Below are 56,000 nucleotides of genomic sequence, written 5' to 3'. Positions count from 1 at the left end.
GGCACTTATTTGAAACTCTTGTCCTGTTAAATTTTTTCAGCTACGCCACACCAGAGAGAATGGAAAGGGTGATTTATCTCCATTTCAAATAATACCCAAGGCAGTGAGAAATCAATGAAAGGCACAGACATATCCATGGGGACTTGAGGCCAAGGACACAGCAGAGGTTTCACTCTTGGCCAAGATAGTTTCCTTCTGTGTACCTAAGAGGCAGGATGCATTTGAGCTCATGGGGTTAAGCTTTTAACTATAACTATTACTTTTATTTCCATTTATGTAGGGAGCTGTTCCTAGGCTCCTAAGGCAGGAAGCTGGAATGGAAAGACCAGCTGGCACAATATATGACAAGGCTCTGAATGACTAGGTAGAAGTCAGCAGTCAAAATGATGGAAACAAGAACCAAGCAGGTTGAGAGAGAAACATCTTCCTGAAAATATCCAAAATACCCCATACCCCCCATCATGCTGGTGACTGAAATAGGCAAGCTCAATTCAGAAAATCAAGACATTGCAAGTGACAAAGCCCAGAGCCCTTATACAGCAGGAAGATTCAGAAGTAACTCAGACAACAGAGCTACAGTGCCTTATTTAACCTTTTAAGCCTGAAGTGTAACACATGCAAGTGCATTTCCAATGCATGTGTATGCACACACATCCCTCGCCGTGACAACACACCATGACAACTGCTGCACAGTTCCATGCCAGCCACCACAACCTACCTCCCTGAAACGTGTGGCAGATATAGTTCCCATATGGGGCACATCTTCCCTTCACAGCTGTGAGCGACATGACTGAAAGCACTCTCCTTTTAAATGTCTATGGATAAGTCAAGCAGTCCTGCTGCTGCTGTGCTACTTCACTGCAAGGAGAAATGCTGCAAAGCTCTGACTGTAATACGATATAGTGCCCCAGTAACAGTATCACATGATCTTGCATTTTGTAAGATTATCCTTGGTGGATTTTTGCAAATGGTAACTTGCAATAAAAATATGTTATGGCCTGCTGAATTTGAAGACACCTCAATAAGAACCTGCATGAAGGAAAAACTGCTGTTTGCCAAGTCTGACTATGATTGCATAAAGGTGCTTGATAAAAAATGACAGTAATAAATAATAGGAATTATATTCTGGAGAATAAAAAATAAATTAACAGCCAAGACATGCCTGTATATATATACAGGCTTTATAAAGGCTTTGTAAAAAATGCTTGGCTGCAGTATTTCTCTTGGCCAGATCTTAATCTCTCTGCTTTGGGTGGCCATCTCGCACCACTCATGTTCTGCTCCTCTTCATGTGCCTGTTCATGATGGCACAATCCATCATAAAGCAAGTGCCAAACAAATGAGTCACATAAAAATGTGTGATGTCACAAGGCTGATAAGAATCTTCAACTAGAAAAATAAGTCCTCATTAGCAGTAAATTTAAAATACTGTGTCATTTTAATTAGTGGAATTAACAGGCATGCAAACACACGTCTGCTCATTATTGTGGCAGTGATGTGAAGGAGTAAAATAACTTGGAAAAAAACAAAACCATGACCTACTAAATAACCTACAAAATACAATATATTCATGTGCCATATATTTTTCAGAACAATTTTAGCTGCATTCATTTTTATCATCTGATTTAAAAAAACCCAAGGATTCTTGGCTTGGATTCATGAAGTCATTAGTTATATCCTCCTAGCATCTCCTTTCAAAAAATCAATGTGCTAAAACTTTTCCCTAAATATTCTCTGGCAGTAAAGCTGGATATTTAGTAAAACCATCTGTAACCACTGCTAAAGAATGCCTTGCTTCCGAGAACAATCTTTTTATTTACCATAGGGCCTTGAGCAAATGTTGTTCTCATTCTAGCTGGAGTCTCATATTTTACACACCTAAATCATGCCAACACATACTGACACTGCAAAGACCCCAGAAATGGAAGGCACTTCAGGTTAAAACATTCACGCATGCATTTAGCAACAAATTCCTCATTTAAATCCTCAAGTTACAAAAATGTAGCAAATATACATTTAAATGTTAGAGAGTCCATATTTTTACCTTACCTGGGACTATTCCGTAGATCTCTTCTGCTATCCTGGCAGCCTCTTTTCTGTTGCCTTTAACAATATAGAAATGGGTCAGCAAAGCCAAGGAAATCTTAATTAAAAGCTTGAAGCAAAACAAAGCAAAAATGGCAAAATAAATGTTAGTGAAAGCATGGAGTATAGAACTGCTCTCCATTTTGGTTTGCTCTTTGAATAGTTTCTCAGGTTGGCTAAGTGGCACTGGGCTATTCTTGGTATCATATGTCATCTATTTTAAACCCTTCAGGACCTGCTGTTCCTCACTTACCAAAAATACATTCTGGTTTTATTTGGTAGAGGCTATTTGATACTAGATAACCAAGGATAAGATACTTTGAACATCTCTGTGTACAAGAAAAAAACAGAAACACTTTTCCAAACCCACATAAATTAGCATAAATTTTCAGACAGATGCTCTCCATACCACCTGAAAGCCTGAACATCCACATTAGATTAATTCTTTGATGTTCTTAAATGCAGTTCCATTTACAAGACTGCATAGGTAAAGATGCAGAAATTATTCAGAGATTCAGCAAAAAGAATGCTTTTCTGTGTTTCCCATCTTGATAACAGGCCTTGCTGGTATTCAGATACAGAACAAAGAAAACATGTCAAAGAAAAGCATTATCATGAAATAATTTGAAATAAACGCACATATTTCCAAAGCCAGGGCTAAGAAGTCAAAGTTATTCTTGGAGGAGAAAAATACATTGAAATTGTGTGATAAGAAACACATGATAACATACTGGTATTTTCCATCACTCAGGGATAAAGAATGCTGTCCGCTGGTATCTCTTGCAAACAGAATCTTACTGTTTTGAAAAAATAGAAATATTTTTACTTCATCCATCATTGATTCAAAGGTATAATATTTGAAACCAAAGAAGATGTACCCTTTCTTTAACTGCCCTTTTTACTTTCTGAAGGCACACAGCTTCCACAGAGAACAAAGTATTTTTTCTGCGTGTAATTAATTCAATCTATGTAGGATACCCACCTCTTTTTCTTTTAAACTTTGATTGATTCCTACTTTCCTACATGCACCACAGGAGATTTATGAATCCCCTCCTTGCCCAGGTACTCTTACTCTTCAATTTATACACCTGTCAAAGAAAAGCGCAGGATGACTCTCCTCTTTTAGGGATCCCAAAGAGATAGTGGATATGCAGAAGGAAATTTTACAGTGAATTATTTCCCTGGACACTTTAGAGGTAACTTCTTTTGGTTTGTAACAATATAGCTGGCTTAGCGCCGTAGTGAAATTCCAGTAATACCAAAGAGGTCTCCAGGTGCTCTAAAACACCATGAGCAAGTTTGACCACTTGGAAGCAGTCACAGGAAAATGACTCTTCCAGAAGGACAAACTCTATTTGTATAGCAGCAAAATTATCCTCCTGGCTTCAGAACAAGACAACTAAAGATTTTTAGTTAAATTATGGAATGAGTCATTTGAGAAAAGCTTGTGTAATCTCTTAATCTGTTCTTAGTGTACAAGAGCACTAGGAAAATTACTGTGGTGGATTAAAAAGAAAATCATCAGTGGAAAGATGGCTGAACAGCACATGGAAACAATATTGGTGAAGGTGGTAGTCAGGTAACCATTGCAAGATCAAGAGTGATCACTGGGAAATGGCAGGTATTTTTTAAACTGAAGAGAGGTGAGCAACACAATGTAGGCATGAGAACAGGTAGAACACAAGAGACCAACAATGACAGTGCAGAAACAGGATTCCATAGTTCCTCCCTCACTCTTTGCAGAATCGTCATTGTGAGCTGAATAAGGTGGATTATACAACTCCATTGAGACTTGAGTGAACAAGTCAGCCCTCTAGAGATAAAACACACCTCATTGAGAACTTCTGCAAGACACCCAAACTACTCCATGAACCACTCTTGCTTACAACTAGGATTAATAAATTGTTAAATCAAAATATCAAGAAAATGTCACGAGAAAGTGAATGAATAGAAGTAGTTTAGCTAGATCCTCCAAAGAACTGGAAAGATAATGTTTATATATCCTTAGTTTACAAATGTGCAAGGAATAAGAACAAAAGATAAGGCAATCCAGCTTAGAAGACAACTGATTTTCATTTTGGTTGACCGTAACTTTATCCAACAGGGAGAAATATCAGATGTGACGTGAAGAATTTGGCAAGGAAATAAAAATTGGAGGGATCCTCATCTCAAAGAAATTAAAAAAGGTATTGGTCTATTCTTATGCTAGACAATCATTGAATTACAGCATTGTATTTCTAACTTATATCATCAAGAGTTTGAACATTAAATATATTCAAAGTAAGACAAGTGGGGAAAAAGAGGAGACAGAAACACCCTGTCTTGAACAGAAGAGATCAGAACAAAAACATCTGTACAGAGAGCTGAGATATTTATTTTCTATCAGTTTGGCCTAATAAATGACACTACTTCCCATACAAGCCTTGCCTCATTTGCATCCCTAGGTCAGCACACTTACAACACTCCTGCTTTTGAAAAGGGATGTATAGAGTGACTCACTGGTTGCTCTCAAGGCGATGTGGGGTTCATCTCACCTATCTGCCACCCACCACAGCACGTAAGGTCTGGTTATCGAAACTCCTGCTGCTGCTTGGGCAGCAAGACAGCAAATTCCAGCAGGCAATTAATTTCCTCCATCTGCCTCCAACACCTGTGTTGGCCAGTAATGCATCAGTCCGTCCTGCTTAAACAATGAGCTTGAAGAACTAGCATTTTCTAGATAACCATTTATTCACAGTTAAAGTTCGATGAATCCCTCACAAATATCATCTCCAGAATTATGACAGTGTTGAAGCAAGTCAGTACCTGAAAATAACCCAATCTATCTGCTGGGTTTACAAGAAAAATGCATGATTTCAGTAAAATGGTAAATTCAGATGCATAACCATATCCTCCCTTTAGTTTTGTTCCCTTAAAAAATATCCACCTTTTATTTATGTCAGTGCTCAAGTAATTAGGAAAAATTATGGAAGTCAACATACTATGGGTGTGATGATGCACAGGAAATATCATGAGAGTAGTTTAAAGATAGGAAATCAAACACTAAAAATATCTAAATATTTTTTGATTCAAAAAAACCATAAAACCATTTTGAGATTGCTTATTCTTACATCTATTTATATAAAGACTGTATTTTACGGAAGCATCAGAAAGATCAACTTTTACAATTATTTTTTAAAAGCCTACACACATATGAAAAAAAGGGACTAGTGAAGAGAAGTAAATATCAAAAGGGAAAAAATATGTTTATTTCAAAAAGATGCAGATCTGTGCACATCCACTAAAATGTAACCTGAAAGACTAATCTTACATCCATACTTAACTAGAGGCTTGTTCTCGTTTAACATACAATTTTCAATTATCAACACACTGTCCACATCTTAATTCACAGCAGCTGCATATAATGTATTGGAAACACCATTTCTCCTTGTGCCTGGGGGATGGAATTTCATTGCAGATTTTGTGGGACCCTCTATAAAGGTGTTTTTTGGGTGTTCCTTCCGCCTACATGCCAGAGGCTCTGCTCTGTGCAAGACGTGAGTATCACTCTCTCTTTGGTAACATCTCCTCGTTATTTCATAATGATCACGTTATCTACAAGCACAATTTAAACATTTTAGATTTTTTTTTTATTTTATAAATTTCTAACTACACTCATTATCTCAGTTTATTTTCTTAGTGCTGTGATTATTTTATTTAACTTTTTCCATGTCATCCACTGATTTTTTTAAAACTGCAAAAATGGTTCAGAGACATCACCCCTTACCCCACTGCACAAGGCCAGAAAGTGAATCATTCCTGCAGAGAGTTCTGCGTAATACAAGTGGTGTTAATTGAGAAACAGCATATTTGTGGTCAAACCAGTCATGGATTAAGTTTTTATGGCAGCTTGTACAGAATGTTTTTTAATAATCATCTTTTTATAAGAACTCCAACCACCAGTGATGGGAAGCAGCAACATGGTGTGTATTCTTATACTTTCTAATTGTATGTTCCCACATATTAATGAAATGTATCCATTCTTTATGGAAAGGTTAATAAACCTCTACATAAACTTTACACTGGGCTTGTAAACAAGAGTATAACAAGGTTTGATTAAGTTATTCTTAAGTACACAATGTTCCACAAAAGAAAAAGGTATTTTGAATATGTTTTGACAATCTCTTTGATTTGTGTTTGTAGATGTTGCAGGAAACCAAAAAGAAATAAACCAGAATCAGTAAAATATTATTACAAATATATATATAACATTTCCCTGGAGGGATAATTAGTATTTTCAAAAAGTTGTTAGAAACTTGAATGTTTGGAAAAAAAAAAACCAAACACCAAAAAAAGAGTGACTTAGGAAAGTAAAATATTATCTTAATTCCACCCATATATCCTTGATCCACATGGCACCATTTTAGTTGACCTCCACTTTTAATGTAGAGCTCAAAAAATTCAGAATGTAATACAACACACTGTATGTTACATATCAAAGGCTAAAAATTCTAGTAAAAGAAAATAGTCTTTGTATATGGCGTTTATTTTACATTCCCTTTCTGTGTTCCGTGAAAATATGTTCAGTGAAATTATTTTTGTGGAATTACATCTCTAACCAAACAAGACGAAGTTGTGTTTTAAATACTACCCTTCAAGGGTTTGGAAATAGTATTTTCATATTGCACAGTGTTAATAATACAGTGTCTGACAGTACACAATACTCAAGAGTCATAAAATTTAGTCATCAGTGATGCCTGGAAAATAAATGAACCCAGTGCATTAGACAAGGGGGAATTTTAGAGGTGGTTAACAGAAATGAGATGAACGCCTCCTCTCACACACTGGCACGCTGTGCTGCCTCTTGTCCCAGGTATACATTGCTCAGGAATCCTAATAATTGCAAGGAGCCACATTTTTTTTTACCTCTCCGTGAAAAGCAGCCGCTTAAGGAATACCTTCCACTTAAGGGATACCTTCCTAAGATTCCTAAGATTTCACTTGCAGAACCTGACAGACAGTGTCTCAGATGTTGTGTAGGTGAAATCTCACACTCTGAACACTGTCTCTCCCAGAGATGGACTGAAATGCCACTTTGGTCTTAAGTAAGGGGAAGGAAAAAGAGAAGAGGGGGAAAAAAAAAAGGTGGGTAGGAGGTGAGAGGGGAGAGAGAGTGATCAAGCACAATGGTACTTGTTAAGCCCTTCATAGATTTCACTCTCTCTCACACACGTTACTTCACGCTTTGGCACAGTCTGCTGGAAGTTTTCAGGCCTGAGATGTTTCTGAAGGCTGTATTATCTCTAAATAATACTATTTCTTCAGCTATGTACTGAAAAACACTGCTATAAGCTTTACACCACTTTCACACACGTAAGTGAACTGAATAAATTTAGCACCTCTGAAAATATCAAAAAATCATTACGAAATTTTCATTTAGCAACAGGAGGATTAAACCTGACTAGGGAAGAACTTCAAAATAATAATACTGTGCAGGCAAAACACTGTCACTGGGACACAACTATTAAAAATAGGTTTCTGAAATTTACATGGTAATGGAGTTTAAGACTAATTTCAAGTGCCATTTTCATTTGAGGGCAGAAAAAATGTGTTTTGTTGAGTTCGGAGTTATTTTGAAAGAAGTCTTTAATAAAGATCACAGTAAATATCACGGATTAGCAGGGACTACTGTAAGCTAATAATGTTTATGTTTTGCTTTTCCAAATATCACTAAAGTTTAAATCACTTTCTGAAATATTCAGAAAAATCCTGTGGTTTTGTTTCAAAGGCTTTTAACACATATAAAAACCCATGTTCTCCTCCCAGCTTTAAGTGCAAAGAGATGTCTGTAAATTTGCATGAATTTGAAACTAAACTAAAAATATCATCCTAAATTGAGGTAGCCCATTTAACCAAGTTTCTTTCCAAGCACATCAGAAAGAAACTGAAGAACTGTAAGAGTAAGGTCTCTGTCAGCAAGAATTAAACTCCTTAGCGACTGATGCATTCTTCCCTCACCACTCGAGCATTTTAGGAGCTTGGAAGTTCTTCTTTAACTCTTCTTTTTTTTTCCCGAAAAATACTGTTTAGTCCATGCACCTTCAGGTCCTGTGGCATCTATTGCAACATCAATAATGGAATCTGGAGTCATCCACCTCAGAAACGCCAAGAGAAGGAAGTTCAGAACAGCAAAAAAAGCAAAAATACACCCAGTTACTGGGCCACAGTGAGACATGAGTCTGTCAAGTCGTTCATCCATTGGTAAAACCAGTTCATCTGCAACCCTGTCATACACCTAAATGGGGAGGAGACATAAAATAAGGTCTTAAAACAGGTAACTTAACCATGAGTTAACAACTGTATTGTGTACAATGTGAGTTCCATGCATACTTCTGCCAATTATAGGAACATTTTTCCTAACAAGAGCTTTGGTGGGGTTTTTTGAAGAATGGGCTACATAAAAGAAACTGAAATCTAGGCTAACTTCTATAAAAACTTTTCAATTCAAATATTGCTTGAAGTTACAAAATCATAAAATGAATTGTACTGATGGTACTTGAAAATGATAAACTGGTTGTACATGATACTTCAAGGTGGCTTACAAGAGATATATATCTAAGTGCACTACAATGCAAGTAAGAAGCATGTGGTTCATCTGTTTTCTCCTTCCTACAACACAGGAGCTGAAGTCAAAAGTGACACATCTCCACAGGTTTTTGAAACATTACTGCAGTTACCATTCTTCACTAACAGCAGAGGTTTTATGCTGAAGTGCGGTTCTAATTCTGAAATACCATTTCAAAACTATGAAAATTAATTTCCATTACAATGACAGCTTATGTAAATTCAGCTATAGTTCAGCCTTCTGGCATTAAACTACCTCTCATAATTTTAAACCCCTTGTTAGCACGTGGCAGACAAAACTTAGTCATGACCTGTCTTTACATTTTCATACATCTTATACAGCACATTTTCCAGTTATGCCAGAAAAGTTACTTCATGTGAAGACTTGAGTAAATACATGAGTAGAAATCTAACTAAAGAACCAGGCTGATCTTCACAATATTTGTCAGCAGTTACGGCACATTAAAAAATACAAATAGAAAAAACCCCACGTATCTAGGGAAGTATTTGGGGAAAACAAAAAGCATCTTCTGAACCTTTTAAAACCATATATGTTTGACAGGAAACCTGTTTAAAAATTACACTGAAGATTATACAGAGAATGTACGTTGTAATATTTCAAAGCAGCAGCTGCTTCAGAAATGTATTTTATGAGAATTTAAAAGAAGCGGTTATACATACTTTCTCAGTTCTCTCTGCAACGTTCCTCCATGTATAAAATGTCTTTACTTTATTATGAACAGTTTCTGGAGATGGAAGTGTTCCTGATCTGAGTTGAGCAATAGCTTTTTCTAATCCATCACACAAAGATTTCACGGAGGGCTCACATAAAATAATGAGATTTTCTGGAAGCACCTCAGGAATCCCACCAACTCTTGTACTCACCACCTTGGAAACAAGCAAAAGAAACAGCACATATGCAGGACAGCAATAAAATTGTGTGGTGGCACTGCTAATACAGTGTTTAGATGCAGCACTTGAGAAGAAAAATATCCCGCTTTGGGAATTTGATCGGTACGTGAACTCCAGGCGTAGGCCCCAGAAAAGACCTGGCATAGCAGATTATCTTTAACAATGTCCAGAGTGATTCTTTGGGGGCATGATAAACCAGAAGACTTGGTCTAATGAGTGCTTAGGAGACATCTTTCCTAAAGGTGTTTGTAACAGTACAAAACTAAATCCGTGTAACCAGGTTTTGGACTTTTCCTCCAAAGTCCCTCATAAAATATGTTACCCCTATTTGGAGAGGACAGTTTTACCACATGCACTTTCAGTCTAGGCCTTCTAGGCTACTGAACATTTACAAGAATTCATTTATCAGTTCAGTAATTTTAATCTGAATTATTATTTTTAGAAGGAAGTCAGAAATTACTAAGACTTACATTGTGCAATCATCTCTAAAAGCAGGCAACAAAAAGAAACTGCATAACGTCCTCACCTCTAAAGAGGAAAACAGATGACAAGGGAATAACTACCACAACTAGGTTGTAACTGCCATCAAAAGATACTGAAGTAAAGAAAAAAATGAAGTCGCTCATATTTTCTATGCTTCCTGTAAATCAGATACTCATATCAGTCTGTCTTTTTAATAAAGTTTCTTCATATTTTAATGTGAAAATTTAAGTTCTTTATGGCTATTGATTTGACTTCTTTTAAGTTGTTAATCTGAGTTGTAAATTAGCCAGAAAGGACTTTACAGTTTTCTCTCTCTCCAACTCTTCTCTTGAATCCCTACACAGTCAGGCAATTTTTCTGCAGCTCCTCTCAAAGCAGTGTCAAAGTAAACGCTTGTGAACATCAACCATCCCAAAACTCTGTAAAGGAGTACATACAAAATAGCATTTTGGAGAGGCAGTCTGGCTACTTAGGGGAACTGATAGAAGATTAAGTTTTATTTCCAATTCTGCACAAATTTCTTCTCAAAGCTTAAGCAGTTTCAATTAACCATCCTGTCTCAGCTTCCAGGTGATCTGAAAATGGGGATAATATTTGTCCACCTTTCTAAAGACAGAGTCTCAGATGAAAGCAAATGTTACAACCACATATTATTTGATTGTGACCTTTGTTTAAAATGGATAAATGCTCTCTAGACACTGAGATTTTTTTTTACCTGTAAACCACAGCTTGCTGCTTCCACAATAGCCATACAAAAGGCCTCAGTGAGGGAAGTGTTGAGAAAAATGTGTCCCTGGACTAGCACATTTCTAACATCCTGGTGTTCCAAGGCTCCAAGAAGACGTACCCTGCATATAAGAGGACAGAAATAATAGAGATAAACACTAAATTTGGACTGTAACAGTGCTATACAGTGTTACATATATTCTGAAAAAGGTACCAATGGTTCACACTTGTACAGTGAGAGGATGAACAAAGGCACCTTGGTTCCATTTTCTCTAAATTTTTCCAGCAATGGAGAAACAGAAGACTGCTTTTTATTGTCAAACTGAAAGAAACTTCTGAAAATAAAGTTGAGAAGTTGCTGTTATAATGACAACTGCCTTCAAAACATTGCTACTGAGCTTTCCAGTTCTGCAAGAGAAAATGGTTTCCTTCAGTTAATAACTAAGATTTGTCAAATGCATTGTTTAAATTTTCATTGTGAGGTCTGATCAATCAGAGTCTGAGGGGGAAAAGTATTTATGATCAGAACCTATTATTTTTAAGAGATACCAAAAAAACAGCAAAGAGTAAAAGGAGAATGATACTGAAAAATAATTTTATGAGGGGAATCATTGACAGAACTACAAAACAGACAACAAAAAAAAACAGAAAAGAAAATGAAAAATTAAGAACATAAAACTGGCTTTGACCATGAAAACCCTCAAAAATACATAAATGCATATGTATCATGGAAACATTTTGGTGACACGGTACATGTTTGTAATACCACAAGAGCATTAGATAAGCACTGTGCCAAGGGTTTCATAATGAAATAAAAAAAATTACTAGCAGTCGCCATCACAGCAGCAGTGACACAAATGAGCTAACACCTTTGGCCACACAGTAATATGTGATCCAAGTATCATGGTTGCAGCAAGGAATATGACATATTTATATCTAAGTCAACTTTTCTATGACTTGAGTGAAGGTTCATTTAGAGTCTGTTTTTATTAATCAACTTGCAGGATCATAGTCCAACTCTCAAAGTCTTCAGCGAGTGTCTGGTCTATCTGCTTTGCCTTCAATAAATTTCATCTTCAAATTTTCAGGTTTTTTGGGGGGAGGGTGCAGGCAGTTCCCCACCCCTAAAGTACATTGAAATGTCATAGACATTTACAAAACAAACCTGTCATGGAGCTGGTATCTTTCCCGGACTTCTTCCAGCACGATTCGTTTTGGTCCTTCTCCTCCAACTAAGAAATGTAACTCTGGATATTTCTGACAGAGCTCAGGAATTATACCACTAAGCAAATCTATACCTAAGAGTAGAAAATTAAGGGCAAGCAGTTATTGTACTTGATTTCAGAACTTCTCGTGATGTATCTCACCGTAATAATTCTATTCAGGAGTAGGGGAAAAAAGTCTCTTGAAGACAGTTACACTGTTGTATATGAAATTATGAAAAAAACCCACAGTTTTTGATCTCTTAAGAGACAAATATGAAGAATCACTTAAGTTGCTGTCACTTCATTAAATAAAAAACTATTAAAACACTTCTAACAGAATACATAGATTAGGGCCTAAATCATATGTCCAACATAAGCCAAATCTTCCATTTTATAAATTGCAATTTTCAGTATCTTCAATATTACAGAAGAAACAAAACTCTCAACCAACGCATGCAAACCAAAATGTACATTTCTTCTTGAGTGCACAGACACAAAAGCTCAGAACGGCCACCTCACCGCTCCCATTGAAAATTCCATCCATACCACAGACACAGTATAAGTGGTACCTAACCAAGACCTTCCTAAAAAAAAAGAACCCAAATAAACTCACATTTTAACCCCCATTACCTTTTCTGTAAACAAGTCTGCTGACAACAACAATTGTTACTGTACTGTCATCCCTCCTTGACGGGTCTGGAGTGAAGTCGGTGGGATCGACAGCGTTGGGGATGACAGAGACTATCCGAGGGTCCAGAGCTGCTCTCAGCACCGTGTTCTCCTTACTCGTGTAGGACACGCAGATGATGTGGTTGGTGTCGCACAGGGATACCGTCAGCAGCTTGTTGGTCAGCACCGAGCTGACATCGGCGAACCCGAAGAGGGAGTGGTCCGTGAAGACGGTGCGCAGCCCCATGGTCTTGGCGTGGAACAGCGCGTCGTGGGCCATGGCGGAGAAGGAGCTGTGGGCGTGCACGATGGTCACCCTCTCCCGCACGAAAATGTACCTGAGCAAGGGCAGGCTATGGAACAAGGTGGTGGCCGTGGACTGGTTGTACATCACCTTTAGGGGCAGGTAGTAGACTTTGAGCCCACTGGTGAGATAGCGGACGCCCTTCCTGTGGCCGTAGGCGTGGGTGACCACCAGGACCTTGTGGCCGCGCTCGATGAGGCACTGCGACAGCTGGTACACGTGGCTCTCCACGCCCCCCATGTTAGGGTAGAAGAAGTCCGATACCATGCACACGCTGTGCGCCGCGGCGCCTCTGCCCGCCGTCCCGGGTCCGCTCCTGCCGGGGGAAGGAACCACAAGGCGCCATCACTCGCCGGCGGCCGCCCCCGACGACCCCCGGCCCCCGAACTGCCGGCGGCGCCGCCGGGCGCGGCCGCGAGGCCCGCGCAGGCCGCACGCACCGGGGGGCGGCGCCGCGGCCCCTTGAGGAGTCCGGTCACCCCGGCGGCCGCCCGGGGGGGAGCGCGGGGGCGGTGAGGGCGGGGAGACCGCGCACGTACCTGCCGGCGGCGGGCGCTCCCTGCGCGCTGCCCGGCGCCATCTCGCCATTGCCCAGTCACCGCGGCAACCGCGCGCGCCCGCACCGAGCCGCGCCGCAGCCAATCGCCGCCCTGCGCTGCGTCACGCGGGAAACGGAGCGCCAATCGGGGAGAGGGCACGTGCCGGGGGCGGGGGCGCCGCGCGTCAGTCCCGCATCCCGGGGTCCTGCCCTCCGGGCACGACCCTGGACAGTTGTCAAAAAAGTGTAGTCCGGAGTGATGGAAAGGGGTGAGCGTGCTGTAAAGGGAAGGAATTGCCTCACAGTTCCAATGGCTTTGCCCTGCCCTCAGTGGAGGAGCTCTCCTGGAGTGCTTCTGTTTGGCTCGATCGCAGCTGGATCCCCCGAAGCGTTCTCGATTCTTCTGCCACAGGTGCTGGAAGCTTGCTGTCTCTAAGTAAACAGTTATGATTTTTACTGGCGGCCCAGGAGCTTAAACGCCGGGAAAGCATCTGAGTTGGGTGACTTGTGCTCTGATGCCCGGGCTGGCATCGCCTGGCTGTGTATTCCTGATCTTCTGGAGGAGCTTTGCTATCAGCCTTTTGCAGCTCCAGCACCGGCCTGACTGCTTCTGACTGCCAGGAAGGGTGTGATCTCACCAGGCTGGGGTTGCTCATGCCTCTCCTCTGTAGTCCCACAATTATGTTTGGCAGGTCCTTCCTCTTGCCAAGATTTCTGATACAAATTTTGTCAGATTCAATTCTGTCATCACTCCTATGCAAATATATGTGTCATGAGTGACAGTACAAGCTGACCTAGGCTGGAGTGCTGGCTGGATTCCTGGTTAGGTTGAAGCTTGGACAGACGTGGTTTGGAGGCATTGATCCCACAAAGAACCAAGGAGGAAATCAGGCAGTTCATTCTAAGGACTGAAAGACATGAAAGACACTAGTGTGTTGAATAAGAAAAACATTGCTTGTTTGATTTTTTCTTATGTGTTCAGAAAGGTGGGACCAGTATTGGCAAGTCTGATTTCATCATCGGATGCTGCTCTGGTGTGGCAAGAACCTGAATTTCGGGGTGAGAAGCTGCGTGTGAGGCCAGAAGAGGGGAAGCTTCTCACCAGCAGCAGCAGGGTGTGAAAGAAGAAGAGACTGAGAAGCAAGGGGCCTTAGGGATCCTAGTTCTTAGAAGAAATTGTATCCTGAGTGCAAAGCAGTGTAAATTACATCTGTGAAGAAAACCCCAAAAATATCATCCAAGTAGTGCCAGGAGCAGGAGGTTCTCAATTGCAGCACACCACGATGTAAGCCCTGGTAAATGATGGTGGTGACCTCCCTTGCTGTCAGGCTGCCTGAAGAATCAAGCTGTTCCAGTCACGAATTTTAGATATCAGAAAAACAATGCTTATGGTTTTAACTATTAGGTAAATGTTGAGGTTTTTTAGACTAGTTCTTTTTCTGCACTCTCAAAAGAAGATGTAATTTTTGGTATGCAAGCTTAAAAACCAAAGAGAAATCATAAACGGTAAATGACAAAGCAGCCCCTTTCTTCAGTGAAAGAAGTGGGATTCGATGTGTTCCATAAGCTAATGCTGACCCACTACTGTGCAAAGCCAGAATGCTGGCAATGACCTACAAAACCTGCAATAGCACAGGTCCACTTAATCTTATAAACCTCTTTTTATGCCACAGCAGTTGTAATTTTTCGTCCCTCTGTATTTGTCTGAACTTTGGAGGGGACTTGGCACTTTCCCAGCAGCTGGCCATAGGCTCCACATGTCTTTCTGAAGGAGATCAGGTAAAGTATTGTGGCCAAGCCTTCATGCCTCTGGCCCGGCATGTTGGCTCTGGTGGTCTGACACCTGTGTTCTTCATTAAACATGTCCAGTTGTGCCTAATGTCATACCTGTCAGTGGTCCAGTCAGTCCCCCTATATCAGCAGCCTTCTCTGGTTGTCATGTTCAAGGGACCTTGAAAAGTTGGTCTGCCAAGGAGCCTAGGAAAAACCTTAATGGAAAGGAATCTTTTCCACTGCCAAGTTGGCAAAGGTGCTGCTAAATTTTCTTTCCATGGCTGGTTCACAAAGATGAGGTAACAGATTTTTCACTGTGTTGTGTTGTTCAGTAAGAAAATTGTCACAGATCCTGGACAGATCCAGAGTCTGTCCTGCCCTGATCTGAGGTGGAACTGATATCAAAGGCACCAACAGCTGAAGAGAGAGTCAATTTTCTTACTTTCTAAATGCTTGCAGTCAATGTATTTACTCCCTCATTTAAAGCACGTACAAGGTCAGAGTGAGGCTGTGGAATATGTAAAGTAGAGAGTAAAGATGTTAAACCAGTGACAGCACAGTAATTGCTGCTTCCAAGCCTGGTCCTTGAATGCTCTCTAAAGCATCCTCATAAATTGAGTTAATGGAGAGAGAAGATGGAGGACACTTAAAGAGACTCCTGTGGCTTTGTTCTGGTAGCACATGCCATCCTTCCTCAAGGAGACCACTTCACTGTTCTTGAAATTGTATGGAAACTTTCTGCTGGTACTCTGTGTTATCACCTCCCATTCAGCCTCCTCTCAGGCTGAATTTGCTGCTCTCAGCCCCCAGTCTGGTGGATGATGTTGTTCCTATTGCATGTCTGTATGGAGCTAAAACTGTCACTATTTGGTGAAGAGGCTTTGCTGTGTGTTATAAGCTGGTGTATTTATTTACACTTTATAAGCCTAAAGCATGCATATTTATTATACAAAACATTAGTAATTGACAGAAACAAGCCATCAGCTGTTCACAACATAGTTCACAACAGAGCTGTGAAGCAGTTCTGTTCTAGAGCCTGATGCCATGGCAAGGGAGCTGTAGTGCTCCTGAAAAAGAAATCTTGTAACATGGAATAGTGGTGTGAGTGTGCACAACCAGATAGCAGTGTTTTTTTCTTGGACATTTTCTTTCCATGATTCAGGAAAGCAGAAACTGTTGGAAGCCCCAAATGAAGAAGATCAGTGAAAAATAGTACTGCTGAATTGAGAATTGTGGCCTATAGATGCAGCATAGACTGATTAGTGATAGCAAACAGGAGAGAGCCAGAGACAACCCAACACCTTGTTTTAAAAACCACAGTGTTTGCAGGTTTTGATCCTGCTGGAATAAATGTGCTCTAAAACAAGGAGGAAAGCAGTATTTTAAATCTTTTTGCTGAAGAGAAAGGACAAACTCCTTCCATTTGGTTTACTTTTATAGGGTAAGGCTGGAGAGCCTGGCACTTCTCCTAAGATTCCTGCTTAGAAGGAGTGAGGGCCCAAGTGTCTACCTCAGTGGTTGTTTTCTGATGCTAGGAAATACCAGCAGGATCTAACAGGTTTCTATAATACCTTAAAAAGGTTGGTTTTGCCTGGTTTCCACTGGGTACAGTCCCTCCTATTGCCTGGCTGCAATAGCACTCACAAAGCAGGCAAGAGAAATCACGATTTTCTCATTCGAGTACCTGGATTTTCTTACAGACTTTCTCCCCTGTTCATGGAATTCCATAAAAGCTGGCTGAAATGACATGTTAATGTACTTCTAAAATACAGGTTTCAAGTTGAAAGCTTAACAAACTGCAGTGTAGTCCATGAAGGAAATTACCATTAAACACAAACTGGAAAAAGGGATTCTTTTTTTTAAGCCAAATTTCTCTCTTCAATGCCAGAAAAAAGGCTTGTTTTTCCATTTTAAAGACACATCTCCCTTCCAAGCAGGTTGGAGTTCATCTGTAGCAGATGAATTTGCTAATAGAAGGGAGCAGTTGATTGGCAAGGCTGTGCCTGTTAGATCTCACATCTGTATGTAATCTGTGCCTCTCACACACGCCCCAAAGTCTGAATCACTCAGTCATCCTCTGTGTACTAAAATGCTCCTCCCAGAGCTCAGAGCATTCTCTTCCCTCTCAAATCAGGACAGTGAAGGTGGGGAAGAGCATGAGGGCTTGGGAGCAGCTAAAGAGTACATAAAAGGATTAGTTTCTGGTCCTCTGGGCTTACAAACAGGTTACACCTCTGACCTTACCAGGACAGGACAGCTGCTTGCAGTGCATTGACAGTTGCTGAGAATAATCCTCTTTTACACCAGCTGCACATAAGTCATTTACCACTTCTGTGCAGGAACCATTTGGGTACCTGAGCACTTGGTTCCAGAGTCCTTCCTGGTCCCTAGCTGGAACAGTCGTTGCAAACAAAGCCTGGATGGTGTCTGTCTTCTACCTTCTCAGATGAGGCGGTAATCCAGCCTGAATACTCCTCAAATGGGGCAGAAAAAGATTTCTGGGCACACAATGCAAAGTGATGGCTGTGCTCTCCCTGACATATTAAGTCCATCAGGAGGACTGGTTGCTTTTGTACTGGCAGACCTGGGGGATATCTGTCCTGCAGCCAGCATACAACCAGTATCAACTCTCTAACAAGCCATCTGACTAACTTAACAGAAAAAAAATTCTGCTTGTGTCTGATTTGTATCAAATCAGGTATAGTAAGACACACCTGGTGTCAATTATGAAGCCAGAGCCTATTGACCACACTAGACTTGGTTTTACTTGGTTTTTTCCCCTCAGCTTTACTAGATTTTACAGTCTGTTTAGCTGAAGATCTAAATTTCTGTTTCTGCAGTCTTGAGACCACATCAAAGTACTTCAACACTCAGGCATCAGCTGTATTAGAAGAGAAGGCCTGTCCTGGAGATTTTCTCTTTGTACCTCTAAGACTGTACTTGACTTTTAAAAACTCCTGGGAGTCTGTTTTGTAGAGTTCTACATTCCGTGAGTCAATACAAACAGAAGTTCCAGAACTGTCAGGTGGGTTTCAGCATTAAAATGCTAACAAAATGGGTTTAACTGAAAAAGTTCCACAAGAATAACGACTTCTTGGTGGAGGTGGAAAACAGGCGCAGTGGCAACAGTAGATGGAGCTGTTGGAAACTTAAAATGTGTTTGTCCTGGTGGCTATGCAAAATATTCTCAGAGCATTAGTGTAGTACCTGCCTGCATTGTATAGTTTGTAATTTAAAGAAAACCGAGTTTCTTATGAAAACTAAGCATGAACTACCCAATATTTTGATAGTTTGTATCCAGATTCAATCTGTAAAGCAAGAATAATTAATTATACTTTAAAATCCATTAAATGAAACAAAGATTTCTTTAAGTTGATAGGATTATTGTAGCCATGAATATCTACAGAAAAAAAACAAGATGAGGTCTGTGGAGAAAGCAGTACTTTTTATTTGACTTTTAGAACTGAGAAGACTCAGAGAGACTTACAAGCACACAACTCCTTCTTGAGGTTTGAAAGGGAAGCCACAGATTTCAAGCCTTTTGCAGGTTGGAAAGTACTGCTCTGAGGTTAATTTAATTAATGTGGAGCAGGGCAAGGTGATAAGGTGATTGGACTCCAGGGAACAGGTAGAAAGGCATGGGCATTCTTAGCTGTGTAGTTTTAAAATTGGATGCACAGGTAAACGGCAGATCAGAGAGACCAGATGACTTTCAAGTGATTTTCATTCTAATGCCTTTGTAACTGAGCCACAGGACAATACTGTCATTTATTGTGGAGACAATATCATTAAGAAGTGTTGCATAGTTCTTGTGGGTGTGTTAACTTTTCCCTTGTGTTTCATCAGGTGTATTGGTGATTTTATTCTGAGGACTGAAGTAATCACGATGCAATTGTATTTGAGTGTTTAAATATATTCTGAATGGTTAGCCCTTTCCTAGGGAGCAAGAAATGCTTTCCCAAGAAACAAAAGTACATGACTGTGTGTAGACAGTCGATCTGGGGTCAAGGGAAAGTTTTGCATAAATGCTTTGCCAGTGAGTCACCTCACAGAAACTTATGGATTAGTCTGTGTATCTTGCATCATAGTTTCAGCTGGACCTGTGATACTAAGCTACACATTAGAGATACAGTCTTCACCAATTAAAATAACACTTAGCATAAAAATGTGGAGCAAAAGACTAGGTGAAGTGCTTCCTATTTTCTTAATGCTTAATTTGTAATCACACTCAATAACTGGATATTTTTTGTATAACTACTGTTGTAATTTTAAATAAATAGCATGTACTAGTGCAGACTAGAATTAAGTAATTGACTATTCAGCCATAAACATTTTAAAGGTATCTTTAGATGTTTAAGAAAGGAAGCAGTTCACACTAAGTTATGAATCATCAATGCTCTCAACCTGGAAGGACCTTTCACATTGAGTAGTATTGTAAAGTATGATAAAAGTGGAAACAAGGGTGTTAATGGCATAGAAGTAAAAAAACAGATCAAGCCCTGCCACATCATTTTGTGTACTCATTTTGCTTTATTGGCTAAAGGAGCAGTTTCCTTTTATCTTAATTTAAAACAGACTTTTTACCCCTGAGTTAAAAGTTTTTATTGAGGTTTTTGAGTAACTGCTGATGTAGGAGTTTGATAAATAAAATGAACGGCAGTACATCACTTGTAACCCCTGACAAGCAAACTCTGGGTTTTTTTGACATAGACTGTAATAAATGGAATGTAAATTCACTTGACCTGGTAACCACCTTGTAGTTTCAGAAAGACCAATTCACTCCACAAGTCCAGAATTAGAAGGTGACAACCTATTTGATATTTTAAAGTTGAAATGAATTTACCAGTTATTTAAAAAATACAAAGGAAACTGGCAGCTGAACAAAACCACAGTTTTGTTTTGGGTTTTCAAGATTTTCCTTTCCTTTTTTTTACACTACTATAAAGCAAAATAACTCTTGCTTTAAATAGCATAAATCCTGGCTTACAGTGGTACAAGAAAACAAAAATAAACCCAAGCAGATTCACTTTTTTTTGGCTGGAATAGAGAAGGGGCCTTTGCAAGTCAGCTGGAGTTGATGCCTAAAGGATACATTTAGATTTATGTGTTTGCAGTGTATATGGGTATGACAGGATTTATATGTGCTGTCAACCTTTCTATGAATAATGCTTGCTATAAGCAATGTCGCAGTACATGACCTGTGATGGCTTTTGAAGTGAATGATAGCAGTACTTTCAAGATGTGCTTGAATTTCATCAGTGTCACCAGCATTTGGTAAGATCACACATACCGCTGTCCTTCTGGAAGTCAAGTGCAGTTTTTGCAAGTAGGTGAATATTTCCTGACCCTTCCAAATGTAATATGCATATTTAGTTATTATTCTGATGCAGTTTTTTCCTTGCTCCCTTCCTTGCTCTTGCAAGTGAAAGCTAGCTACTCATAAAAACTGATGGTTTTATAAACTTCATGTGCGTTTATTTAGAATTAACAATTATTATTTAAGTACCCTCATTTCTATTAAATAAATAATACAAATATCACATTAAAGACATCCCTCACTATATGGAAATTAAGACATACCAAAACAGGAAGTTTTAGCATTATTCTTCTGGTTGTGAAATCTGTAAATCCTGTCCTTATGCTTAAAAAGCAAGTCATGCTAATGCAGTAATAAAAGGCCTTTCCAACTTCAAAGTGAACGTTCCACTGCTCAGTAACCTTCCCCCTGAGAAAGTCATTTAGTCATAGGAGCTAATGACATCAGTCAAAAAACAGATCTGCTATGAATTTTGTGTACCTCATCTAAGTCTTCTGCATTGTTATATTAAATACTTTATTAAATTCTGTTGTATCAATATGAAAGATAACATAAAGCATTTCTATTTTAAAGTTTGTTGAGTATTTTTAACAAAGAATCCAGAATTTCGTAAATAAAATACCATTATGAGCTTTTATAAATCCTCATCTAATTGTCTGTTTGTGTTTCTGTCTCCAGCCAGAGCCTCCTTTTAGTCCTGGTTTTCCACATAAAGGATTTATGGCTATACCATGGTGTTAAGCGACATCCAGATCTTCTTGGGGCTGTGGCAGTGAAGACCATCACGTGGCACTGGCGTTCACAACATTGTGCTTAAACTCTTGAGCTTTTCCGTGTAGTATTTCAGTGAATGTTACAAATATGCAGTTACAAATATACTCTAGCTTTGGTAATTTTCTAATGATATGGGAGAGTGGGGTGGAAAAGAGCAGTGCCCTACAAAGCAGAGGCTGGCACAGGGCCTTAGGAGCAGATGATCTGCCAGGGTGGGAATTCATTGTAAAGGAAGTACACTGAAGATGCCTGTAGGTTATACCAGAGATGACAATCGTATTTGGAACATAAAGAAGTACATTCATGGGGCCAAGAACGCCTAAGGAGCATGAAAGTCATAAACTTGGTAAAAATCTAAGTGTTTTGGCTGCTTAGATCACTCTTGTTAGTGACTGCTACCACAAATGGTTTCCTTTTCCATCTTCACAGTAAGCCTAAGACCTATTCTGAATCCACAAGCTTTCTGGCACACGACTCCTGAAAAAATGGAAATCCCTCACAAGTAGAAGAAAATGTAGGGGGTTATATGTGAAAATAACACTGAATTTTATGTTGACCTTCAGGTGTGTTTTTGGTAATCACACATTTTCTCTTGTTTGAGCATGTTTTTATCTGTCCTGGTTTTGGCTGGGATAGAGTTAATATTCTGCTTAGTAGCTGGTACAGTGCTGTGTTTTGTATTTAATATGAGAATAATGTTGATAACACACTGCCATTCAGGCTGTTGCTAAGTAGTGCTTACTGTAAATCAAGGACTTTTCAGTTTCCCATGCTTTGTCAGTGAGCATGAGAAGCTGAGAGGAAGCATAGCCAGGATGGCTGACCTGAATGGGTCAAAGGAATATTCCATACCATAGGATGTTGTGCCCAGTATATAAACTAGGGGAGTTGAGAGCGGGGACAGGGTGCTGATTGCTGCTTGAGGATGGACTGGGCATTGGTTAGTGGGTTTGTTTTATATTGTATTGTACATTACTTGTGTTTCTCGAGTTTTATTCCTCTCTCTCCTTTCCATTACTACTAGTATTAGTAGCAGCAGCAATATTATTATTATGTTTTATTTTGTTTCAGTTATTAAACTGTTCTTACCTCAACCCATGAGGTTTACCATTTCTTTCCAAATCTCCCCACTAGGGTGGTGGTGGGGTGACTGAGAGGTTGTATAGTACTTAGTTACCAGCTGGGTTTAAACCACGACACTACCAAAAATATTTGCCTAGGTGTTTAATGAAGTAATCCACAGGATTTAACAGCAAAATTTTGAGGCTTAAGGTTAAATTCACCCAGAGGCTTAGACTGAAAGAAGCCTGTGGACATGGCAAGATCTCATCTCACTCCATCCCATTGCGAACTTCAGCCCTGCATTGGACTTCCAGGCACAGGTCTGTTTTTCAGTGGAATGGGGATGTGTGAAAACCTCAGAGCAGGGCTTACAGTGGTGGCCAGTGATGGTACCTTTCCAGCCTAGGTATCCTAATGGCTATTGCACTCTCCTGGGTTAGGTGGTTCGTGTCCAGATCCCTCTCTATCTCTGTCAGAAAAGCTTTTGAATATGGTTTTTAGCCCCTCAGTGACTGCTTTATGTAACAGCCTTCTGGAGTTGAAGCAGACTTAATTTTCTGTCAGGTAGGAGCAGTTCAGTTTTGAAAAAGGAAGTTAATATATTCACTGGTCAGGATAGAAAACTGAGGAAGCCTCTACAGATCAACACTGACGAGACTGAGGAATAATTAATACAGGGTTCCAGTTGCTAAACTTCAGTTTAAGCTAGGAAATGTAAAAGCTTAATTTCTTTCCACAGAATTTTGCTTTACAAATACTTTTGTATGGTTTTGCACAAGGGTGTATTTTTAGTCTATATATCTCTGGTGCTACATGTTAAGCGTCAGGTTTGCCTCTGCAGCTCCCTGGCTTTCTGAGGAATGTGCTAATGGTGTAGCTTACTGGCAGTCCAGCCATTTGGTCAGGGTGCCCCCAACTGAGCTAGAAGAGAAGTGATGGGGCAGTTAATTCCTTTTATGGACCCCTGTGTAGCTCAGGGAATTCACCAACCATGCACATGTGTTTGAATTTAGAGCCTCTTGGAGGAGCAGGAGAAATGTAAGGGTGTGCTTCTGCTGCCAAGCTGCTTCACCTGGTATTGCACTGGGGTCACGTTGCCCCTCCTGTCCATGCAGAGTGCATGCTGGGGGCACGTGTCCTTCACTCTGGAGGAAAACCCAGAAGCAGGCGAGCCCAGGCCAGGCCAGTAGGTAACCCCGCTGCAGGGCCCCCACCCAGATGCTCACAGGTCAGATTATGCTGCTTGGTCAGAGGATCCCAGTTCACAGAACAGGTAACAAAAACAGCCTGCAGATGTTTTTGTGTAGACCTAGATCCCAGACGGCTTAGGAAGCACTCGGAACACTCATTCAGAATCAAATCCTGAATTCCTTAGTGAGACAAAAGATATGTTAAATTGTTTGGTGCTTTATCCAACAATCCAATCAATTTTACGGGATTTGGCTCTAATTTTATTTTAAAGCAATCTATTTTTCCTATATAAATACAAAAAAAAAATCTCAGTTGCACATCAAAAAGCCATTTCCTACTCCCTGTGTTGTGTCAAGCATTCCATCCCTGTAGGTTGTTTCATTTACTCTATTCCCTTTTTTCACAGTGCAGTGTTGAGGAAAGGGAGAAAATGATTCAGTCGTCAAAATTACCGCCTCCAGTTCAGGATTATTGCTCATAATATTTTCTCTGGACAGGCTCACACCAGACTTCAGTGGCTCAGAAAATAATGCTGCCCTGCTTAAAGCATTGTTACTCAGGCCTCACACTGGTGTGAGGAATTTCAGTGCAAAGGAGATATTTTCATAGCACCGTAAGCTCGAAGGAAAACCATCTTTTCGTGAACTGTGCTTTTCCAAAATTCACTGAAGAGTTAGCACTAGTGTGGCTCTTATCCCCTTAGGGAGATTAACACACTACACCAGGAACAAATAAATAAATCATACATGGCTGTCAGACAGATGTGGGAAAAGGATTTTTTTTTTTTTTTTAACGAAACTATTGGATCAAGTGACCTTGTTTCAACCTGGATTTGGGCAGAAGCCAGTCCCGGTGGAACAAACGTAAGAAGGCTGTACTTGAGATGTCTTTGGAGTTTTGCTTATTTTCTTTTTGTTGGGCAGAGTTTTAAAATAACAGAGAAAAATCAAATCCATTCGAATAACTGATGTATTTATTTTCTTATATACACTTAAATATGGCACATCTGACAGTAGTTGTACAATAGACACAAAATGATAATCGAAGCTGGACAGTAGATCAAATAACTCAGTGCTGAACCTATTAGAAGCCAAATCTGTACACTGAATTTCTGAAGAAAGTTTTATCCAGGAGCTGCATTGGCTAAGGATTCAGAGGCTAACATTATCAAGTCTCAATTTCTGAAAGACTGGCTGGAGACCGTGTCTCTATTTCCAATATACCAGCTTCATCTTCCATAATGTAACATCAAACTGGCGCTTTCCAATCTTTCTTCCATGCAGCCAGCAATTCACTGGCTGTTACCTCTTAGAGAACAATTGCCAATGTCCCAGAGGATTCACTTGCAGTTAGTGATTACTCTAATAAATAAATGCAGACTAGATTAATTCTTCTGCTATTAACGTGGAAGATGTTCATGTTTACTATGGTTTGAAAGTCAGTGACAGCTACTTTGCAAAGCAGTGAATTCTTGAAGAATAGGGGAAGCTCAGTCAAGGAGTTTCTCTGCTTTGGGACCCATGAGAACCTCTCTTCTCCTTCGGACAACGACAATGCTTGGAACACACTGGCTTGGCGGTTGGGCATGTTCTGGGTTGGGATGGACATCTGTCTTCACAGCTGTTTGATAAAGGGGAAAGAAAGCAAAAAGAGAGAAGCATTGTAATATGATAATTCTTCACTGTCACATTCCTCAACTTTTTCATCATTGAACACTGCAATGCTCCCTAGGCACCATTTGTGAAAGTGTTGACATCCTACAACGCAGGAAGACAAGAATTTCCTGGCTGACAATTATTGTCTACAGCAACGTGTCTTGTAGTTGTCTATTTGTCCACAGTTATGACCTAAGTGATACTTTCATTTCTTGAGGTGATGCTTTCATTTCTTGAGAGCAGTCAAGTCCCAAGTGTCAGCACTGGACAGTGCTGCCATCAAACTCTGCAAAGTACCTTATCTCCACCTGATGCTTCAGCTTTGCTCCTCCAGGAATACTGGGCATAGATGTCTGGCATTAAAGTCCTGTGTCCAGATTATAGTAATTTCTAGAAGCCAAATTCATGTAAACAAATGATTACATTGCTCCCCTTCCACCCATCTGAAGCACATAAACGACCAAGTCTTTCATGCTCACTTTCAGCTCTGCTGATTGTTTTGGCTACTTTTGTACTCATCAACTATTTTGTTTGTCCTTATTTTCAAAGCTGAACCTGAAGATGCAAAGGTTGCTTCTTCCCCAGAGTCTTCTCCATGAATGAACCTATGAGGTCTCTGAGAGTTGACCCTATGGGTGACCACTCAGGGAGCTGCAGCTCTGCCAAGGTACCCGGGGACACTGGATGTGGACCTTCCTTACATAAACTTTGAGACTGAGATACTGCAGGCTTGTGGGTCTCTACATGGGACCAAGGCTTTCTGAGAAATGTTAAAAATAAACTAATGCATGGAAACAGGTATTTTAAGAGCGTATTTTTTATCTGAGTCTTGGCATGGAAACCTCAAAACTAATTATACAAAAAAATTAGGGAAATGCATGAAGTATAGTAGCCCCAGAAAAATTTTACTGCTTCTCAGTGGAGTCAGAGCTGATTGAGTGGATTTGTACGTGTACGAAATTGCTTTAGGTCTAGCAAATCACTTGGTCTGAGGAATAAGGAATGTCCTGTGTGCTCTGTGTGCCAGCTTAGGGAGCCTGTGTCCCTAAACATCCATGAGATTGCATTCAGCTGTCACAGAGAGTTTTGCATTTGTAGCTGCCTACCTACAAATGCAAGATTAAGTATCTCACTGCAAAAACTAATTTCAGGTGTGTAGTTTTAATCATCATTCCTTTAAGATTAGGGGAAAGAAAAGTAATAAGTATTGATAGTTAAATATCAGCCTTGTCCAGATTTCTTTAAAACACAATTAAATAAATCTTAGATTCCTGAGGTAAGTATTATAAATATAATCTCCATTATTATTATCTCCCTAACTTCAGCAAGGTATTTTATCCCAGCTGGACCTCCTTACCAATTCAGCACTTGTACTTCTAACATCTAGGCAAGCTAACTCAGATCTTGCAGTGTAGACACTGAATGACAAGGATCACTTACCTGCAGGTTTCAGCATGAAATATCTTGTGTTTTAGAGCACAGCTCTCCTGGCTCTCCCTACACAAATAGCAGCTGCAGTTCTCTTTACTTTGAAAGAAATCTGTGGGACACTTATGTCTACAGATGCATTCACAATTTTCTTCATCAAATTCCATATGTTGTCCACACATAGCCAGCTCAGCAAGAGAAGGGAGTCCTGCAATAGCACATACATCTTTTAGCAGTAAGCTTTACATGACTAAATCCTGAGTTTGAAGAGACTAACTCTCTCTGTTCTCTAATCACTGGGACTCACACATGTACTCTCTGATAGATTCTAGACTTCAGAATTTCTGTTATAACGTACAGTGCAGAAAAGGACTTGAGAGAATTGGGATGATTATTTTACTGCTCTATACTGCTCTAATACTGCTATTTCTTATGAGTTGAACCCAACACAAAAATTTTTGAGGATGTACATTACAAGAGCCTAGTGTCATGTTTTGGAATGCATAAATCTTTACTGACAGCAAGTTTTAAAAAGAAAATCTCTAAAAGGATTTAGTCTATACCCATGACAAAAAGACACATCCATGCAAACTGCCAGACCCCCTACAGACACACCACTACACATACACTGCAGAAATTTTTAAGGAGTAATGCTATGTCTGGTAAGATGTAAGCTGGCCTAGCCCTTCAGCAAGGAGCACGTGCACACTTGTCAGATAAAAATAAAAGGAAATATTTTGTTTCAGAAACAAAACCCCAGCCAAGGGAACACACTGTCGAATACCTCATCTATCTTCCCTCAAAATACACATCTGGAGTACAATATGAAGCTAATCCTAGCAAAAAGGAAACACATTTTGTGAAAGCTTTATTAAAATGCAAGCAGCACATCCCCGGTTAAAGGTCATGGCATATAACATGTCACTGGGAAGGTAATTTCCTGTAGTTTTACAATTAGCTTTTGGATGTAACCTGTGGAATGTAACCTGCATCTGTGACCTCTGCCACCTGATCTCAGTGGCACACTACTTGAAAGAAACCTTCATTATTGTTTACTTAATGCTGGAAAACCAATATCCAGACAGAATAAAACCCAAGGCCTACTGGAAGGCAGGAAAGAATCTGCCTAAAATTCTTGGAAGACAAACTCTTTCCTTGGGGTGATAAAGCTCAGCCTGTTTGAAGTGGTGCAGAATATTTCGATCTCACTTTGTTTCAACCTCAAAGACAGATTTTAAGTTATTTTGTCCCAGACACTTGCCAAACACAATGTACTTCAGAGAATCATATTTTTTTCTGAGGAAGTATTGAGTCTAGTTCAACGAAAGCTATAATGCGATGAGCCACAAATTTTAATGCTCCAAGCTGACCTTACAAAAGGCTAAGTTAAGAGAACTCTTGCTATTCACAGTCATTTGGACTTAATCTGAAATACAGAGTACTAATCCTTTCTTGAGTGAAAAGTCTGACTTGATTTTAACTGCCTAACCTGATGGTCAGAGAATCTGGTCCAGAGTAAGAAAAAATCCAATAGAAACCACTATGCAACTGATTTCTTGCTTATTAACATTAGGATTTCTTAATCAGCAGATCAGTTTATGAGGTTATTTAGTTTTATTTTAGTTTGCAAGTCTAGAAATTGCTCGCCAACTTGCCTTATTCTTATCCAAAGCCTTGGATTCTTTTGCTTGATGCGTGTAGGTGAAACCACAAAGGCACAGTTTCCTTCTGTGTTTGTCTGCTCTAGTGCTATGACCATGTTATTTTGACCAGTACAATTTCCTGAGAAAAACAGTTTCTAAAATCCTTAAACAGGACTTGGAGAAAATTTAGCTTCTCTTAATATTTATTGCTAGTCAGTATCTTTAGATTTACGCAGTTACCACCCAGAATGTTTCCTGCAAATTTCTTTGACAGATTAAAAATTTACAGGAGAAGCAGAGGAGGAAGGGCAGCAGTTTCCCTTCTACAAATTTTACCCTGTTCTATTTCCTTCCCCAGACCTGGAGGTGTATACACACGTACTCTTGAGTACATAGGACATATCGGTTTCAAAGCCTCCTAAATAACTTAATATTATCATAAAAATACTCAAATACTTTGAAAGTTCATATAATTTTTGGCACTGACTATAGCTAACAGGCACAGCTGATTTTACCTATCTTATTCCTTATTAAGTCCCTTCTTAAGAATTTCCCACAATATTCAGCACCTGCTCCATGCAATATATTCCAGGGCATTTTGTTTTCTACAGTTAAAAAGTTTTCACTAATACCCATCTTACAATTTAAGGCCAATAAATAAAAATGTAAAATAAAAATGTATTCAGGGTGCCTACTTCACAAACTCTTTTAAATACTTTCCTATGTCTTAGTCAAGTTGCTAATATAGAGAGAGCAAAACATCCAAGCAGAAAGCATGAGATGGGGGTAAACACATGAGTGTTTATTTTCAGATGAGTTTCCACACTGTAATCCAAGTATATTTGGGGATGTGGAATAAAAACTGTGTCTCTATGGAAAACAGTGAGAAAAAAACTAAAATGAGACACAAGCAGCTTGGAGATAGTATGCAAAAGTGTATGTTTGTCATTTTGTCTTTACCTTCACGTCTGTTGGAGTGCTGTGTGTCTATAACACATTCACATTTGTCACTATCCCAGATCCATCCATTATGGCAAAATTTGTTGGTAAAGGGGCATCTAGGAGAAAAACAAAATTGGGTTAAAAATTAAAACAAAACCAAAAATGATTAGGTGCATCGGTGTAGTCATTTGGCAAAAAGAACCTGCTACTTTGCTGGGTCTGCCACTTGTACTACATGAAGGCTTGGCATCTGTGTGCTTTGCTGCTGCAAAGAGAAAAACTTGGGGACTGGGTGGTTCTGCTGATAGGGTTGAGCTGTCTGGCTTCCAGCAACTACAAGAAGCAAGTAAAGCACATATTTCAAATTACAACCTTAAGAAATGGCTACAACTATGCAGCTCCACTTTTCCATAAAACAGCATTATCCCACCCAGGGTAGTCTTTGTCTTGTAGCATTTGTGCCATGTAACTGTATATTCAATTTTGCCATTCTGCCAGAAGGTGCAGCTCCATTTTGAATTTGACGATGCTTAATGGACTATTTCAACATCAGAGAAGGCCAGTTTGACTTTGAGGCCATTTTTTCTGGGACAGCAACTCACAAAGTGAAGGAAAGCTGAGGTATTTCTGTATTTGTCTAGGAAGAGAATTTAGAGTGGCCAACAGGAGGGAGGGCTGGAGTGGCTTTGCTGAAATGGCACCTCTGCCCAGCCCAGATGTCCAACTGAAGGGCAATTATGGGACAAGCCTATGCACAGGGCTTGACAGAGACATCCGAGCTGTCTTCCAATGAGTCATTCAGGCTATTTGTATTTCTAGAGTCTTTGTTAAATTGATGTAGCCTATTCTCACCAGGAGCACAAGTATGAAGTTATTTTGGAGTTAGATGTGAGCTCACTTTTCTCCAGCCCATGAGCCTGACAGATGCAAACCAGGACTGGACCAAAAAGTGAAAAGCCATGATTCATGTTGATTCTGACCTGGCATGCCATAAGGTATGGCAGAGGGCTTTAGCTTGAGCACATAATTCAGTGTGCCCTGGCTAAATAATGCATGAATAGAGTTGCTGTGTCAAGTTGAAAAAGTCCGCACACATACCCAAATAGCTCCAGTGGAGCGTAGTGCTAATATGTGCACTTTGAGTCCCTGCTCAAGCACCTAAATGTCTTAGTGACTCCAGATGCTGCTGAACTAGCCTGCAGTTTTTTGGATTCTGGTGTCCATTCACTTATAATTCACCAGATTTAGTAAAACTTTCTAACCCCAAGTGATAATCAAGTTATTCGGAAAAACCATTGGGATAAAAGAGAATGGACCATTATAACAAAATAATTTGAATACGTGTAGAAGTTTGCAAATGAGGGAACTTACCCATCTTCTTCTGGGTACTGGACAGATCTTCGTATGATGGTATACTGGTGGTGCTGGGTATTTGATGTACATTTACAGCCTGTGTGATTGGCAATTTTGATGGGCACAGGCTCAGGAACACTTGTCAAGGGAACCGAGATCTCAAAGAGCTAGGTGGGTGAAATAATATTTATTTTTCAGTTTCCATTATGCAGTTAATATTTTGAGTTTTAAATAAAAATGTCTTATTTTTTGACATCATTTTTGCCACCCTTGCTCTTTTCTAGAGATAGTTACCATAAGTATAAATGAGAGTTTTGAAGAGTAACCAATGCCCACCAAAGTAGGAACTTGCCAAAACGGTGGTCCTAGTACTGTATTAACAGCTATTAAACACCGAAGACCACTCAAAATTGTTTGCAAACAAACTCAGAAACCTCTTCTGGATGCTAGGGACAAATGGAAAAGAGGTAGGTGTTGGGAACTTTGTTATATCATCAATTGAATCTCAACCACTTATGAAGACAGCTATTTAACTGTCCTTAGGTATAATCACAGTATGCATCTTTAGGGGCCTAACTGAAGCTCCACAGACTACTGAGAGAGTAAAAAAAACACATGTAAAGAGAGAAAAGTTCATTCTGCTTCAGCTGGATTTCTGCAGGGAATCATCCCAGAAACATCCCTCTGTTGACTATAGCAGGAGCTTAAGAAACAAAGCAGCCTGTCTTCAGTGCATCCAAACTGTTAAGGGTAATGTTTGAGTAGCCCTGTGGAGGCTCTGATTCCTTGGGCAGCTATGTGTAGGAGCTGTTGAAGTGATCCACACCCCCTCTGCCTCCCAGACCAGCTTCCTTCCCATGGAAACTAAAACACTGGGTACATCTTGGTGGGCCAGCATGTTTTGGCTTAATGCTGCATCCACGTACAGGGATTGAGTATTCCTATGCTGGAGTGCTTAGACATTTAAACTTAGGATTTTTAGTATCTAACTTCAGGTGGCATTAATATCCTTCAGTGGATATTATACACCAAGGAAAGAAAAAATGCTCTTACTACAATGGGAATATGGGAATAAATACATTAGGTGAGTAAATCTGGACTGATGGTGGTGTATCCAAAAGTGGAACTTAGTTGGGGGCTTTTGAAGGAATGCTTATTTTGAAGGATGCTAAAGGAATGTTACACTCTGCAAAACTGCAGTTTTTCAACAAACTTATGAACTGCTGCTCAAAAAACACATAAATAAATAAATACTTTTTAGCCTGACCTAGCTCTCTGAGCTGATCGGATGTCTTTTGTGTGTGGCCAACAGCTCATAAGAGCTTTCTCCTTCTGGTGTGGAATGAAAGCAATTAATGAGCATTGACGCAAGAAGGACAGGCCCTGATTTATTTTACTCCAGCTATATTCCAGCACAACCAGACACAGTGGAATTACATTCCAACAGACACGAAATAAATACAGAAGTGAATTGGATCTGTTCCCCATGAAGGCTTCAATTTTCTTTTTAAAACAACTGCCCTTGATCTTTGTTCTGATTTAAAGAAAAGCCTTTTTTTCGTAAGTAGAACTTCATTTATTATGCCAAGTCAAGTAGGAATGCACAAGATGAAGTTTCCTGTGCTTCTTCTGTGGGTATAAATCATAGAATCATAGAAAGGCTTGGGTTGGAAGAGACCTTAGAGATCATGTAGTTCCTCCCACCCCCGCCCCGGCCTCCATGAGCAGGGATGCCACCCACTAGATCAGACTGCTGATCAACACAGATGGTTTCATCCATAGAGGAGACTGAGAGCACTAAACTTGGAGCTCTGCTCAGCCACCCACGGGAGCAAGATATCTCTATACATAGCCTCTAGTGGAAATCTACAGAAAGAAGCTTTCTGGCTACTCTGTGCTCACTTTTTTGGCATTGGCCATTAAAACTGGGTTATTGCATGTTGTAACTAATTAGTAATTGATGATTTGTTTAAGCCTTTCTTTTCCTAAGTGACTTGTTATTTGGGACATTCAGATCCTGAGGCATTCTAATTAAGAGCATCTGGTCTCTCTTGATGAAAACGTGTCCTTTTCTGGATCACAAAATTGCACATCCAAAATTATTAGCCAGCCTTCTTGGCACAGTAATGTTGAAATGCAGTGGCCCCACACAACAAAATTTCTTGGGGTCTCTCTTAAACCTTTGATACAGAGGATTCCTACGAGCCAATACTTTCAAGGTCTCCCCAGTCCAAGTAACAATACATGCAAGAAGGATTAAACTTCTTAACATCACATGAGCCTGCGGTCACTTTCTCAAGGCCTGATTTTCCATTTCTACACATATATAATTCATGTCTAATAATGCAACATGAATGTAAAATGCTATTACACATGCTACATTCACTCTGCATGGATAAAAAATTAATTCTTCTGTTTGTTATGATAGTGCAGACAGATCTTTCATAACAGGATCTCAGAAACCAAACATCCTTCTTCCCCTCCCTTTTTGGAGAGCCAGGGTAAAAAGAAAACAGATGAATAGTCTAATTTACCGTTTTCGACACGTAAGTTGTACTTGTATTCATGCAGCTCAGACTCTCCTCATTGCAGCAGCCTCCACATCTGAACACATTCACACAGGGGGGCTTGAAAAATTTGTTGGTTGTTGTACCCAGCTCTTTGGCAACTTCCACACAGGTTTCCCTTGGTACACATTGAGTCTTTTGCCATTCTTCATCTATGACTGGAGAAAACACCATTTTTATGAGTAATTATGTCAAAGTTAAACCTCTTGATTAGTGAAGCAGAAGCATTATTTAAATAAAAATGAAGTGCTGGCGGGCCTTTTGCACTTACTTGGATCAGTTTGCACTTACTTGGATCGATCTAAGGATCAGAGAGAGTCTGAGTTCAAAATTATCCCAGTAACTTACAGCAGCTTACTGGCAGAGAGGTTGTTGCATTTATCCACCTTTAGATTTCAATGCAGATGAACAAAATCTCTATTAATTCTGGCTGGTTAGGTACAGCTGCATCGATTTCCCCTAGCTGAGAGTCCCCCAGCTCCACATGGTCTGAAAAAAACTGCTCCCTACCCTGTTCCCCTTCGCTTCAGGGTCACCTTCCTTTTTGTCATTTTATCCTTACTCTGCATGTACCCCACCACAGACTCTCAGTAGAGCCGGGGCCCGAGTGCAAAAGCACCCTAATGATCAGCAGATTCTGGTCAGAGAGTATTAATACTCCTGCTGGATGTCAGCCAGTGAGCAGTTGTTTCCAAAATGTCTAAGGAAAGCCAAGACAAACAATCTCACACCTCAGTACCATCAGGGGGTTCAAGTCTGAATAACAGGGATATGAATTCAAGCATGATCTGTCTATTCAAAACACTGTGACATCTTTCAAATACTGAATTGTTGTAGACTAGTAGACTAGAGTTGACTGGTCTGTCACATTCTGACTGTAAGAAGAAATAATGCATTAACTGATTAAACCAGACAGAGAAAACAGTGACATTTACATAACACAATCCTGAGTCTTGTCAAGAAATGGCCCTACTTTTTTTGGCTTTTGCTTACCTGATTCAAGTTATGAAATTACTCAAGAGTCATCAATGCTTATGCTTTAAGTTCTTCTTAAAATTATGAAAAACATTTTTCCTGTCTGCCCTTGTCCATCAGGCTTATGAAAGATCAAAGACAACTTCTACACTACACTATTAAAAAAAATGCTCTCTCTTCCATTGTAGTCCACCTTCCTAATATTGTGAAAGGAGTGCCCAAGTTTACAGGGAAGTTCTGGGGACAAAAAACCTGAAATAATTTTAACCTACATATTATACCTTACCTTCAGATGAGAATTTATTTTTTTCCCTTTCCTACCTGACTTTTGTTTTCTTTTTTTTTTTAACTTTTTCTTCAACTGTCTGTGTATATTTAAATAATTTTGTTTATTCCTACAGTCCTTCCCCTGTGGTTGATTCACTCCCTTTCCTAGTCATGAAAAGAGTACAGGAAATAAGAGCCTGGGGTCTGAATTCTGATTTTACAACATAAATTAAGAGAAGAATCATTGAAATGAATAGAATTTTCTAGAGTAATGTTAGTCTATCAAAATAGCAATCTAATCCTAGCCTTAAAATAGAAAATAAAGTGTTTACCAAAGTCATTATGGTATGTGCATGTAATCACTTCAGATGTCACTTCAATGAGTGTAAGCAGTGATGACCTTTCCAACAGAACACATCCTCACTTTATTAAGCACTTCTTTAGCAGAAGGGCTGTTATAGGAATTGGGTGTCTTGTTCAGAAGCATCATGGTCCCCCTGATCTTTCCTGTGAGCAAGCACAGGGCAGTTGCTGAGAAATTTGGCTCTGATAAGGACTCCAGCTTGAAAGTGCTGCAGTTCTTAGTGAGCTGAGCTGCTCAGAGGAGGCTGTGGTTAGACAAAGTGATGCAAACTTTCAGTGAATTCATCGTTAAAGCTCTAGAAAGGAGGAAGAAAGTCCTGAATTTGCCCTGCTGGAGTTTAGGGTGCTGTGGAAGATGGGCTAGTGAAACAATGATGAGTCTCGACCCAGCCTTCTCATCAAAACTCTTAAAACAAAACAGATGGCCTTGGCATAAAGGTCACTAATGACTGGAAAGGGTGTGGGAAAGAAATACATGTTTGTAGGCTTGGGTTTTTTTAAAAGGAGCTTTAGTACCTTGAATGTACTCAGATATTAGAACAAATGTAGTTTCTGCCCTGGGATAATTTCACTTTGGATGGAAGAATGGAGACAATGACCCAATAGGCTTTTTTTAACTTGAATTTCAGTGACTTGCCTTTAAATGAGAAAGCTGACATCTCTGCGTCTAGAGTTGGACTTTCAAAGGAAAAATAGGAAACAACCTAACAGCTATTTCAAGTAGAAAATTGTATCTGTATGACTATAGTCACAGAACCACAGAACAGTTTGGGTTGGAAGGGATCTTAAAGATCCTCTAGCTCCAACCCTACTGCCATGGGCAGGGACACCTCCCACTAGACCAGGTTGCTTCGAGCTCCATCCAGCCTGGCCTTGAGCACTACTAGGGATGGAGCACCCACAACTTCTCTGGGAAATCTGTTCCAGTGCCTCACCACCTTCACAGTAAAGAATTTCTTCCTAATATCTAATCTAAACCTATTCTCTTTCAGCTTAAAGCCACTCCCCCTTGTCCTGTCACTACGTGTCCTTGGAAAAAGTTCCTCTCTATCTCTCTTGTAGTCCCCTTTATGAACTGGAAGGCTACAATTATGTCTCCACTTAGCCTTCTCTTCTCCAGGCGTAGCAGCCCCAAGTCTCTTAGTCTGTCTTCATAGGAGAGATGCTCCAGCTCTGTGACAATCTCAAATTAGTCACAGCACACTAAATGGCATTCTGACTTTATTACCTCAACATTATTTACATTATAAATAAATACATACATATTTACATTATAAATACTAAATTATATTATTCTACCAGTGAAAAATGCCCATTTCAATATGTCCTGCCTCAGTAACACCTGATAACATCCTCTTTTGTCATGCTGTTTTGACAAAAGGAATATTTTAATTTTGCAGAAATGCTGGTGCTCACTAAATGATCGGTAGTGAGAGTTACAGAGAATTCTATAATTTAATAGAGAATTACACCATTTGACACTGGGTACCACTTCAAATAACTCTATGGATTTTTAATGTTGCTGACTAGAATTATAAAGGTATATAAACAAAATGTTTATCATTAATTAAAGCCATCTTAATTGTTCCAAAGTTGTTTTAACTTGTTTTCTGTACAAAATTTCTATGAGAAGTTTTAAAACATGCCTGTGATGTGAAAGCCCTCTTCAGGCACTTGTATATGTATTTCTGAGCAGTTTAAGGCCTTCGCTCAGACATAATTTAGCTGAATAATGGTGTGTGAATGTGGCTGAAGTTGTTGTAAAACAACTTCCTGTTCCTGTTGGAACAGGATCAGCAATATCTGATTTCCCACAAGGAAAGTGATATGATCATATCACTTCAGGGTAAAGACAACAAAAAAGATTAGCTCTGTCTATCCTTCATTAGTCTACAGTGTAGCTTTGCTATAGAAAATCCATTTGCTAGACCAAAATATAGTAACTGATCCTTTATTTTATATCCATGAACATGTAATGTCTTTTGAGTCTTTCAGCTACAAGGAATAAAATTCATTTTTGCTCCAGATGAGGGAGTAGATTGTGATTCTTGACTTTCAGTTGCTGTTTGGTTGCTTCAAGATCTGCTTTTCTCTGGAGGAATTTCCTCAAACAGATTGAGGTTAGGACAATACCTTCTTTCTCTCAATTCCCACCCAGACGCTGCTGCTGATGCAGTGCCTTGTATCAGAGCACACCTAATAAAAAAGGGATTTCTATGCCTGCAGTAAAGTTCATTCATTTCTGCTTGCAAGCAAATTCTGAGATATAGCACAATGCTGCTGGCTGGCCCCTTTGCCAATCATTCTGACTCAGTCTTTGCACACTGACTTCTCCTTTTGTAGACTGACAAATCCCTGCATGGTACAGGGAGGTGTACTCAGACTGTTGTCTGACATTTTTTCTTACACAGTCATTTTCCATTAATGCCCTGTTGTTTCCAGTATGGGTGTATTCTAGGAAGCCCCTTGTATTTAACACTTTGCTGCACAAGAATCAGGGGACTTGAAGCTGCGATCAGACTCATCCACAAACCTGCACCTACCTTTCAGTGTGTCGATGTCATAGAAAGCAGCAGCAAATCTGGTCGAGCGATGTGATGCAGAACGTGAGTCTAAATTGGCCAGACTCTTGAGTTTTAGCCTGCATTTCCACAGCTTCCAGTCCTCAGAGTGAGTAATGTGAAGCAGCTCTTCCAGGCTGGATGCTCTCCTAATCTGCTGTTCTGATCGCTCCAATGCTGACAGAGATGTCCTCTGGAAGGAAAGGGCGAAGTCAGAAAGCTGGAACTTTACAGCCTGTCCCCAGTGCACGGAGCACTTGTACCAAATGACAGCACATTACTGAGGAAATCTGAGAGTACCTGGGTAAACAGCAGCACACAGAGATGTCCAGGGCTTTGACAGTGTGCAGCACCAGACTGATCTGCAGGATTTGTGCCCGTATAAATTGGGAAGGGGAGATACCCACTTCATCACAGCCCTCAGAGCTATTTGACAAATGCAGACCTTACTGGGTCCTGGGTCCACAGGTAACCTGCAGACAGTGATCACATCACTGCTGTGCCTGAGCTGGCCAGTCATGCCAGCATGAATCCCAGGTCACCCCTATAGGCAACTTGAATGAGTTCAGCTGGTGAGCCCAATCCATGTACCTTTGCAAAAAGTCACCTCAAGGTGCCAGAAGTCTGGTTCCAGCCATAAGACACCACTGCACGTCTGGTGATACATCTGGAAGCTGCACTAAGTACAAGGGCCCATCCACATGGCAGGCAAACATAGCATTCAACATGCTGCAAAGGGCAGGATGCATCTGCCTTCTCCCATTCTGACTGCTGTTTGGGTCATGCCCAAGTCAGCCAACACGGCCTCATGTCCAGCCTCAGGGCTGTGGCTGTGCAGCAGCATTAGCACAGTCATTGCATTTTCCACCTGTATGATGTCCATGACCACTATCTTCTCTTGTTGGAGAAGACTTCTTACAAAGACCTACCTCATCAGTTTAAAGTTGATATTCACTTTAAAAATACCTGTTTAACACTTAATATAGCACAGCACCCCATAACAATACTGGTTTCTTTTGGCTGCTGCTTTCTGACATCTGTGTTTGTGCCTTTATCAAGGCATTGAGAATTTATTTCCACTGACTCACCAGATCTGCTGAAAACATTGCCTCCAACCCAAGTAAAAGGTTATCTTTGTAAATGTCTATGTTGCACTGAACTGGTGCTCTCTCAGCTGTACTCCCTGGTCATACAGTGAGCTGTATTTTTTGACATGAAAATAAAGGGCCGCAGTGCCAGCTGTCATAATGAAATGCCAGCTCTTAAAAGCAGAGCTGCAGTACAGGAGGCTGTTGATGAGATGTACAGCAGACAGAAGTCTGAACTGGTAGCAAGCGAGTGCTCTGTATAGGACTGGGGAAGGGGTGGGGAAAGCGTGACCTATAAGAGGAAGATTTTTAGATGAGATCTGAAACCCAGGCACTGAGTGCATGTTACTTGTTATTAAAACATCTGTGGCATTTATTTTGCAGTGATACAGATGTTAGCCTGTACATACGGGCCAAGTTCGTTTCTGGGTAATTACCTTCCACTGACCTAAAATTCCCTGTGTAGTTAACTCAGAATAAGTTATTTGCTCTTCTTTTATGCCCATACAAAACATTATACTGTGCTCTAGCAAGCTGCCATGTTTCATTATAGAGATGGCTGCTTCATAGGTGAATGATTTCTCATGCATTTCATATGTGGTAAAAACTGGAAACCCCATCTCAGTACTTATGGACTAATAGCTCAGAAGGAATGTGAATACTTAGCAACAGTAACTGAATTTCAAGATAGTTTTACAAACAAGATGCCCAGAATTTTGCTGATCCAGGAAAGCTGAAATTCAGCTCGAGGTCAATGTGTCAAGACTTATTTTTTCTAAGAACCACAGCTTATATTCACTCCCATTCACAAACTGTTTCCTTGCTCTTGCAAAACATGCAAGTGTAGGACCAGCGCTGGCATGGTAATGGGACCAAAGATTTCAAAACTGAACTCTATTACCCATTGACTTTTTTTTCTCTCTGTTTGTGGTAAAAAATATGTTCTACTAGACTGAATTTGCAGAGAACCTGTAAAATGAGATGAAAGTATTCTGTAACTTAGAAGACATATCCCTGCACTTCTTATAAGAGTCAGTAGTTTGGAACAATTAGCTTTTCCATTTCTTTTACTTATATATCAAGGGGTTTTATTCATCTAATCATAGTATTGTTAAAGTTGGAAAAGACCTCTAAGATCATCAAGTCCAACTGTCAGGCCAGCACCACTACCATTTTCACCACCAAACCTGATTCTTATTCTGATTCTTATATCAAAAAAATAAGTTTTAAACCTTATTTGAAAGATGAAAGAATACAGAAAAAATAGACATGCCTCCTCATGATAAGCAAAGATATCTGGTTTTGTCTAAAGCAAGAATTTGTACTGGTTTAGGGGGTTTTATATTTTTAAAGCTATACAAATTCCTTAGTGTGGACAGAATACACTGAAATTAACTAACTTTATGCCTTCACAAATACTATTGTATAAAAAGCTGATTAGTAGAGGTCATTATTATACCAAAAAAATGCATCTCCAATAGGATTTGAATTCTGACAATTAAAAAAACCCACCTCTGATATTGATGCATCATAGTGGTACTGACAAAGCTACCTATGTATTCAGGTTGTTCCTTCTCTTCCTGGTTTTCATACACTGGAAATTGGAGAGTATGGTCAAAGGAAATGAAAGGAGCAGTGCTCATTACAGAATTGCCTCTGCAGTCATCAGAAATGTATCCTAATAAACTAAATCATGATTGTCCAAAACTCACACAGAGCCCTCGGAACTGGAAGTTATCACTTCTCTGTCAGATCCAGCTCTCCTCAACATTGCCTGGGCTATTCAACCCTGAGGTAAATCTGTTGCCCCTACTCTCTTCATGTTTCCTAACACCTATTCAAGCTCTGCAGTTTGATGGGATAGCCTGTTTCCTACCATGACACCACTAGAATAATTGTATTCCTTCTTGTTATATTTGACTTCTTCCTCGGGGGAACAGATTTCACAGATGACTTTATAACTTCTTCACAGGATTCCCTATCCAGAATAGAATTTCCTGATGCCCTTTCCCACAACAATAACAGCACTAAGATAAAGTATGGTCTGTGCCTCTGAGCATTGCTGACACTGGACAAGACGGTGAGCTGAAGGCACTGCTGAAGGCTTTTAAGGGAGGTCTGAATCTCAAGTAGTTGTAGGTTTTTACAGTGGGGACATCTATTTTTCTGTGAGCTAGTTGCTCTCAGCTCCCTCTGTAGCAAAGACAGAGAAATATAGACACTTTTAGAGCCTGATTCATTTAAAATCACATTGAAAGTCTTTTAGTGGCTGCCCAGCAAGGCCAGACTTGCCAGATCACAAGATGGATCAGCAGGGTAGATCTTTGGTCAAACATATCTCAACATAACTATCTCGGGTATGAAACATCTGAAGAGAAGAACCTCATTTTGTTTCAACCTTGCTAAGTGCCAAAACAGGAACAGTGGAAAGCACCTTATGTGTTTTTTTTGATTCATTTGAGACTACTACAATGCTGTTATCCTAAATGTTCTTCTAAACTCTTCTAAACCCAGCAGACTGTTCAGCAGTCAGGAGGGTATCCCTCATCCTGATACACTTTGACCATAGAGGTCGTTGTCCACAACTTAAAAGCATTCAAAACTAAAAGCTTAAAAAAATGAAAAGTGTGGAAGGCACGTCCTGCTCCACCAGCAGGACACAGCCCTACAGACTGAACTGCTTTGGCTGGGCACTCTCTTGCTGCAGCACAGCAGCAGCAAATAGCATGTTGTCATTAAATCTTTCCAGAGTGTCCATTTCTGGTCATGCTGTTCTGAAAAGGACAGCACCAAAGGAAAGCACAGAACTTCTTACAGTTTCAGATAATACCATGGGTGAAGTGTCTTAGGGCTGCTGGCACCATGCAGAGGTGGAGACTTCTTTCATATACTGCAATTTAAACTCAAGCCCTGTTTAGACACAGACATACTCTGGCTGACTGAAAAGACCCACTTAGAAGAGCACAGCTTTGGACAGAAATGTAAATAAATGTTTCAAAATGTGAAATTGGAGGAAGGTGTTAGGTTCAACAGAGTCCTAGACTTACCTGTCATGTGATGATCTAGGACTTTATCCTTTCTCACAGTGATATCAAGTGGACAGCAGTTAAAATTAGCATTTGAACAGCAGGGGAGCTCCCCACTCAGCTACAGAGCAGGGAAAAAGATAGATGTCAAACTGACATTTCACTGACATTTCTGGAAGTTCCAGCTCCTCACAAAAAGCAAGAGGAACAGTACCAACTGTCTGCTTCTCCTGACTGTAGCCATCTGCACATGCTGTTTCTCACTTCTCAGATAACCCCTACCTCCCTTTTTTAGTCTTTCTCTGCTAACTACAGTCCTTCCTTCCAGGTTCCCCTCCCATTCTCCACTCTGCTCTCATCATCTTGTACTTCTTGGCTCCCACTGTGCTTTCATGTTGTTTATTTTTACTTCTTTCCCCATATTCTGTTAGGTGAGAGTCTAATGAAACCTAACTCAGGCCGTGCTACTCACCCTCCTGGTGCAGGAACATCCATTTTTTTTCCCTTCCATGCCCTCATTCAACTTTCTTTTACATTGACACAGATTTAATAGTCAGCTGGGGTGAGCTGTCACCATTGTGGGAGTTGTTGGTTGTAAGGGCTGCAACCTAGATGTGGAGCAGAACTTCACTGCATTTGGTGTGGTACACATAAGTAGCAAAATTATGATCTCTGGCTCCAGAAAATTTAAAATATACATTAAGTCTTTAGAGAAAAAGAAACTAAAGAAGGAGTCATTGGGAAAGGGCCAAGACAATGTCATTTTCATGCTCCCAAAATGAACAAATTACCTGTGCAGCCATATCACTGGAAAACTCCAAATTTCCTAAACTTCTGGTACTGTAAATGTACACCTTGTAGTCCACCAAAGTCATAAGGCTATGGCCTGTGAGAAATGTTTGAGTAGAACTCTTTCATAACAAATGTCAAAGTAGTAGATTTAAGTACTTCATTCTTATCTCCTCGGGTTGCTGGTGCTCTTAATGTCATTTTTGTAAGTACCTTACCTAAAAATGGATCCCATACCCAGAGATAAATCATATTCATAATTAAATGATGTATGTTTTTCAAAACACTGACCTCTCATATGTTCTAAAATTATTGTTCAACTCAAAGAGGAATATCTGTTTTCCTTTATTTGTGCTATGAGCAACATCATCAGGAAATGATAACGTGGGTTAGCATTGTGATTTTTGGAAAATTACAACTTCTGTCCTTCCAAAAGAAACCATAAGGGGCTATCTCTCTTCTTCCTAGCAATCCTGGATGCCAGAAAAGCACTAGAAGTAGTTAGCATTGGAGAGGAACAAGAGAAAAAGTGGTGATACATTCAGTGGCCTTTCCCACCTTGGACACTGACTTAAATCAGGCACTAAGTTCATTACCCCATTGATTTATGCTATTCAAATATTTGGCTTATGCATCACGTCATACAGTTGCACAATCCCACACATAGCCTGTATTGTTCAAACTGGGCTCCTTCTTGAGTATTAGTGTTGACCATCTCCTATCAAGGCCTGCAGCTCAGCAGTTGGCACCTTTTCTCCATCCTTGACAAGCTCCTAGGTTTCTTGCCTAGGAAAAAAATATGCTTCTCAAACTGATGTCCAAGACAGCCAGCAGAACCCACCTTTTCAGAACCCTCTTTTTTTTGCATGTGCTGCTCTTTTCAGCCTGACACAAATGATCTTTCCATTAACGATATGTTTCAGGATCTCCTGGAGGTATTTTGAAAAATAGCAAAAAATATGGAATATAATAGTAAAAAAAATGGCCTGCTAAGGTCCTAAATTTATTTCAGGACCTATAGCACAAATACATGTGAGGCTGTAGCAAAGTGAGGGTTGGTCTCTTCTCCCAAGTAACAAGCAACAGGACAAGAGGAAGTGGCCTCAAGTTGTGCCAGAGAGGTTTAGACTGGATATTAGGACACATTTCTTCACTGAAAGGTTCATAAGGCATTGGAAGAGGCTGCCCACGTAAGTGGTGGAATGAGCATTCCTGGAAGTGTTCAAGAGGCATGTGGATATGGCACTTGGGTATATGGTTTAGTGGTGAACATGGTGGTGGTTGGGTTGATGGTTGGACTTGATGATCCTGGAGGTCTTTTCCGACTTTAACAATTCTATGATTCTGTTTTCAAGGCCATCAGAAGCTATCAGTATTTTTATTTAAGAAAACAGATGCATGGTGAATAATATTTTGTGTGCATGAGAAGGCAAAAATAAAGCTTGATTGAACTCTGTATTTTGCTCAATCTGAGGAAAGTCCTGCTTGCATTTCACTCTGTACTCAAGCACACTCACAGACTCAGAACACATCCTGAAAGCTTTACACAGACGACTACTTTCCTGAAGCCCCAGCCTCTCAGTCTTTCTCCACAGTAGGACATAAACCTCTGCTTAAAGCTAAACATGTGTAAGAGCTCTTCTGATAAGGAATGTTTTTCTGAGTTAGGGTCACAGATACTATCGTGGCAAGTGCTGCATAAATACCGGTGGAAATTTTCAACATTCTCACTGTGTCTGGGGCCAAGACAAATGATTAAGGAACCTCTCAATAACCTTGCACTGTTTTATGATCCATCCTCTCAGCGGTTAGCAATAAAAAGAAGGTAACAGTTTTATCTTGCCAGTAAAAACAGATTGTAGCTGCATAACACAGAGTGATGATTTTATTAGTGCCATTGTATCACAAACTTGGCCAAAGACTTAAACTAAGGTCAGACTAAATCTTTCAAAATTAACTAATCTGGAGGGGTGGAAGTTTCACCTCAAAGTAAGGACACTTGAACACAAAGAGTACTGGCAGCATGCGAGGACATTTTGAACCTTCATGCCAGTGTTGTGTGCTTTATGAAGCAGTAGCAACTGCATTCAGTTCAAGAGAAATCATGTGGAAGATAGACTTGATGCAACCCAAAGCTGAATTCCCCTTGTGCCAGAGCTGCCTGAAGGCTAATCTCAGAACTAGACTCAAACCAGTTTAAATACTAGGTAGATGATTCATTGCCACATGAAAATACCAAGGAACTTTGCTTCTGTGTATGCTATACCTGAGAATAACCTTCTTTTCTTCCATGATACATTCCCCAAGGTGTTTTTACAACACTGTATGAGCTGATTATAATTGCAGGCTCATCTTCCAGAGATAGAGTGCCTATAGCTCCCTAACATCCCACAATTATAAAAAATAAAAAATAATCTGATTCTATGATTCTATTCACCTGACTGAATATGAACTAGTTATCTAAAATTCCTCTTACAGTTAATGGAGAAAAACAGATCCACTGGGGGAACATTCATCTCCTTCTACAGCCTGTTGAATAAACTGTGTCTCCAAACTGCCTCTTCCTCTCCATTGATGCTGAAAGATGAACCAGCAGATCACCAGCTTAGCTGTAGAGAGAGGACCTGAATCCCACTCAACTGAGAGCAGTCAAATGAGATGAAATCCCCTCTCCTTATCCAAAGCACAAGCAATTTATGAGGTACACAAATATAACCATCCAGGAAGTGCAACTGCACCAGAGTTTGAAGGACCTGGGACTGGCTGAAGGCCAGCGCTGGCAGCTGCTGGGCAGGGGAATGCACTCCATTCCCGGTCTCAAAGCTACAGGGTGGTTGCCCAGCCATGCTGTGGATCACAGCACACAGACTGTGAGCTGATGTGATGTGGCCAGGAAACTGAAAGGGAGTTCCCATGGAAAAGTTTTGTTCTCTCTTGGCAGGAAAATAAAGCAGCTCCTGCCATTGTGAGGCCAACACAAAGATTCTACATTTTCCTGGTGAGAATGGCAAGCTTACATGGAGTCTCCAGTAAGAGGAACTCCTTTGAGGTTTTTTATCATTATTAGTAGTATTTTAGCATTATTGTGTCTCCTATGAGTATGGAGTCAGGTACAAACACAAAATAAAGAGATAATACCTAAACTGGTGCCTACAACCAAACTAAAAGACAAGAGAAAACAGAGGAAGGTATTTACCCAAAAGGGAGTCCCAAGAAAACACAGAAAATATTGTTCAGAGTAATGGACCGCAACTGGAGATAGCAGGAGCTCAACTATTGCCAAATTTTATCATAACAAATTTTGTCTCTAATACAGCATCTTATATCCTTGGGGTGTTGCATAATGGATAATAAAATAGTGAGAAAATCTTCTGCAGCTTGAAAACATGAGGCTTGGAGGAGTCACTTACTGCCTTATCAACAAGCAACTGCATCACCCCATAAACATCTAGCATGAGGCATCTAACTCTGCCACATGTCTGACACATATTAGCTTCCAGTAACTTTATCATCACCATTGTATTTCACTTCTGAGGAGAGAAAGAGCATTTACTTTTCAACAGCTCCAGTAAAATCATAATTTTGATTCTCTGTCAGCTATGAATTTCTGATATATGAAGTCTCATCCCTGGCTGCGTCCCCCCTGGAAGCATCATTGTGTAATATTAGTGCACAAATAAGCTATTTTTAATTATAGTGAACATGACTACAGAGAGAAAAAAACAATTAGATATTTTGACTTCCTACTAATATTGTTCTCTGAAACAGATGGGCTTGTCATGAGATTTTTAAGTGGCTATTACAGTCTTTGTCATCATTATCAGAAGCATGGATGAAATTTCAGGAGCATGAAACACTTCATTCCACCTTCAAATCTTGACTGTTGTAAACGAATACTCAAATCTCTTCTAAAAAAGTTTCAGCTCTCTCAGTGCACTGCCTTGTCCAGACTAAATATTCATTTGATCACTACAGTTTACAGGGAGACTGACAGATATGTTACTTGTGGGTTTGGGAAGGACATAAAATGATAAAACTAATAGTTTGATCAGGTGTTGTATGAGGTGACAGGTGGCTGACAGGGAGACACTGACCTGGGGTTGTCACATTTCTCACTGATACAGATGTGATGTTTGAGGGCTGCTTTTGCTAAAACCTTGTCAGTACATCATCTGACTGAGACTAAAACTGGAGAAGCAAGCTCTGCACTGCTCCATCTCTAATGTTCAATGTAATAAAAAGTTTCCTCCAGACTCCCCTTCTTGAGAGTCTGTCTTACTGGGCTCCAGTTCTACTTCCACTGAAGTCTGGAGACTTAATTACTCATTTCCTAAAGTTCATGGTCGAGGTGTGATAAAACAGCTTCTACTTTAGCTGAAGATGATATGTGTTCATAAATAAATCACATTAACTACCCCATGGCTTCAAGAGAACAGCTGTTTTATATTTTGAATGGCCTTTTGAACTAGAATAGATCTTTTGTGGTGCTACAGCAAACAAATCAGAGTTCTTGTACTTTAGTAGTATGCTTACATTATCAAAATCCTCAGAGATGAGACATTTTGGTTGCTGTATTCTGTCTTGAATAAATCAAAATATTTAAAACAAATAACTGAAAAATTGTACATGATTTTGTGAAAGCATAAATCTCAAAAGAATTCAGATAATTTTTCATGTCCAAAGCAATCAGAAACTGATAATATTTTATCAAAATACTTCTTACAACTATATACTTTTAGCCAGCTGTATCTTTACACCAAAATGAGGAGGTTTTTTTCCAGCCAGAAAACATTCTGAGTATCAACTACAAATCTCAATAAACAAATCCTTCTTCCCACAGCCAGGTCTTTTGGCTCTCATGGGAAACATACTCACAGCAGCTGAATGTGATTTTGAAGGTAACAACATTCAGTGTGCACGATTTTGTTGGCATTAATCGAAAAGCTGGACTGGTAGATGGAAGAAAAGAGTAGGTATGCTAAGGTGTGGAGTTTCTTCCTCTTCCAGCCTAATCCATCTGCATTGAGAGTTTACCTTTAGGTCCCTCCTAAAGTGATCACGCCAATCATATTCACTTGATAAGTGAAAAAACACAGGTGATTTGTCATAAATATCCAGTGTGGCAACTTGCTGATACATCCTAAATGCTACTGACAGCCTTGGGAGTCTTACAGTACATTTTCTGAGCCTCTACTTGTTTCCTGGTTTGTATGGTCTTGCATTGCAGCAATGTGTTGAGGCAGCTGTCATGCTGAATACAGAGTACAGCTAGAAACATTATGTAGCACTCACTTCACTATACACGAGGTTAAGTGCTGGTCTAACACTGTGACAGGGCACACATGTCAAAAATAGCGTATTATAAGTGTTTACAAAAAGCACGTCCAGGCTGTAGTCACTTTCTTTTGATATTTGTCCATTCTTTGGAAGTCACTGTGGTTTGGACAGTGAGTTTGGAATGGCTCAGTAACAGAGACCTGGATGAAATCAGATGACTATGTATTCTTTTAATACTTGAAAATATTTTTTAATGTGGTGAAGGGTCCTTCAGTTAGTTCTTTCACTGGTTTCTGGATTTGCCCCAAGACACTTCAGTAAAAGTTTTGGAAGTGTGACTAGCCAATTGGACAGCTGGATTTCAAAATGTCACTTCACAAAGCAAAACCATTGCCAATACTGAATGAAATTATGTTACCCCGATCACATGCACACATTTTCCTGGAATTGTAATTTTTCTTAAGTAATATTTCCCTAGCAATTCAGGAAAGTATCCTAACATGGTTTCTTAGTCACACTGCTAATTAAAGTGAAAAGTTTTGCCTGTTAGTATGGCACATTCTCTACATGCAAAGTGACATGTGATATAGTAACATGATGCAACTTTCTCACAATTCAACATGACTCAAATAGAATTCCCTCCCCAACTGCACTCAAATAGTGATCATGCTGCAACCAAAACTAACACAGCATGCCTCCCGTCTGAAAGCATGGCTCAGACCAACCCATCCTGACATCCTGATAATAAGGAAGGCAGTCACACCTTTCCAAACCCATCCATATGGTGCCCACGTTGGATTGCCAAATCCCACGTGTCCAACTGCATGTCAGTTGTACTCAGTAGGACTCTGCAGAAGCAGCAAGGACCCTAGATGGCGTCCTACCACCAGCTGAGTGGTTGCACAGGTTAACTCACATTAGGAGGAAAATATAAAAAATACGCAGCTGTCCTTCAGGAAGCTGAATTTTTCCTAATGTAAGCAAACTAAAATAGCCTACGCAATTGGTCTGCTATTCATTGATATGGAAGCCCATATACTGCTTTTTCACAAGGACATTAAAAAAAAAAAGTAATTCTTCTTGTTCTTCCCATGGGCAAATGGGATCTCAGCAGCCGTAGTAGGGGCACTCAGCATTTTGTTTCCATTCCTCAAATCCCAACAAGGTGAATGAAGATCTGCAAAATATGCTGGGGAGGCAGGAAGCAGGCAGAGAAGTAGATAAGGGAATGGCACATAGTGAGAGGAATAGAAATCTCTAAGGAATAAGGGTTTCTGTAGGAAAGTTATTGTATCAGATTTACTTCCCTGTAGCAGAGTATCTTGGGCTGTTTTTTCCCCCCAGCAAAGCTGATCAATACAGTCTTTTTGGAACTACATCGCAAAGCCAAGCCTAAGAAACAGCAAAGGCCAGTTTTATAAATGGACTTACTTGCCCTGAGAGAAAGGTCTAAAAGAAACACAGATCCCACTGTAGCAATAACTGTAAAAAGTACGGTACAAGGTTTTCAGATGAGAGCCACAACTGATGGCTAATATTAATTACTGCTGTCTTAATTTCAAACATCTGGCTATTATAATTCATATCTCAAATGCTGCATCTGATTAATCTACACAGCCTGATGTACTTTTCCAAGCTCTGCTCAATTCTGACATTACAGTCCTAGCTGAGATGGACTGGACTGGATCAGCAGCTGGAAGGGATTTTTTTTCTATTTCTCACGAGCAAGAAGTGCTCTTGATAAAGTAGCAATGTGTTAGTAGTTCCCTTTCCAAATTGATAAGACCAAGGAGGGATGTTGTGTGGTATGGTAACAATACAGGATTATTCTCTTATCCTTCAGTGTACCTTGTCAAGGCAGTAGCAGATAAGTCAGAACAGAGTGACTTCCCTCACAACCTCCCTGGTAGCTTCCCATTTCTGAAGGAAAAGCACAAACAATCATTTCTGCAGGAATGCAGCAAGTACATTTTCACACATTTTTGGCTCATCATGCCTATCAGAGATGGTAATCACAAAGAATCAAAAGCAGCAGTGACAAAACTGGGATAATAAAACACTTCTGAAAACCACAATTTCATAATATTTGTTTAAAAGAGTTTCCTAACTTTGAAAGGAAGCTGGATTTGAGGATGAAAAGCCTAGTTTAAACAGAGAAATTGTTTCCAATGGCATTTCCAGTTGCTTTTTCTAGCAGTTGAGCAGTTTGCTGTACTTTCAGGAGCTGCCTTGGTGGAAGACATCCCATGAGACGGAAGATGTGTTAGAATCTAACTTCTCTAGAAACTGAGCAGCATTTGCAAGCAGTTATTAGAGAGGTGTGTCGATCTATCTGAGAAACATTGTCAGTGGTAATTACAGAGACAAAAGCTTACAGCGAGCTCTGCTGCTCAGGTTTCTTCACAGAGCTGTTTTGATTGTACAGACAGACAGACTGCAGCTGGCTCTAGGAAGGGAGATGTAAAGAGCTTCCTGATTCCTTCCGCTCATGGTGTGATGGTTCTCCAGTATTTCAATGCCTTCCCAAGGGCAAAGCATCCTCCACTTAGGTGGTCCAGGGCCTCAGGATGATGGGGAAGTGCTGCTTCACTCTCATCAGTGGACAAGGACTGTGTACCAGCTGTGTTTGGAAAGTGGCTTCCCCCTCTGTCCAGCTTACAAGTGACAATATGAGACTGTTGAATCTAAGAAGATGTGTTTGCGCAAAAACGACCCCTCAAGGCTCTATCAATGTTTAGTGAAGAAGTAAAAAAGACTTAGCTGTGAAAAAGCAGTGCATGTAACAGAGAGCAGCCATGTTTACCTCCCAGCTAAGCATGTCTAACCCTCGGTCTTTTCATCAGAAAGCAGATTTATAGTTCAGTGACACTCCTCAGGCCTATCCACTGTAGGTTTCTCTCTAACAAACCAAAGGAGGATTCAACATGGGGAGAAGACCTCTAAAGAGGAAAAGACTGTGAGACTGTTTAACTTGGGCCTGACCAGTTGTCCCTTGCTCTTGCCTGCCTCACAACACTTCATTAATAATGTAAAGGGGCAGAATAGGGCAAGGAGCACTGAGACTCAAATTCTCAGAGATCAAGACCTTGAAGCCTCATTAGAGAGGTGGTTTTAGTGTTGGAAGGCAGAAGCAGCTCTGACGGATCGTTGGCTTTTCTTGGCAAAAAATTTGCCTCAGCTCTGATGAATATAGGACATAGCTCTTTGCATCTAATTTTAAAATTCTGGAAAAAATAACCTATGTCTGTCGTTGCTCTAGGAGAAGAAAAATGTGTGGTGGAGAAGCAGGAATAGAGACAGTGAAGTTTGCGGTTCTCTAGCCTAGGGGTTCCAAAATGTAAGAGACTTTCGGGAAAAAACTTCAACAAAGAATTTTTAAAGCATTTCCTGATAGAAAAAAAATAGATTAAAAAAATAATGCTCAGTCTTCAGAAAACCCACGTGGAAATCTAACTGTTCCATGAAGACTTTTTATGTCAGGTTGGCACCCTGAACCGAGCCACTTGCGTGCAAGGGAGGGTGATGACTGCCAGCCTTTACCTTAGCCCAGCTCCAGAGCTGAGCCCTGCTGGACACCTGCATAGATGTGCTGCCCCTGCTTGAGGCTGCCCACTGTTCTCCATCATGAGCCTGTTCTCCAGTTGTGCCTCACATCATTCAATGTTCAGGCTGAAACTTTCCATGCCAGATGCCTGCCTCAAAATGACTTTAATAATTTTTTTTGCTTTCTCTGTCAAAATAGTTTGCCCACAGTTGACGATGAACCTCCTCTTTTATCAACTCAAAAACATTTTCTGTCAGTCTCCTCTTTGCAAACGTCTGGTGTTTCCCTGCTGTGGATCACAGGTGTGAAGTTTTGACACTTCAGGAATCTTTCTTGGCCCAGATATGTCTCCTGCTATCTCTGAAAAAAATTCACCCAAATGTAAAAGCCTCCAAGAGCAGCAGCAGAGGCCTGCCAGGGATTTTCCGCATATGGGTCCTGTGCTGACTCCAGTCCATTCATCAGCAGAGCAGGACATTGCTGCAGGCTGCTGTAGGTCCAGCCCATGGGGCTGAGAGCACAGAACTGCCCTTCCTCTCCCTCAGGCCACAGGCATCCAGCAACTAGGGAAAGGAAGCTGCTGGATTTGCCTATGGAAGGGAAAGGAGATGAACACTAATGTAAGAGGGCAAGACTCGGCCAAGGAGGCTGAGAGCATCCTTGGAGACCAGAGCTAGAAATGGGTCAGGAAAAGGAAACACAGGAAGTTACAACCACAGAGACAAAGTGAGAAGCTAGGGATGGAGGAGGGATGCAGGGACCATGGTCAAACGTGACTGGAAAGCAAAAGGGTCCATTAGGCCTGTCTATGAGGAGCTTGGACAGGACTCCTGATGCTCTCCGAGAAGCAGGACATCCTCATCCAGGAGGCAGCAAGTGGGAAGGGGGGGGGCACTTGGAGAGCACAAATGAAAGACCAATGGGGAAACTGAGACCCTAAGTCCTGGAGGTGAGGGAATACAAGTCAAAAGCTGGAGTAGAGCAGGTTAGAAATAGAGAGAGGAAGGAGGAGCTGGGCCTAACAGGCAAGACACTCATGCACATGGTGGGGAAAAGGAATTCCTGTGCCCAGAAGAGGATGGCATTTCTGAAGGGTTGGGAAAAGTCAAGCACGATGGAGATACTTGCTGAATCATGGCAGCTTGTACATAAGCTTTTTAACGTTCACATCTTTAATCAGGATATTTGAGGAAGGGGGATAAGAGAGTATTTAAATCCTTAGCCCCCCAAAACTCTATTGCATGATACCACACTGACACCACCTGATATGGTTTAAAGCATCAACAAGTTTAAAACTTCAGGTATCCTGGGCTGAGCTCAGCTATTTGGACTCCTATAACAGGGGACAGCAGGTTGCTGGTGCTTAACCATTCCTAGGTCTCATTAGTTGTGTATTACCTGTACTCTGACCTCGGGGGTTTTATCCCGGCAATACTGCCCTTGAAGTTAAAGAACTTTGCAAAAATAAGGTATGGCAGGTGAATGCAATATGTAATTTCTGTGTTCTGCAAATTCAATTTGAGGTACAAATGGGAAGAATAGGCATAACCCTGTGTACCATCCAACACTGTAACATCAAGGACTTTTTGTGGTGTATATCAACATAGGTATGCACACAGAAGCCCATAGTTCAGACATGAGAAAACAACCTAGAAATCAAACATCCTTCGTAAAACATTAAAACAGATATAATCAATATTTTAGCCAAATATCTCTGTCTACACTCAAAAAGCCAGAACAAGCAGAAAGCCAGTCTTTTCCTTGTGGCAATCAGCAGCCAATGCATGTGAAACACAGCCCTCTTTATTGTGATCTACAAGATTCCTTTAGGATAGTCTTGGAAACTATCAGTGAATTGTTATTAACTACAGTACCCTGTGGCTAAGCTGGCTGCTTAAGAGAGGTACCCGAATTTCAGTGAAAATCATCACATATGTACATATGTTGGTTGGACAGTCCTATCACAGTGAATAATCTATAAAACAGTTTAAACGAGCAAGAAAAGCTCCTGAATTTACTCTAGGCAAAGTGGATATGGTTTCAAAATTTAATTAAAGGACTTTCTAATGGGTTTACTATTATGCTGAATAAACCTGTGTCCCACATGAGGACAGAATTATCACCTCTGCCAATTATACAATGGTTAGTATTCTATATTAGAAAGCAGTTTCTGGTTTAAATGAAATGATTCCTACATATACAAACCAGTGATTTGTCATGCAGTTCTCAAAGGTAATGTGTATGAGACTGATTACTCTGCTCCTAATGTCTTCACAGAACTGATTGCTGAGGTTGTAAATTAAACGCTTGTGAACAGTGAGCAGGCAAAGGGGTTAGTCACCAGTCATCCTGAGGCACACATGGCTCACCACTGCTGACTTACTGGGCTGGCAACAGCAGTCTGCAATTAGGCACATAACTTAGCATTTCTTTTCTAAAGCACAGGTCAGAATGCAGCGCAGTTCACAGACTAGTGTGTGGTCATCTCTTGCAAGCAGGAGGTTTTCTGAAGTGAAAACAAAAATATTATCTTGTTTTGCTCTGCTAGTGAAAAGCAAATAATTTGTTCTGGACCACACACTGAATTAATCATTTTTGGACAGACTGAACATGTAGGAACTTGATCCAGTTTTTGCTCTGATGTTTCTAAATTATTGTCCTGGATATTCTCACATTGTCTCAGAAAGTGAGATCTGAATAAACCTACTCTCAAGGTGAGGCTTCAGCTGAAATTTTGTTGCACATATTATATTCAGAAGAAAGGTTAATTTCCAGGCAATGTGCTCTATTATTTCTAGTTGCTGTTGATTTTAAAATCCTGTATAACATCTCCTAATTAAGCAAAAGAAAAATGTTTCTCTCATTTCTGGGAAACAAGTGAACAACAGATGAACACGTGTCTTTAGAGGAAAAATTTCAATACCAAAAATTCAATTCCTGCAATTATAAATACCCAAAATAAAAAAGTGTATTTAACAAGTATGCTAAATGCTCTGACTCACTTTTTTTTTTTCAGATTTTGCTTTTATTTTGCATAACTGACTGACACCAAAATTTTAACTTAAGAATGAAGTTTACAACCGGTATTTAATAACTAGTAAAAAAGTAACAAAACATTAAACAGAGAATATGGATTTAACTTCTTTATAGATTAATTTTCCTCTGTGGCTGGTAAACATTTCTGCAACTAAACCATCACCAAAAAAACCTCAACAACCAAGTATTAAAAGAGCAAAAACCTATCACCATTACCTTAAATGTAGGTAATTCTGACAACTGGATTACTAAGAAGCACAGTAAATAAAGATCACCTACCTTCACAGATCCGTTCTCATAGTCAGATCCTTGCAGCAGATGTAGAAAAGAAACTATGAAAATATTCACAATTGCCCACGGTTTGTACATTCTGATGTTTCAAATCCACAGGTTACTACGCAGTCGTTGTCATACAGCTAGAGGCGTCTGTTTCGAAATGCATTTCTCTACCACCAGTACAGAAAAGGTTCCAGAATTTCTCTTATAAACTCACAAAGGATTTCAACATCCGAGAGTAAATATCTGTCTCTTTATTGCTCAAAACAATTGTAAGTCCATCTAGAAAATGTCATTTCTTAGAGCAGAGTTTAGATACACTTGAAATAAAATCATGATGAAGTTTTAAATAGATATATATCTGTATGTATACACATACACACTCACAAGGGATCAGGTATGGATTCTAGTTAATGAAGTTAATATATCTTCCATTAAGACACAAAGAGGCATTCAAAATCCATCTGTGGTCCAGAAAATGTAAGAAATCTGCTTGATCCTGTGCTCCGTGTTACGGCAGGCTTTTAAGATGGTGTGTAATGGCCAGTGTTTTGAGCCGAGAGCTGTAATCCAACTCTGTATTAAAACTTTTTTCACAACCTTCAGGGAAGCTTGCAGAAGCATGTGTCTTAAATCTGATACAGACTTTGGCAGTAACACAGGCAAATTTTGGCTCTAATCCCATTTTGTTCCTACCAATAGCATAGCAGCTTTTAAACTAACTGATGCAATCTAGACTCCCATTATTTTAAAGAAGATTACCTGAAACATGAAACTTCAGCACACGTTCTTACACCGCACACATATTTTAAGTTACTTCTTAAAAAAAAAAAAAAAAAAGAGGGAGGGTAAGGAAAAGAGAAAGACTGAGGTTTTTTGTAACGTGTTTTATCTTATGTGTCAGAGAGTTTTCTGAATAGATTTTTAAAAAGGAAATTTAAGAACTACCTTTGACAACAAACAAGATTTTGGGTTTTTTAAAAGAAAGCTCATGACATTACAGATATAAAGGGACAAAATTTATTCTTATTGCAGTAAAATAAAGTCATAATTTCTGCCTGAAGATGAGCATGTATTTTCTCTGTATATTTCCTTTCAGTCAAAAACGAAGATTTAAAAACTGAGATCTAACATTTAAAATTATAAGATAGACAAAGGCTCTGATAATTACGCATGTTAAATCTATATTTTTGTATTCGTATAATATATTGTGTTCAGTAGAGTAGTCTCACATATCTTAGTGTTTGCAGAATCAGACTCTACAACTGTTAACATAAAACAGGCATGTACATAATACTTCAGAGCCCTAGTTTCCTACTTCTGATGTCCAAGAAGTGTTCTCTTAAATACAAGTCACGCTTCTGTGCCTATAATTAGTTTAATGATAGGTTAAATATTCATTACAAATTGACATTAGAGAAAAAATTGTTTTAATCCAGTCTTTCCAGCTGTTGTCATTTAACTGTCATTATGTTTTAGAAACATGTGTAACTGTATTACTTTTTAGCTTTGCCTTTTGCCACTTGTTTTGTGAAAGCAGTCCATTTCTCTTTTTTTTTTTTGCTTTC

General features: G+C 39.9%; 3 protein-coding genes across 3 annotated transcripts in view; all 3 read right to left on the bottom strand.

Annotated features, from left to right (window-relative positions):
- Window positions 1-2,227, bottom strand: part of ASB11 (ankyrin repeat and SOCS box containing 11) — a 13,119-nt gene extending 10,892 nt beyond the window's left edge. Inside the window, exon 1 of the mRNA XM_027640645.1 lies at window positions 2,050-2,227. Within this exon, the coding sequence (XP_027496446.1) occupies window positions 2,050-2,227 (178 nt within the window). The remainder of the gene's footprint in view (window positions 1-2,049) is intronic.
- Window positions 2,228-5,309: 3,082 nt separating this feature from the next.
- Window positions 5,310-14,342, bottom strand: PIGA (phosphatidylinositol glycan anchor biosynthesis class A). Its single transcript, XM_027640848.1, has 6 exons — window positions 13,527-14,342; window positions 12,645-13,303; window positions 11,975-12,107; window positions 10,799-10,931; window positions 9,370-9,576; window positions 5,310-8,359 (listed from the first exon to the last, which is right to left on the bottom strand). Exons 1-6 carry the CDS (start codon window positions 13,565-13,567, stop codon window positions 8,117-8,119), a joined length of 1,416 nt encoding a protein of 471 aa, XP_027496649.1. The 5' UTR covers window positions 13,568-14,342; the 3' UTR covers window positions 5,310-8,116.
- A 10,251-nt stretch (window positions 14,343-24,593) lies between these two features.
- On the bottom strand, window positions 24,594-55,024 carry VEGFD (vascular endothelial growth factor D). Its single transcript, XM_027645622.1, has 7 exons — window positions 54,436-55,024; window positions 37,379-37,589; window positions 33,198-33,388; window positions 30,682-30,830; window positions 29,329-29,426; window positions 26,738-26,933; window positions 24,594-25,262 (listed from the first exon to the last, which is right to left on the bottom strand). Exons 1-7 carry the CDS (start codon window positions 54,523-54,525, stop codon window positions 25,136-25,138), a joined length of 1,062 nt encoding a protein of 353 aa, XP_027501423.1. The 5' UTR covers window positions 54,526-55,024; the 3' UTR covers window positions 24,594-25,135.
- Window positions 55,025-56,000: the final 976 nt, after the last annotated feature.

This window comes from Corapipo altera, unplaced genomic scaffold (genome assembly GCF_003945725.1).
Source record: "Corapipo altera isolate COAL_440 unplaced genomic scaffold, ASM394572v1 0, whole genome shotgun sequence".
Taxonomy (NCBI): domain Eukaryota; kingdom Metazoa; phylum Chordata; class Aves; order Passeriformes; family Pipridae; genus Corapipo; species Corapipo altera.
The sequence above is the reverse complement of the archived record's forward strand: the minus strand, read 5'-3'. Positions and strand labels throughout refer to the sequence as shown.

What these genes read in the sequence shown, in the direction of transcription:
- PIGA (XM_027640848.1), bottom strand. Translation starts at nt 13,567, where the DNA reads ATGGCGCCGGGCAGCGCGCAGGGAGCGCCCGCCGCCGGCAG. An exon ending in CAGCAAGCTGTGGTTTACAG is followed by an intron (nt 9,577 to 10,798) that starts GTAAAAAAAAAT and finishes CTTGTTTCCAAG; the next exon opens with GTGGTGAGTACAAGAGTTGG. An exon ending in TTGCAGAGAGAACTGAGAAA is followed by an intron (nt 8,360 to 9,369) that starts GTATGTATAACC and finishes CTCCCCATTTAG; the next exon opens with GTGTATGACAGGGTTGCAGA.
- VEGFD (XM_027645622.1), bottom strand. Translation starts at nt 54,525, where the DNA reads ATGTACAAACCGTGGGCAATTGTGAATATTTTCATAGTTTCTTTTCTA. An exon ending in ATGAGAACGGATCTGTGAAG is followed by an intron (nt 37,590 to 54,435) that starts GTAGGTGATCTT and finishes CTTTCCTTCCAG; the next exon opens with AGGACATCTCTGTCAGCATT. An exon ending in GCACTCCAACAGACGTGAAG is followed by an intron (nt 26,934 to 29,328) that starts GTAAAGACAAAA and finishes GTGCTATTGCAG; the next exon opens with GACTCCCTTCTCTTGCTGAG.